The sequence below is a fragment of the Garra rufa genome, unplaced genomic scaffold, assembly GCF_049309525.1.
Source record: "Garra rufa unplaced genomic scaffold, GarRuf1.0 hap1_unplaced_002, whole genome shotgun sequence".
NCBI lineage: Eukaryota > Metazoa > Chordata > Actinopteri > Cypriniformes > Cyprinidae > Garra > Garra rufa.
The window spans coordinates 10,179,945-10,252,033 of NW_027394277.1; the positions used below are offsets into that span (position 1 = coordinate 10,179,945).

Genomic DNA, 72,089 nt, shown 5'->3' on the forward strand with positions numbered 1-72,089 from the left:
TCTCTCCCGCTGTCCAAAGCTAGCAGCGCTGGCCGGCGGCTGGGTGCTCTTGGCCGCCTGCGACGGCGACGGTTCCCTTCTGGGCTGGCGGGCTGAGCAGCGGCGGCGAGCAGGCGGTCAAACCCCGGCCAATCTTTTCCAAGTAGTAGGGGGACTGGTAAATTTTCCATCAATTCAGCCTCCACGGGCCAGGCGCCATGGGCGGCAGCGATATTCACGCGGCGAGCTGGAACTTGTTGGGTGTCCCCGTGTACACACATGATCGGGAGGGTGGTTGTGTACACAAACTGCCAACACACATTAATGTTCAAACAACATGTAAAAGTGCATGCGTTTTGCATCCGATGACCATCATTCATGTTCGTATGAAACTTGCCTTTAAAAATCATACCGAACAGAAAGAATGAAACAATAACAACGATAATTAAAGCTGCAAGCAGCGATGAAAGGGCCCTCGCACCCGGCTCACCGCCGAATGGTGGCTCTAGGAAAACAGCTAACGGTGGGCAGTATGCTTTTAAAACAGTAAATATAGAACAAATATGTCAAAGTCATTTAAATGTGCCAAACTTCCTTCTGCCAGCTGGCGCTATGCCTATAACTAATTATTGTTCAGGCCAGCACTTTTATCAAACATATGAAGTCTGGTGCAGACTGACCTTGGTATGTTTGAGTTGGTGAAAGATATGATATATCTTGCTGCCAACAGGTGGCGCTATGATAATATCTGAATATTGGCCTTTAGGTGTCTTCAGGCCAGGACTCTTACCAAACCTGTGAAGTTTGAGGCAGATCAGACATTTTATGGCTGAGTTATAACAACTTCTATGTCCATGGCGAAACATCAAACTTTGTCACACCGCCACGGACACGCCCTATAATGAAAACTCAAGATCTTCGCAATTTAACATCTCTTAGGCCTTTAGATTAGACTGACCAAATATAATGTTGATATCATTAAATTTCTAGGAGGAGTTTGTTGCAAGTCATTTCCTGTTGCCAACAGGTGGCGCTATGAGTATGAGAGAATATTGGCATTCAGTTGTCTCGATTCAGGCCTCGATTCCTGTCGAACTTGTGAAGTCTGAGGCAGATTGGAAATTTTATGGCTGAGTTATCACAAGTTTTCTATCCATAGCGAAACATCAAACTTTGTCACGCCGCCACGGACACGCCCTATAACGAAAACTCAAGATCTTCGCAATTTAACATCGCTAAGGCCTTTAGATTAGACTGACCGATTTTGGTGTTGATCTGTATAAATCTCTAGGAGGAGTTTGTTGCAGCGTAAATCATGTCACTTCCTGTTGCCAGCAGGTGGCGCTATGACTATAACTGAATATGGGCATGTAGATGTCTTCAGGTCAGGGGTGTTATCACACATGTGAAGTTTAGGACAGATCAGATATTGTATGCCTGAGTTATAGCAACTTCCTTTTTCATGGCGAAACATCGAAATTTCTCAGGCCACCACGCACACGCCATCTGACGAAAACTCTAAACCTTAGCAATTTAACGTCACAAAGGGCTTTAGATTAGACTCACTAAATTTGGCGTTGATCTGAATAAATCTCTAGGAGAACTTCGTTCAAATAAGAGGCCTGAAAATGGCAAAAATGACACAAAATTTGCTGAGAAAATTAATAATAACCGACTTCCTGTTGGGTTTTTGCTCCAAGAGGCTTTTTTGTAGGTATTGGTGTATTACATGTGTGTACCAATTTTCTTGCATGTACGTGAATCACAGCTGAAAGTGCACACCGTTAAACGTGTAAAGGTGGTGCTATTGAGCCATTTTGCCCCACTCACTTCTGCAACCCATATCAGACGTAAATTTTCGCCAGGTTTGATGTGTGTGCAAAGCTTCATGAGTTTTCTGGCATGTTTAGGCCTTCAAAAGGCGTTTTGTCAGTAAAGCCGGTTCTGTAATCAGCGGTAAATGCCATCAGGTGCGTGATTTCACGTTGAGCCGTATATACTACACACAGCCGTTGTTCACTGACGAGCTGCGCACATTCACACTGATAATGAACATTGATTTGCGCAGCTCGTCGGTAAACGACGGCTGTGTGTAGTATATACGGCTCAACGTGAAATCACGCACCTGATGGCATTTACCGCTGATTACAGAACCGGCTTTACTGACAAAACGCGCAAGCATGATCGGCCGATTCGTATCGGTGCATCCCTAATTTAAATGTGCCAAACTTGCGGCTGCCAGCTGGTGGCGCTATGCCTATAACTGATTACTGGCATGTAGATGTGTTCAGGCCAGCACTGTTATCAAACATATGAAGTTTGGTGCAGATTGACCTTGGTATGTTTGAGTTAGTGAAATATATGATATATCCTGCTGCCAACAGGTGGTGCTATGAGAATATCTGAATATTGGCAGGACTCTTACCAAACCTGTGAAGTTTGAGGCAGATCGGACATTTTATGGCTGAGTTATAACAACTTCTATGTCCATGGCGAAACAACAAACTTTGTCAGGCCGCCACGAACATGCCCTTTAACGAAAACTCAAGATCTTCGCAATTTAACATCTCTAGGGCCTCTAGATCCGACTGAGCAAATATAATATTGATTTCATTAAATCTCTAGGAGGAGTTTGCTATGAACCTAACCCCCTGCAAGGACTTCAGATAATGCCAACTGTGAACCAATATGCTACATTTTCCCTATATTCTAATGAAAATAAGAACATGTAATTCATGATGATAACAAAATGTTATTATTGCTTGCATTACGTCCACCATTTCTGCTTAAATGTCATCATTACCTATCTGTACAATTTGTGTGTGGATATTGCTTTGCTGGTGACTCCTGTTATAAGACATCACTCTTAAGCGCTACATAACTAAGAATCATTTAGGAAAACGGTGCCCAGTTGGCACATGCATTCACAGTAACCCTCTGCCAGTTTGGATTTAAAGTTTACAGAATTGAAAGGGTTAAACTTTAAAATCAACACACAGACACATACACACACTATATAATATTTTGCCATCCAGTTTCATTTGTTAACATTAACTATATTAGTTAACATGAACAATAATTAAATAAAAAGGATTCATATATTATTAAAAGGTAAATTATTATCTTGTAACATTAGTTTATGTATTGTGAATTAACATGAACACAGTTCATGTGGGTGTACAGCAAAACACAATAAAGTGCTCTATAAACGCTTCATTCTTTCAAAATATCTTTAAAAATCAAGTTGAGTATTATAATGGGGCGATATATATATAAATCATCTTAAAATGGTACAATTTTCAGATGTTTTGAACAGATAACAGCAAAGTTTGTTTTGTTGTCAAAGTTTGTCTTGAAATTGTTAATTTAAATTTTATATTCAATAAATAACACTATGAAAATAAATGTTTATCAATGAAGATAAATCGCTCATGCTAAAAAGTTTTGCTATAGGACTGAATAGGACAAGTTCATGGTACAGTTCAGTAAAAAATAAATAAAAAAACAAAAACTGCAAAATACAAACACTGAAAGACTTAGTGACCCTTTATATTTTCTCAAAATATCAGACTCTCAAAGATCAGACATATTTATGTAGAATACACTACATATATGTGCATTTCTTCTTCTGCAGCATGTGTCACTGCTCTGTCACCCTCTCTCCCTTTCACCCCTCCCCCCTGCACTCTCTCACTCTGACAGTCAACAGACACTCAGGCAGAGTGGGAGCAGGTTTCTGATTTCTTTTTTTTTAATTTTCTTTAATTCATAGAAGCTTATATAATTATGACATTAACAGCACTTGCTCAGAATGATTAGATCTCTGTGTGAAAAAAGTTTTAAAGAGTTCGGATGCTGCACTTTAAAGATATTAAAAAATTACGCTCCTCTTTTTTACTATGTCTTTAAAAAATCACCACGTCAACACCGTTCAAGATATCCCAAATCCGCTCGCAATTTAACATCTTCAGAATCTTCTCTTCATGTTAAAAAAGTTTGGTGTGAACAGCTTGTTGTTCTTAGTAGGAGTGTGAATTTGTTTACAGCCTGATTTTTCCAAAAATCCACATTCAAATCAAAATAGGCGGCTTCCTGTTGGTGTTAGCTAATGAGTTTAATTTAGAAAGTTGTCCAGACTGATGAGAAAAATATATGTACAGAGTTTGGTGACTGTAGGAAAAACTAACCCCCCAACTTTTGTCAAAAGATGGCGCTATAGAGTGCCTGCTCCACGCCCATTTATGACCTTTTGCCAGTGTCTAACTATCATTAATATTGATGTGTGTGTTGAGATTCATGAAATTCTAAGCATGTTATCTGCCTTGAAAAGACAGGAATCTAATTTTAAAGTTTGACACGTTGCCATGGCAACAGCTTTTGATTTATCTTCGACCCCTTTACATATTCTTATCGGCCGTGTGTTGACATTACTTTGATGAAGTTTGAAGAAAATCAAGTAAAATTAAGAGGCTGATTTCAAAGGATTTTGAAAATGACACGCTTCCTGCTGCCAGTTGGTGGCGCTATAAATTTGACTCATAATAGTCACATTTATGGAATCGGCATCATACAACGAACAAACTGGTGAAGTTTCATAAGAATCAGGCAATGTGTGCAACAGTTATTAGACACTTCCTGTTTCTCATTTCTCGCCATAACTTTGTCGCCTTGCCACGGCCAAACCGTTCGAGATATCAAAAATCCCCTCGCAATTTAGCATCCCCAATGTCTTGAGATCATGCTGACCGAGTTTGGTGACAATCCTATGGAAACCCTGGGAGGAGTACGTTAAATTCCAGAGCATGCGCTTTTTAAACAGCCCTAAATATCTCACTTCCTGTTGCGTGGAGCCTATGACATAGAGTACAAAAGTTGTTTGGCTCAGTGAGATCTATATGTGTACCGAGTTTCATATCAGTACGTGCAAGTATGTGTGCGCAGTACATCAAGTTTTCAAACTGTGTTCCAGGGGGCGCTGTAGAGGCACTGAACCACGCCCGGGTCCCGCAGATTCCGACGTGTATGCAAATTTTCAAGAGTTTTTGAGTATGTTAAGGCCCCCAAAAGTGCCCGGAAGTTTGAAAAAAATAAAAAAATAAGAACCCTTAGAAGAACAATAGGGCCATTGCCCTTTTGGGCTCGGGCCCTAATTAAAGCTGCAAGCAGCGATGGGCGGGCCCTCGTACCGGGCCCACCGAAAGGTGGGCACTACGCTTTTAACATAGTAAATTTAGGAGGAATATGTCAAAGTCATTTAGATGTGCCAGATTTGTTGCTGCCACATGGTGGCGCTATGTGTATAACTGAATATTGGCATGCAGATGTCTTCAGGCCAGCGATTTTATCAAACATATGAAGTTTGGTGCAGATTGAACATGGCATGCTTAAGAGTAATACATGACATATCCTGCTGCCAAAAGGTGGCGTTATTACGGAATGTTCGGTTTTATATATCTTCAGGCCAGGACTTTTGCCAAACATGTCAAGTTTGGTGCAAATTGTACATTGCATGTTTAGGTTAGTGTAAAACAAGTAATTTGCTGTTGCCAGCTGGTGGCGCTATGACTATAACTGAATATTGGCATGTATATATCTTCAGGCCAGTAGTCTTATCAAACATGTGAAGTTTGGGGCTGAATGGACATTGCATGCCTGAGTTACAGTAACTTCCTGTTTTATGTCTTTAACAACATGCTTTAGCACTAAGTAAGCGTTGCTAGCATGTGTGAGTACGTTTTAAACTAGTTTAGCACTCAATGGCTTTTTTAGTGTGTTTCTTATAGTGTATCACAGTGTTAAACATGTCACTTCCTGTTGACAGTAGGTGGCGCTATGACTATAACTGAATATTGGCATGTAGTTATCTTCAGGTCAGGACTGTTATCAAACATGTGAAGTTTGGGGATGATTGGACATTGCATTTCACTGCATTAAGAGCATGCTTTAGCACTTAGCTAAATGTTGCTAACATGTTATAGCATGTTTCTAGCATGTTGCTACCCTGTTTAACACTTGTTGATATTTTTAAAATGTAGGCTAGGCATCCACAACAGTATTAAACATGTGGCTTCCTGTTACCAGCTGGTGGCGCTATGACTATAACTGAATATGGGCATGGGCTTGGGTTCAGACCAGGACTCTTATCAAACATGTTAAGTTTAGGGCTGATTGGACATTGTATACCTGAGTTAGAGTAACTTCCTGTTTCATTGTATTATTATCATGCTTTAGCATATTAGCTGAGTGTTGCTAGCATACTTTACTATGTTTGTAGCATGTTGAATATTAAGTTTGGGTCAGATTTGACATTATATACATGAGTTACAGCAATTTTCTTTTGTATTTGTATAAATAACATGATTTAGCTCTTAGCTAAGTGTTGCTAGCATGTTTTAGCATGTTTCTAGCATGTTGCTAGCCTATTTAAGACTTGTTAACGCTTCTCAATATGTTGCTAGGAGTCCATAACAGTGTTAAACATGTCACTTCCTGTTGTTAGCAGGTGGCACTATGACTATAACTGAAAATGGGCACTGATGTGTGTTCAGGACCGGACTGATATCAAACAAGTGAAGTTTGAGGCAGATCGGTCATTGCATGCCTGAGTTATAGCAACTTCCTTTTTAATGGCAAAACATCAAAGTTTGTCCGGCCGCCAAGGACACGCCCTTCAACGAAAACTCTAAAGCTTCGCAATTTAACATCGCAAAGGCCTTATGATGACACTCAGCAAATTTGAAGACGATCGGATAAAAACTTTAGGAGGAGTTCGTTAAAGTACGAGGCCTGAAAATGGCAAAAACTGCACAAAAATTGTACAGGAAATTCAATATAACAGACTTCCTGTTGGGTTTCGGATGTTGCACCAGGAGACTTTTTTGTAGGTATTGGTGTGTTACATATGTGTACCGAGTTTCCTACATGTACGTGCAACGCAGCTCGAGGCGTCCTGATGGCCGCAGATTCCGACGTGTGTGCAAATTTTCAAGAGTTTTTTAGTATGTTAAGGCCCCCAAAAGTGCCCGGAAGGTTTAAAAAAAAATAAAAAAAAACAAAAATTAAAGCTGCAAGCAGCGATGAACGGGCCCTCGCCATATGCGCAGTCACCATCCCGATAGCATCAGGAAAACGGTGCCCAGATGGCACATGCATTCACAGTAACCCTCTGCCAGTTTGGATTTAAAGTTTACAGAATTGAAAGGGTTAATTAAAATCAACACACAGACACATACACACAATATTTAAAATTTTTACTCTATGATAATGTGAAGGTATAGGCAATACTGTCAGACTGATTGGATTAGCACCTATGCCTTTGAATGACACTGTTATGATAATGAGATCAGGGCTGGGGGAACTCTGGTAATCGGTTGATTCCTGTATTGCATTTGCATGCTTTGTTTATATTGTCTCCACCTCTATGTAATCCTCCCCCTGGAAAGGTATATAAACTGTAATGTATATACCTTAGTCAGACGACTTTTGAAGATCTGCAGCGACGAGCAGCTAGGATCTCAATAAAGAGAAACTTCTGCTTCAAGATATCCAAACGTCTCCTGGTCTCTAAGAAAAAGTTCACAACAAGAGGTTGTCAAATACCACATTTTCTTTTTAATTTAAAGTACAAACTTTATAAACCATTAACAACTTTTCACTCAAGGAATAATTAAAATGTTGAAATGACTGTATTTTGATTGTTTACCTCTCTTTTTTTAACCTTTTTGAGTTTTTATGTAATTGTTAGTAGCATTTATGTAATAAATGGTGTATAAACTATACATTTGTTTGCTGTATCTTTATTGCATACAAGATTTGTTAAAAAATAACACATAATTGACACAAATTGTGTATTTATAACACAATAGTGTGTAGAAAAAATCAACAAATTTTCTGTGTTAGCAGGAATAACACACTGGTTGAGTTAAAACTAACACAAAATGTGTTGTCCTTAACTAGACACAAAGGTATGTTAAGAAACAACACAGGCTGTGTTGTTTTTAACACATCCTTTTTGAGAGTGTACAACAGAGAGCACAAACAGGTTGGTGATGGCCTCAGGCACCAAACAGTTACAGGCAGGGGATTCAAAATCTGCTTCCTTAGTTAAAGCAGGGCTGGCAGGGAGTTTAAAAGTGATCTACGTGGTCTCCGTGGTAACATGTAGAGTTCCGAAATTTTGCCTGTGGCTATAACAATGGCTTCAGAGAACAAAGAGAGTTCAGAAACAACACATGCGGTAGTAAGAGACAACTGACGAGTTTAAAAGTGACACCAGCGGCCATAACAGAAGCATCAGGGAACACTGAGAGTTTAGCAATATAGCTTACCACTGTAAAAGTGGCAATAGGAAACGGAGAGTTCAGAAGAGAATGTTGCTGCTGCCTCGGGAGAAACAAGTCGTTTACCCCTCAAAATAGGTAGATCCGTCTACACTTCCCCCATAGTGAAAACAACCAAATGCATAACAAGGCACAAGACAGGAAATATCAGAAGTCCACAAACACAGGGAATACATGACATGAGTATTGTATTGTCAGGGGTGCGTGCAGGAGTAGACGAGACGATAGACAATATTTACAAAGTTCAATATATTTAATATAAATCTCCGAATGGAACAAGGCAGGAACATTCACACACGTCTAATACACAGAAGGACCGACAGGGAACTGAAATCAAAGACAGACTTTTAAAGACAGACTAATTAACAAACACAGGTGACACAGATGACTAATTATTACAAGGACAGGTGCAGGGAATCACAATAACGAAGGGCTAAACCAAATGACAGATCAACGGGGGGAAGACAAATGGGAAAAACCAATGACAAGACAGACAGAACTGTGACATGTATGTGTTAAAACAGAGCTATTGGCAAAATCTCATTTCTAAAGGCCTTTCCACACAGAGCGTGTAAAATGAATATTGCACGCAATGATGTGCTGGATTAAAACAACAGATTCCTATGTATGCTTCCACATAGATTGTGAACATTCGCGCACCGAAAAAGCGAATGTTTTTTTTTAACAACCAGTCTGACAAATCTTTTCAGTTTCACCTCTTTAGTGCAAAACACGGGCGTCCAATTAGATTTGAGCATTACATCACGTGCCCGGAACAGCTGCTGTTGCACAAAAGGAGGAGAGTGGTGGCGCTGTTTCAAAAACCAGTGTAAACAAACAAAGAAGAAAAGCATTCCTAGAGAGAAGAGGATGCGCTCTTGTTGTTATCGCATCTGAGAACAGATGGTTATTTTCACATGTTCTTAATATAACTTATATTAATTCTCCACTGAATTATGTAATCTGAAGGAGAACATTGTCCGTTTTCTTGTGGAAAGGTAAAATGTAATAATGTTTTTCTTTTCTCAGAACAGGCTGATATTTTAACAAAGTGGGTAAAATTTTTAGACCATGCAAATTTCTGTTAATGTCACTGAGATTTTGTATATTAGTAGGGCTGTCAGATCCTATTCCTGGAATTCTATTTTTTTACAGAGTTAAGTTCTATCCATGCTTTAACACACTTTTTTGTAATTGTAAGTGTTCCTGCATATCTTAATTATCTGGCTCAGTTGTATTTGTATTTGTAACTATTTTTATCTTTAAAGGTAGATCTCCAGGAACAGGACTGGGCACCGCTCCGGGTTCACCATTTGCCACTCACGCTCAACTCCTCGCTCACTGATATCAGAAGCACCTCTCCCCCTTCGCATGTATCACAGTTCTGTGCATAGTTAAAATAAAATATAAAATATTAGTAAACAATAAAAGGAGAGTTTGGAACACTAGTGTGCAAACTTATTTCCTACCACATGCCAAGCAAATAACATGGTTGTCAGCATTAAAATGTATAACTGCTGCTTTTTGCAGTGCAAATTTAGTTTGTGATGAAAAAAACAGTACGTTTTCGTCAGTTATTTTACCTACAGATCGCTGCATTTCTTCGGATACAGACGAGGTAGCATTAATATTACAATTGTTTTAATGTATTATTGAGAGGGCGATTGCATGTGAATAAGTGTTGTACCTGTTTAAATCATGCTTTCACCTGAAATATTCAGTATCTAGAAGGAACAAACTAATTCCTTGTGAACTATAACTTACCGCTTATGTCCATTGCTGTCATCATAGCCTTCACATTCTTTCTGATTTGAGTGATCCATCTCTATCAAGCTAGCTAAATATGTTTAACATGTGAATTCTTGCTTAATATGCATTTATATTACGGGTTGTTGGCATGAATTGTACTCATGATGGAGCGCGCTCTTGGAGAGAGTGAAAACCATGACACTCTGACTTTTAAAAAATCTGTTTCTCCCTTCCTTCAAAATCACACGACTCACTCACATACTCTGTGATGTGTCGACTTTATGAAATTGACAAGAATTTGCATATTCATTTCTAAGATTATGCATTATTAACTGTATTATGAATATGTCTTATGAATTATTATATTTATATCATTATTAATCTTTTTGACAATATGTATTCAATGCCTTAACAGTTTTACCCTGACTGACCTTTTGAGACATGACATGAGACTGTATGCTGTTGCTATGTAGCTATGCTTTTTCGTACATTTTGTCATATCTATCTTCAACAGACAGACCAATGTTCTTAGAACAAGAAGTACTTCTTAGTAAATGTGCATTTTAAAGTTAGGGTTGGTAGGCAAACATGCAAATAACGCTTTTGTCCACGAGGTGAGACATGAGTAATGTGTTCTTAATCAAAATTAGACATATAAGCGACCTATAGACTTCCTGTACTGTCTGGTTTTAGGGTATAAGAAGTGCAAAACCTGCATCCCTTGCAGATCGGCGACTTCACACTTCTTACTTCTTTCTCTCCGCTTCTCTCTTTCTCTCGGCTCTGTAACCTGTGTTGCTGTTTCGCTGTTTTCCCTGCTTCCTGTTTGCCTTGCCTTGCTGCAGAGTGGTCTGTGTTTGTTGCTCCCTGCAGCTTCGGTTTTCTGTTGGATTCTCTATCTTATTGTTAATTCTGCCGTTTTAAATTGATAGATATAGCTTAACTTGATTTCTGATCTTATCCATCAAACTAATCTGACTAATTTGATCGTTCGCCTTATTCTATAATCACGAGTGCAGCACATTAGCATTCCATTAGCCAGTTAACTTTCCACTCGCACTCCATTCACGCTTTTAACTCTTGTTTACTATCTTTAGCATTGCGTTAGCCGGTTAGCTTGTCATCTGCATTCCATTCACGTTTTTTCTCTTGTGTTTAATATCGTTAGTACTCCTTTAGCCGGTTCCGTTCCGTTTTTTTTTTTTCAGGAATTCGACAACAACAGTGGTAAGTTGGAATCTTTCACAATCACGGTGAGTAATGGCTTCTTCTCCTACAATTGTAGTCTGCACTGCTTGCCACATGTATAGCTTATCTATCTCTGTCAGCAGTGAGCCTAATACATGTGATAAATGCAGGAATATAGTCAGGCTGACAGAGAAAATTTCAGAACTAGAATCACGTATCCAAACTTTAATAGAGGATAGTAAGAATGTGAGGGCCTTAGATACGGTTTTGGATGCGACTAGCTCAGAAAGCCCTGTACATTGTTCGGTTCCGGTAACAACGCCCGTGCAGCAGGGCAACTGGGTGACTGTGAGACGGCATAGTCACGGGTCAAAACACCGCTCTTTCGTTCCGATCAGAACATCAAACAGGTTCTCCCCACTCAGTGAAGCACCCACTGAGAAACCTGAGGAAAGTGCTCTAGTAATTGGCGATTCTATTGTACAGAACGTGAAAATAGAGACTCCAGCCACCATAGTCCAGTGTTTACCGGGAGCCAGAGCGCCTGACATCTTGGCAAATTTAAAAGTGCTGGCTAATGCTAAACGTAATTTCAGTAAGATTGTTATTCACGTCGGCACTAATGATGTTCGACTTCGCCAGTCGGAGATCACTAAAAATAATGTTAAAGAGGTGTGTGAACTTGCAAGTACGATGTCATACACTGTAATATGCTCTGGTCCCCTCCCTGCTTACCGTGGTGACGAGATACACAGTAGACTGTGGTCACTCAATGGCTGGATGTCAAAGTGGTGCCCACGAAATAACATAGGTTTCATAGACAATTGGACGAGTTTCTGGGGCAGACCTGACCTGTTGAAAAGAGATGGTCTTCATCCCTCCGGATGTGGAGCATTTCTCCTATCTAGAAATATGGCACATAGTCTTAGCGTTTGCACTTGACTAACTGGGGCCCAGGTCAGGAATCAGACACACTGGCTAAATCGACCATCTGCTAGCCGCCTCACGTCACAGAAATCAGTTAATTCTCAGCACATAGAGACCCTTTCACCTAGATATCACACTATAGAGACTGTGTCTGTTCCCCGAGCAAGAAAATACAAAAAACGCCTGAATCAAATCAAGACTAACAATTTAATTGATGTTCAACAAATAAAATATATATATAATACAGAGAAACAATTGATAAAGCTTGGCTTATTGAATATCAGGTCCCTTTCTACGAAAGCACTTTTTGTAAATGATATGATCACTGATCATAAGCTAGATGTGCTCTGTTTGACAGAAACCTGGCTAAAACCAGACGATTACATTATTTTAAACGAGTCCACCCCCCAAGATTACTGTTATAAACATGAACCGCGTCTAAAAGGTAAAGGGGGAGGTGTTTCTACTATTTATAGCAATATTCTCAATGTCTCTCAGAGAAAGGGCTTCAAATATAACTCGTTTGAAGTAATGGTGCTTCATATAGCATTATCCAGAGAAACAAATGCTAATGATAAATCCGCCGTGACATTTGTACTGGCTACTGTTTACAGGCCACCAGGGCACCATACAGACTTTATTAAAGAATTTGCTGATTTTCTATCCGAGTTAGTGTTGGCCGCAGATAAAGTCTTAATAGTGGGTGATTTTAACATCCATGTTGATAATGAAAAAGATGCATTAGGAACAGCATTTATAGATATTTTGAACTCTATTGGGGTTAGACAACACGTGTCAGGTCCTACTCATTGCCGAAATCATACTCTAGATTTAATACTGTCACATGGAATTGATGTTAATGTTGTTGAAATTCTGCAGCAAAGCGATGATATCTCAGATCATTATCTAGTCTCTTGTATACTCCAGATAGCTAAAACTGTAAATTCAACTCCTTGCTACAAGTACGGTAGAACCATCACTTCTACTACAGAAGACTGCTTTGTAAGTAATCTTCCTGACTTATCTGAATTCCTCAGCATATCCAATAGCTCAGAAAAACTTGATGATGTAATAGAAACTATGGAATCTCTCTTTTCTAGCACTTTAGATACAGTTGCTCCAGTGCGCTTAAAAAAGATTAAGAAAAACAGTGTAACACCGTGGTATAACGATCACACTCGCGCCCTAAAGAGAAAAGCACGAAAAATGGAACGCAGCTGGAGGAAAACAAAACTAGAGGTTTTTCGTACTGCTTGGCGTGAATGCAACTTATCTTATAGAAAAGCATTAAAAACTGCCAGATTGGATTACTTCGTTCATTGACCCCAATGAATTAATTAACTACAGACCAATTTCGAATCTCCCTTTTCTGTCAAAGATACTAGAAAAGGTAGTATCCTCACAATTATGCTCCTTCTTAGAGAAAAATGGTATCTGTGAGGATTTCCAGTCAGGTTTTAGACCATATCATAGTACTGAGACTGCTCTTATTAGAGTTACAAATGACCTGCTCTTGTCAACCGATCGTGGTTGCATCTCTCTATTAGTGCTACTGGATCTTAGTGCTGCGTTTGATACTATTGACCACAACATTCTTTTAAATAGACTTGAAAATTATGTAGGCATTAATGGTAGTGCACTGGCTTGGTTCGAATCGTACTTATCAGACCGTCATCAGTTTGTGGCAATAAATGAAGAGGTATCATTTAAATCGCAAGTGCAGTATGGAGTACCTCAAGGCTCAGTACATGGTGTTAGCTTTCATTGTTACGCTGATGATACTCAGCTCTATATTTCTTCGCAGCCCGGCAAAACATATCAATTCGAAAAACTAACAGAATGCATAGCTGATATTAAAAACTGGATGGTGAATAACTTCTTACTGTTAAATCCTGAAAAAACAGAGGTGTTAATTATTGGACCTAAAACCTCTACAAGTAATAACCTAAGACACAGTCTAATACTAGATAGCTGCTCTGTAAATTCGTCGTCATCAGTTAGGAACCTAGGCGTCCTATTCGATAGCAATCTCTCCTTTGAAAGCCACATTTCTAGCATTTGCAAAACCGCATTTTTCCATCTTAAAAAAATATCGAAATTACGACCTATGCTATCAGTGTCAAATGCTGAAACATTAATCCATGCGTTCATGACCTCAAGGGTAGATTATTGTAATGCTTTATTGGGTGGTTGTTCTGCACGCTTAATAAACAAACTCCAGCTGGTCCAAAATGCAACAGCTAGAGTTCTTACTAGAACTAGAAAGTATGACCATATTAGCCCGGTTCTGTCAGCACTGCATTGGCTCCCTATAAAACATCGTATAGATTTTAAAATCTTGCTAATTACTTATAAAGCCCTCAATGGTTTAGCTCCTCAGTACTTGAGCGAGCTTCTATCGCATTATAGTCCCTCACGTCCGCTGCGTTCTCAAAATTCTGGCAATTTGATAATACCTAGACTATCAAAATCAACTGCCGGCAGCAGATCATTTTCTTATCTAGCGCCTAAACTCTGGAACAATCTACCTAACACTGTTCGGGAGGCAGACACACTCTGTCAGTTTAAATCTAGATTAAAGACACATCTCTTTACCCTGGCTTACACATAAAACATTAACACATTCCTATAATTCAAATCCGTTAAAGGATTGTTAGGCTGCATTAATTAGGTCAACCGGAACCGAAAACACCTCCCATAACATCTGATGCACTCGTTGCATCGTAAAAAGAATGGCATCTACGCTAATATTAGTCTGTTTCATTCTTATTCCGAGGTCACAGTAGCCACCAGACCCAGCCTGTATCCGGATCAGATGGTCACTGCAGTCCCCCCGATCCAGTCCGCACCCAGCTTAGATCATGGATCACCACCTGGAGATGACTTTAATAGCCATGGATGTCAACCAGATGAGCTCCAGAGACGGATCGTCACTAAAGACCTCGCCAACCTAGACCGCCATCGGTGCTACGCCACAGGAACCTGATGAGTTCTCTACAATCGGACATTGGTACAAACTGCTGGTTTCGTCTGGCCAGAGGAGAACTGGTCCCCCGACTGAGCCTGGTTTCTCCCAAGGTTTTTTTCTCCATTTCTGTCACCTGTGGAGTTTTGGTTCCTTGCCGCTGTCGCCTCTGGCTTGCTTAGTTGGGGACACTTTCCAGCGATATCGTATACTTTTTGAACTGAACTGACGATGATATCACTGAATTCATTGATGAACTGCCTTTAACTGAAAATTGATTATCTACAATAATGCGTTACTTACACACTATTGTTCTGTTTAAATACTGTGCAGTTGCTTTGACACAATCTGTATTGTTACAAGCGCTATATAAATAAAGGTGACTTGACTTGACTTGACTTTTACTCTGATACTGGGTGCACCTAAACCATCTTATATTTCTATTAGACTTACTTCTCTCAGATTTGACTAGCTTTGAATTTGACTTTGATTTGAATTCTAATTTGATTAATTTAATAATGTAATTCTTGTTATGGCTGCTATTCTTTTAATTGTGGCATTCATTTTCATACTAGAACATATATATAACTTCTGGAAACTTTGAATAAATTTATAACCTTTTTGACCCCACCCGTCTGACTTCAAATCAATCATTTTTCCGCATCACTCTGGTATGGTACCATTGTTTGAAAATGTTCTTTAGATGTATATTACACTCCTTGGTCATATTAACAAATATTATATGGCAATGATAATAAAGATTAACAAAAGAATAACAAAAAAAAAAGTATTTAAAAATGTTAAGATAAAAGCATTTTATTTTGCTATAGGCTGTCATTTATTTCAGTGTACCCAATGTGTTTCCATAGGTTTCAGTTTGATTTAACATGTGGCTGCAGCACAAAGCCACGTGCGGACATCGCCTTTCACTTCAATCCCCGCTTCAGCAGCTCTCCGCAGATCGTGTGCAACTCATTACAACATGAAAACTGGGGAAGAGAGGAAAATATTGAACTCATGCCTTTCAAACAAGGAGCATCTTTTGAGACCATCATCTTGGTACTTTGTGATGTTTTCAAAGTGAGTGTAAAGCATCACATCACAGGTAGAAACACACCAGGGCCCATATTCACAAATAATCTTAAGGCTAAAAATAGCTCATAGCTTGTTGATTTAGCAGAAAATTAAAAAAATAATGGATTGGTGTCAATCCTAAATTTAGGACTCCTTAATGTTTGCTCTTAAGAGTATTTCACAAAGCATTTTAGCTCTAAAACTAGCTCCTAAATCTGTGAAACAATAGGAGTAGTAAAGAGGACTCCTAAGTCACTAAGACCAAATCACAAATAAGGCCTATCCTCTCTGCTGAAAAAAAAAAAAAAATTCTAATTGTGTCCACTACAAATACTATTACAAATAATATATATTACAAACCATCAACTTTTAACCATTAAAATCATTAATAAATGGTTTCCTGTACTGCTTTTTGGGACATATTCCAATAGAAGGTGACCAATTATCAGTAGAGATTAACAGGCACAATTACAGTTACCATTAAAACCAATACAATTTCTATTAACCAATAAAAAACATAAACATTTTTTGTGATGGGGGGGGCAACATAATATCACCCTCTAAAATATAATAAATCTCTACCCAATCAGACAATCACTGTGTGCACAGTTAGTTTGCATGCTGACATCTTTCATAGCAACGAGGTCAACCCCGCCCTTACTCTTAGCTTAAGATTTCTCTCTATTCCTTAGTAAAAGTTTGACTCTGAGTGCTAAGATAAAATGTTTTGTGAATACGGGCCCTGGTTAATAAGCATGGTTTAAAGAATTTTAACCCATAGATTAATCATTAGCAGTAGTTTTGTTGTTCTCTCTTTTAGAGAGAAGTTTTAGATTTGTCAAGTGACAGGAATTTGACTCATTTACTTTTGTAGGTAGCGGTTAATGGTGTTCACATTTTGGAGTTTAAACACAGAATTCCTCTTGAGATGGTCGACACATTTTCAGTCTCTGGAAAAGTAGAACTCCATGCCATTGGCTTTATCCCTGACTCAGTAAGTGACATGCACTACTAGTTAGTATGAACTGTTAGTATTATAGTCATCACCTGTGAAATAGCACAAATCAAGTATGGACATGATGTAGAGACCAGGAAAGAAAGGAAGGAAGTAAAATAAAAAAGAAAAAGAAAAATGTCTCAGGTTACATATGTAACCATGGTTCCCTGAGATAGGGAACGAGACACTGCATCCTCTAGGGGTCGCTATGGGAAATGCTGTCAGCGTGACTCGTGTCTGAAGCATACATACAAAAACCACAATAGTATTGGCCAGCGACAGCCTATTACTACCAGTGCAACCACAGTGTAAAGGGGTGTCGGTAAAACACATTTGCTGCTTCGTCTGAAACTTAGTCCAAACCATGCCGATGAGACTAGACGATGCAATGTCTCGTTCCCTCTTACAGAGAACTAGGGCTGGGCGATATGGCCTAAAAATAAAATCCCCGATTTTTTTCACAAAAAATCCGATTTACGATTTAAATCGATTTTTTCCCCCCTACTACTTTTAGCATGTAAAGAAACCCCAGCTTTTCCACAATATATATGGGCACCATATATTTAGCAGTATACATTGCAACTGCATCAGTGATAGCTTTCCACCAGGCCCCATTCTTATCATACCAGACACAGTAAATGTTTGTAAGACAAATAAATATGAGACGGGAGGAAAATATATATTTCCATGCTTTTCTCTTGGACTTATATCGTATACAAAAATATACAATTTTGAACACAGAAATATTAAATGATTTAAATAACTGAAACGATCTGCCAGCAGGTGGTGGTAAGACACTGATTTAATTACTGAATCATATTCATTTGATTCGTTTGAATGGATGGTTCATTCAAGAATATGAACGGGAAATTGAATCATTTCACTAGATTCGTTTAAAAACACACGTTCATTCATAAACGAAACACCGCTGTGTTTGAGTGGAGATGCGCAGCGGCTCAGCTGTGACTTGTTTCAGATTACTTTTGACGACAAAATAGAGCAAAATCAGGCAATAGTGTTATAGTCAGACAATGTAAGTCACTTAATAATAACTTCTTGTTTATTTAACTGTTATAATAAATCAATATCTCATTTACAAATTCCCTTAAAAATTATTAAAAGCTGTCACTCATCTTAGTTCGCAATATCACAAAGCTCTATTATAATCAACGATGCTACTGCCCATTCAGTCTCTTATTTACACTCTCTCTACACTTGAGATACATTAGTCAGCGTGCAAAACACATAGAAACCTTTGAAGCTCCACTCAGCGCAAATACAAATATGCTGGTCGCACTCGAGCCTTGATATGCAAATAATTCGCTATTGTCTTCAATCATCTCTCTACTCTGTTTATGTGATAAGTGAAATTGTATGTAATATAACAGGCTAACTTGCTAGCAAGCAGCTAATCATGTCCACTTAGTGACTCGCGTTATTTTACCAGAACGCGTTATTTGTTTTCCGTTCTGAATACAGCGTTAGTTAGTTAGGCGCGCCATCATGTGGTCGGACAACATTGCCTCTTAATTATTCTGCCATTAGTGCAATTACAATGTATCTAATATTTTTATTAAAAAATCGCGATACCTCGATTTAATAAAAAATGAAATCGTCTTAAAACGTAAATTCGAATTAATCGAAAAAATCGAAAGAATCGCCCAGCCCTACAGAGAACTATGGTTACATACGTAACCTGAGATTTTCTTTTGGGGGAACATCAAAATGTGTCCTCTAGTGGGCGCTATGGGGAACATATATACCCACGTTGCCATGTAAAAGGGAGTGCATGCTATATAAAATGAGCACTAAGTACCGACTCATTTAAGTTTAAGGGAATTGCCCCTGGGACGTTTGTGACGGCTGTTGGTGGCGTTCCGCAGAGAGGGGAGCATAGCCATACCCTATCAAAGAAGCCTGAGAAGTGAGAATCAACTCTTTACTCATAAGGCTGCATAGAAATAACAGTGTCCCCTGCCCTTGGGCTGTAGGGGGTGAGCTTCTGAGGGGATTATCTATAACCAACCCAAGTGGACTATGCTTGTATCTCGACAGTCTGCAAGAACAACAAGCCTAGAGAAATGTTACTCCTCAGAGTCAACACTCAAGATTGTGCATGTCATGGGCTGTCAAAAAGCATGATACAGATCTACAAACCTCTTAAACGTCTTACTAGTGCTCACCATAATAAAGAAGAAGAAATAACTCTTACCACTAGTATGCATGCTTAGACAAAGCAGTCTCTGAAGACCAAGAAGAAATTGTTGTGTTCTACCAGCGCCCCTTTATACTGTCATTGCACCGGTAGTGACGCCATAGGTTGTCGCCGGCCAATACTCTTGTTGTTTTTGTATGTATGCTTCAGACATATGGGCTTATTTTTGTGCCAATAAGAATGAACGTAACTTTATAAAACTGAACGTAACTTTCCAAGAAACAATCAAAAATATGCCACTGCAAAAGAAGAAAAACACAATGAAAATGAAAAAAATGAACTCAGTCGCACAAATTTAACATGCTCTTCAAATATGCTTCATTCTTTGTTAATGATTTTCAAAGAATCGTTTTCGTGAATCATGGATTTTGAATGCGTTGCCACAGCTTTCGCTTACACTTCGCAAATTTCCGTTTGCTTTCGTTTTGGCACAAACCTCTCGAGGGGGCAGGCTTAACAGCGATCTACTCTAATTGGCTAATGAGCTTTTGATGGACAGTTGCTCTCTGACCTGGATGCACAGACGGTGACGTCAGTGGCGCGTATATTGGAAAGTTGTTGCGGTGTGCAATATGTCGTGCTTTGTTTGTATTAAGTATTAATGTTATTAGTATTTCACCTACGGTCGTCTCTTAGTTTCTAAAGATGAGCTCCCAGGAGAGACACAGAGCGGCATCATCTTCCACCTCAGCTTGTCCCTCAGGGCAGCTTGAAGCGGACGTTCTAAAACGCTTAACGTGGAAAACGCTTAACGTGGCTTACGTACGTAAAAAACGACCCGCAATCCCCAAATTTCTGTCAAACCACTTGTAACAAACACTAACTACTATCAAAAGAACGAGCCCTTATTCCACAGATAAAGTGAATAATATCACGTTAAGCGTTTTCTCCCCCATAGAGGCCCATTATAAGGAAACAGCTTAACGTGGTTTAATTTACCTCAACAGAGACCCGGGAAGACCAAACTTCTGTCAAATTTTACTTATAATAAATGCTTGCTGCTGTCAAAAGAACGAGCTCTTATTCAGCATATAAATTGATCGCCTCCCATAGAAGTCCATTTAAAAAAAAAAAAAAACGTTTTAACGGAGCTTAACAATAACCGGGAAAAAAATAATTTCTGTCAAACGTAACATATAAACACTTGCTGCAGTCAATGAGATCTCATTCAGCAAATAAAGTGAATATATCACGTTAAGCGTACCCCATAGAATTCCATAAGGAAACAGCTTAACGTGGTTTAACGTATCTTAACAACGACTGGGGAAAACCAAACTTATGTCAAATATTACTTATAATAAGTGCTTGCTGCTGTCAAAAGAATGAGATCTCATTCAGCATATAAAGTAAATAATATCACATTAAGCGTTTTTTCCCTGGTTTGACATACCTTAACAACGAATGGGGAAAACCAAATTTCTGTCAAATGTTAGGCCTACATACGATAAACAGTTGCTGCTGTCAAAAGAATGAGCTCTTATTCAGCGTAGAAAGTAGCCTAATTAATATGTTAAGTGTTATTTCACATAGAAGTCGGCTTAACGTGGACGCTTTCGATGAATTGAGAACATTGTACATTTGTTCAGTTTAATTTTGTAATAAGCATGAAAGTTAAGACAGGTAACCTACATTTTTTTCGTGTCTCAGCTGTCTGTAATGATCAGTCCTTTGCGCAGACCTCATTGAAGTTAGCACGCATAAAAAATAAATATTTACCAAAACTATGCCATTCGTTTGTGCTAGATTTGTGCTGTTGAAATGAGAGTCAAATATATTTCCCCTTCTTAGAAATAACAAAAACAATTGGGGACAGTGATGTTTAGCTTGGCAGCAGAGTTTAAAAATAAATTTATTGTTGCCAACCGCAGCTCCGGGGTTTTTTTTTTTTTTTTTGTGATCGATTGTACCGATTTATTTCTCCACCGTAAAACATTACAAATTTCTGGAGAAAATGTGATGGCACGCAAAGTTGGTCCAAATTCATGACTTCTTTATTATAAGTAAAATTTGACTGAAGTCGTTGTTAAGGTGCACTAAACCAGGATAAGCTGAGTCCTTATAATGGATTTCTATGGGGAACGCGTAATTTGATATTATTCTCTTTATGCATGTTCTTTTGACAGCAGAAAGTGTTTTTTTTTTCTATGGGGAATAACGCGTAACATATTATTCACTATACGCTGAATAAGAGCTCATTCTTTTAACAGCAGCTAGTGTTTATTATGTAACATTTGACAGAAATTTGGTTTTCCCCAGTCGTTGTTAAGATACGTTAAGCCACGTTAAGTTATTTCCTTATCTATGGGGGATGCTTAACGTGATACATTCACTTTATATGCGGAATAAGAGCTCATTCTTTTGACAGCAGAAAGTATTTATTATAAGTAAAATTTGACAGAAGATTGGTCTTCCCCAGTTGAACAATGTTAAGCTTTTACCTTAATGAAGTTCTATAGGGAGAAAAAGCTTAACGTGATATTATTCACTTTATTTGCTGAATGAGATCTCATTCTTTTGACAGCAGCAAGTGTTTATATGTAACGTTTGACAGAAATTTGTTTTTTCCCGGTCATTGTTAAGCTCCGTTAAAGCGTTTTTTTAATGGACTTCTATGGGAGGCGATCACTTTATATGCTGAATAAGAGCTCGTTCTTTTGACAGCAGCAAGCATTTATTATAAGTAAAATTTGACAGAAGTTTGGTCTTCCCGGGTCTCTGTTGAGGTAAATTAAACCACGTTAAGCTGTTTCCTTATAATGGGCTTCTGTGGGGGAGAAAACACTTAACTTGATATTATTCCCTTTATCTGTGGAATAAGGGCTCGTTCTTTTGATAGTAGTTAGTGTTAGTTACGAGTGGTTTGACAGAAATTTGGGGATTCCGGGTCGTTTTTTACGTACGTAAGCCACGTTTAGCGTTTTCCACGTTAAGCATTTTAGAACGTCCCTTTCAAGCTGCCCTGAGGGACAAGCTGAGGTGGAAGATGATGCTGCTCCGTGTCTCTCCTGGGAGCTCATCTTTAGAAACTAAGAGACGACCGTAGGTGAAATACTAATAACATTAATACTTAATATAAACAAAGCACGACATATTGCACACCGCAACAACTTTCCAATATGCGCGCCACTGACGTCACCGTCTGTGCATCCAGGTCAGAGAGCAACTGTCCATCAAAAGCTCATTAGCCAATCAGAGTAGATCGCTGTTAAGCCCGCCCCCTCAAGAGGTTTGTGCCAAAACAGCAAACGAAAATTTGCGAAGCGTAAGCGAAAGCTATGGCAACGCATTCAGAATTCATAATTCGCGAAAACGATTCTTTGAGAATCATTAACAAAGAATGAAGCATATTTGTAGAGCATGTTAAATTCGTGCGACTGAGTTCATTTTTTCATTTTCATTGTGTTTTTCTTCTTTTGCAGTGCTATATTTTTGATTGTTTCTTGGAAAGTTATGTTCAGATTTATAAAGTTACGTTCATTCTTATTGGCACAAAAATAAGCCCATACAGACACGAGTCACGCTGACGGCATTCTCCATAGCGACCCCTAGAGGGCACAGTTCAATGTTCCCTAGAAATGGAACTGCTTCATAGCAGTGCTTCGTAGCCACCCTTTGCTTCCAGCGCTGCACACACTGACTAACTTTAAAGAGTATTATACACCTGTTAAATGCCATATATGCATATATACATCTTCTAACAATTTATGTTTGTCTACATAAATTTAAAACCTTCAGGTGTTAACCTAAAATCAAAAAATTTAAGATTACGAAAATAGTAAATTCAGTCAAGTGTGTCCAAGTATCTGATTGTTGTATATCAGATCATTTATGTTGGTGAAAAGGGTAAATAATATGCATTTTAAGTAAATTACATATTTTCTCTTTTTGCATAGGCAGTATTTTCAAAATCAGGTGACCTAGTAAGTTCAACATCCCTTCAGCTGATATTAACAATCGATTTGCATTTTTTTTTTCATATGAATATAATGATTTATTAATATAATGAAAACATGACTTACTACACATGCTGTGTCATTTTGCAGAGCATACCGTACAAGGGCAGTCTACTTAGAGGTGTCATTCCAGGGCAGCATATAACAATCAAAGGGCACATCAGCTTATTCCCTCACAGGTAGTTACTAAGCTTATATTTTGCACAGTTATGCCCTTTAATTAACACCTTTAACTATCTTGTTTTGTCTCTTTTTCAGTTTCACTGTTAACCTGAGGTGTAGCCAGTCAAACAGCATTGCACTGCACCTGAACTCGCACATCAAATCTGGCATGCTTGTAAGGAACTCTCTTCTCAGCCAATCATGGGGCCCAGAAGAGTGTGAACTGCAATACTTTCCCTTTTCAGCTGGAAACTACTTTGAGGTACCTCTACCCTATGCCACCTATGTACTGTAGACATATGTCATTGCAAGAGCACTGTTTTACATAACCATGGTAAACTGTCTTGAGGGTATATATTATTGAATGAAGTCAGATAATTTGTGATAACAGGAAAGCAATACTGTTTGCAGTTGGACTCAAATATGTATTTCGTGTCAGTTTCAAATTGAAATGTCCTGAGAGTGGCGATAAAACACATTCAATACGTGACAATGCACATTTTCATTACGCTGCTTGAGGTACGTATTGCAACTGATCAGAATTCAAATATCTGGGGAGTGTTGCTAAAGGTTAATACTCTCTTGTGTTGGAAATATCTCCTACATCAAACCCAACCCTAAGCCTACCCAATAGTGTTAACAAATGCAAAAGTAATATAAAATACATTTGTTGATGCAGCTGTGCTATTTTAACTTCCTTATGCAGATTTTGTTTCACTGTAGTTTTTGCATCAACACCCAATCCAGTTACATATGCAAAACACCATGCTTGAAGACAAAGAGTCGTAAACTTTCTCTCCAAAAGTTAAAGTCGCCATTGGCTCTTTGACCCCCGGAGGTGTGACCTCCACAGATGTTAAAAGGCCTCACATCTATGATCCACCTAGCTTTTTCTTTTTGGTCTCTTCTCTCATCACTTTCTCATCTTTCTTTTCATCTGTTGGTGGCAAAGTCCCAGACACTTTTCTGGCTTGCTTAGTTGGGGACACTTCATTTCCAGCGATATCATATACTATTCAATGATAAACTGCCTTTAACTGAAAATTGTGTGGTTATTGTTGTCCTTTTGCATTGTTGATTTTCCTATTTAATACTGAAGCTGCTTTGACACAATCTGTATTGTTAAAGGCGCTATACAAATAAAAGTGACTTGACATTTGGGAGAAAACTTTTCTGACCACCACTGAATCAGAATAACATCTTTGGAGTTCATCACTCTTCAAACAAGGAAGAGCGCGATGACGATTTCAACACCACCAAACCTTCAAACCACCAAGACTTTGAACCGAGACTGCATCTGGATGCTCATTTAACGGCCAAGGCAATGCAAGTTTCGTACATTTGACTAAACTGACATTTCAATGTCCCTTTAACAATTCCGATCTTGTTACATGCTCTAATGTATTAAAGTGGAAATGAAGCAGTCAGTCAAGTTTACATTATTTAGGAAAATAACTTTCACTTTAATAAAAAAATATATATATAACAAACAATGATTAATGTAACCATTACAAAGAAAAAGGGCTGTTTTGTTATAACTTTTGGAGCAAGGGCACCTCAATCTAGCAATACCTATCACAGTGTGTAAGTATTGCATTGAAATCTATTTTGTGCTTAAATGGCTTAAAACACTTTAATATTTAAAACATGTGAGAATGCTAAACGTTATTGAGGAAGGAGCACGCCTGACCACTCATATAGGTGATTACTTAAACACTGCGTCCTTTTCCCAGCAGGAAAGCTAAATGTATTCGCAGGTGTATTTTGTATTTTATCGAACATAAATGTCGAACATAAAATATGTTACATACAACTGGTAATTTTTTTTTAATGCAAATGGACTGACATAATAAAATGCGACATATCGTAGAAAGAGTTGTTGTTTACATTGCGTTGTTTAAAAAAACATACTATTTTCCACATTCTGTACATTGTTGCTCCTCTCTACCCCGCCTTTATGAAACGCTTCGATTTTTACAAAACTCATTGTTGATGGAAACCGAGGTGTTCTCTGATTGGCCAGCTATACGGTGTGTTGTGATTGGCTGAATACCTCAAGCGTGTGAAGGAAATGTTATCATGTTTTAATGCCGTTTCTCGACGCGATGAGACAGAAACAATAAAACCCATTATAAACGAGGCATTTGTTGCATCCAGTGGGGACATAGCTACTGATTATAATGACTCATACTGTCATTTTTACGTGTTGCGATGCGCTGTGCTGCGTCATGCCATGTAAACATAGCACCATGTCTGCATTTGCGATCATAGAAGAAGAAACAACAAGCACTACTCGAAACTGCTCAAAACTCGCATTTAATTAGTCAGTACTGAATTCTTTAAATATTAAAAAAATATGTACTTACAGGCCATCAGTCAAAAGCGCAGACTGTCCTTGCAACTTGCCCCACTTTAGCCTTACCCCTTTGTGTACCGCTGGCATTGTAAGCTGCACATTACCCACTCAAATATTTGTGGTGTACTGTTCCGGAACAGTATTGTAAATATAACTTAACCACTGATTTCTAGTTGTATCCTCGTTTGGAATGAAGTACTTTTCGCTTTGCGTCTCCTCAACATGGCGGCTGCAACACTACTACAGCCGGTAAACGTTATGCCTTCTTTCTTTTCATATACATATGGGCGGTGTTATGTTAATCTACTCACCCCACGATGTGGACCAGTGGGAGCATGTTTGAACAAGCCGTTTTAGGGGTGTGTGGCTGAGTCTTATTTATAATAATAAAAATCTGTGCACTTTCAAGGATGCGCATTTAATACATTGGCGGATTGTAGTTGCCCACCGGACTAGAAGCGCAGCGCCTTGTTTAGAACAATTCAAGACAGCAGTCCAAAATGCTTAATGTAGAAGCTCACTTCAGGAATTAACAAAGTTGCATCAATGAGTTTGAAGTACAGTGTTTGACAAAACAAAGCAAACAGAAAGAAAAAGGGCAATCTATGGCTATTATTAGCTATATAAAGCATATGGACAAACACATGGATCCCAGCCTAAGATAAAGTCATTATGAACATTAACAATAATTTGGGATAAATATAATGTGATTTTATGGTAAACTATGTAAGTGGCACTCTGTGGTGCAGCAGAATTCGAAACAGCATCCTGAGTCACCATGGACAGTCCTTAACTTTAAATTAATGTTGTTGTGTAATGTGCGTGAAAGTTGTGTTCGTTCCTACATTAACAGCAGAGTTTTCTTTCAGAATCATCCTGGGTCCAATTAGATTAATATTAAAATAAAGTAATGCGTGATTAAGACACCCTTTGCTCTAATGCTGATGTTGTTGGTTTGCAAAAGCAAAATGGTGTAATTATTGTCACTTAAACATACTAACATAAAAAAAAACTTTTTTATAAATTATGAATATATTGACTATACCATAAGCTATAAATAAAGACTGACAAGAAAGGTGACATGAAACTATGGCCAAAGGTCTATCATAAATGTGAAATGATTGGGTGCTTGGGTTTATGTCCCCACCAGTGTCAAAAGCAAAGCTATGCCCTTGATCCAAATTATGGTGAAAACGTAAAATATTTGTGTGTTAACATTTGTGTGTTAAAAAAGTCAAGAAATGCTTATATTACTTCACTGGATATTTGGAGTGAACCCTCCCTGTGACGTCACATGCTGTGGTATTGGTATTGCAAGATGGTGGCACCCTTTTGTTATATGTTTTTTTTTATTATTATTAAAGTAGAAATCACTTTACTAAATAATGTAAACTTTACTGCTGTACTTCCACTTTAATACTGTAAGAAAGTTATTTTCTGTGGCCACAATAATAACATTTATTAGAGTTTATATGACTGAATGTTTGCTAAATGAACAGAATTGGTTGATTGTAATATTAATTCTGCCGCAGTTACTACTGGCAGCTGAGATATATAATTATAAATAATTTTAATTAATTTGTATAATTCAAGTATAGCGCTTTTAACAATACAAATTGTTGCAAAGCAGCTTTACAGAAAATATTCTACAATATATTTAATAGTAGCTTATTAGTGGCGACTGTCAAATTGATGTAAATATGGCAGAATTGTAAAGTAAAAATAAGTTAAATAATGACGTAATCAAACAGACGGTAAACACTTTTACAGCAATTATTATATTTTGCAGTCCAACTTACAGCCAAATTTGGTAGTTCTGCATGTTGTTTTAGGGTTGGCATCTTCTGAGGTCCTCTAAGGGTGTACTCACACTAGGCACGGTTTGGTAATGTTTCTAAAATGGAAGAATGCTGTTTTTTGTAACTCAGGAAATATGATTTTCAAAGTTGCTGTGTAACCCAATGAACACTTTATAATATGTTCAGTTGTAAGTCATTTATAAGTGATTAGTTCATGATGAAATAATCATTTACAAAACATTCACAAATGATTAATAAGTGATATGCTAACAATTTGTGTATGTTTTGTTAATTAATTTACAAGTAAATTACAAATTTGTTTACAAGTTATTAGTTAATGATAACCAATCATTTACAAAGCATGACAATACATTCACAAATGGTTATTAAATAATATGTTAGCGATTTACAAATCGTCGTAAATGATCAAAAATAGCATATCATGAAATAATCAAACAGATCCTAAGTAAGTGGTTAATAAGTTTATAGTTAATATATTGAAATGTCAACATTGTACTATTATCTCAATAAATATTTGTTAATCATGAACAAATGATGATCAATTATCAGTATATAATTTATCTATGTTTCAGTAAAGTTGCAATTATTTGAAAACTATTTTCTTTTTTTAAATAATAATAAATTATTTGCTGTCAAGTAAACGTGTAAACCCTTTCTCCCATCAGCACAGACTTGCATTCTTTGTGGAGTGTGTGGGATCTAGTAATAATGTAAACCGGTTTTACCCTCCACTGAAGATCACATCAGGTGCACAGTGCTAAAATACTTCATGTGTGTCAGAGAAGACATCTTTACCCTCACCAGTCAGCCCTTACATTGCAGTACACACTACAAAGTTTTCAAAACATGATGTGTAAACACATGAATAAATTATTTACAAATCTTTCTGCATCCCCTAATCTAAAGTGTAAACAAGTCCTCACCTTTAAATGTGTTACACATCATGATCATGTAGACCTTTCTTACACGTTACAAATGACCTGGTGTACACAAGGCATTTAAAACACTTTCTGCATCCCCCCAAAGATCTACAGGTAATGAGTAAAACATTTACAACTGATGAATTGTTTACACTTTAGATTAGGGGACGCAGAAAGTGTTGTAAATGATTTATCCGTGATGTGAACTTCAGTGTAGGGTAAACATTTGAATGATTGACATTTCAATTATTTATAAGTGATTAATAATATATTAACTAGTAACTTATTAACTATTTACTAAGGATCTGTTTGTTTATTTCATAATATGTTATTTTTTTAAGATAACTTGCAACAGATTTGTAAATCGTTAGCATATTACTTAATTATTTGTGAAGTATAGTCATGTCTTGTAAATTATTAGCTCATCATTATCTAATCAGAATCAGAATCAGAATCAGAATCAGAATGAGCTTTATTGCCAGGTATGTTTGCACATACTAGGAATTTGTTTTTGTGACAGAGCTCCACAGTGCTACAGAATGACAGTGACAAGACGATACATATTATAAAAAGAACAATATAGAAGTATACAAGACAGACAATGTGCAAAAATAGCAAAGACATTTGAATGGAAGTAAGTATGTGCTTTAAATAAATAACGGAAAAATGAATAAAGAATGTATAGTGTTGTATGTTCCAGGATCAAGTGTTCATGAGATGGATTGCCTGAGGAAAGAAACTGTTTCGGTGTCTGGTCGTTCTAGTGCTCAGTGCTCTGTAGCGCCGACCGGATGGTAACAGTTCAAAAAGTGAGTGTGCTGGATGTGAGGGGTCCAGAGTAATTTTGGCAGCCCTTTTTCGTACTCTGGATAAGTACAGATCTTGAAGGGTAGGGAGGGTTGTACCAATGATTCGCTCAGCAGTCCGGACTATCCGACGTAGTCTTCTGAGATCAGAATTTGTAGCTGAGCTGAACCAGATGGTAATTGAAGTGCAGAGGACGGATTCAATGATGGCAGAGTAAAACTGTTTCAGCAGTTCCTGTGGCAGGTTGAGCTTCCTCAGCTGGTGGAGGAAGTACAGCCTCTGCTGGGCCTTTTTCACAATGGAGTCTATGTGAATGTCCCACTTCAGGTCCTGAGAGATGGTATTTCCAAGGAACCTGAATGACTCCACTGTGTTTACAGTGCTGTTCATGATGGTGAGTGGGGGGAGAGCAGGGGGGGGGTTTCCTGAAGTCTATGATCATCTCCACAGTTTTGAGCGTGTTGAGCTCCAGGTTGTTATGACTGCACCAGACAGCCAGCTCTTTTACCTCCTGTCTGTAAGCAGACTCGTCACCGTCCTGAATGAGGCCGATAAGTGTGGTGTCGTCTGCAAACTTCAGGAGCTTGACAGAGGGGTCTTTGGAGGTACAGTCATTTGTATACAGGGAGAAGAGCAGTGGGGAGAGGACACAACCCTGAGGGGCGCCAGTGCTGATAGTCCGGGTGCTGGATGAGAATTTTCCCAGCCTCACTAGCTGCTGCCTGTCTGTCAGGAAGCTGTTGATCCACTGACAGACTGATGTGGGCACAGAGAGCTGAGTTAGTTTGGGCAGGAGGAGGTTTGGGATGATAGTGTTGAAGGCTGAACTGAAGTCCACAAACAGGATCCTCGCGTAAGTCCCTGATTTGTCCAGATGCTGCAGTATGAAATGTAGACTCATGTTCACTGCATCATCTACAGACCTGTTTGCGCGATAAGCAAACTGCAGGGGGTCCAGTGAGGGTCTGGTGATGTCCTTCAGATAAGCCAGAACCAGTTTTTCAAACGACTTCATGACGACAGATGTTAGCGCCACAGGTCTGTAGTCGTTAAGTCCTGTTATTTTGGGTTTCTTTGGAATGGGGATGATTTCCGAGCGTTTCAGAGAGGCGGGGACTTCACACAACTCCAAAGACCTATTGAAGATCTGTGAGAAAATGGGTGCCAGCTGATCTGCACAGGTTTTCAGACAGGCTGGTGTGACACTGTCAGGGCCTGGTGCCTTTCTTCTTTTGTTCTTTTTGAAGACCTTGCGTACCTCATCTTCACTGATTTGAATGGGTGTTACAGGAGTGGGGGAGAGGGGTGATGTTGGAGGTGTAAATGGTGTCTTTTCAAACCGACAATAGAACTCGTTCAGATCGTCTGCCAGTTGCTGATTCTGCAAAGTGCTGGGGGATGATGTCTTGTAATTGGTGATGTGTTTTAGACCTTTCCACACTGATGAAGAGTCACTGGAATGAAATTGGTTCCTTATCTTTTCGGAATAATTTCTCTTTGCCACTTTGATCTCCTTTTCCAGTGTGTATTTGGCCTCTTTATACAAGACTTTGTCCCCTTTCCTGTAAGCATCATCTTTGACATGACGAAGCTGTCTGAGTTTTGCAGTGAACCATGGTTTGTCGTTGTTGTAAGTTAAGCGAGTCCTGGTAGGAATGCATAAATCCTCACAGAAACTGATATATGAAGTAACAGTCTCTGTAAGCTCGTCCAGATCAGTAGCAGCAGCTTCAAAAACACTCCAATCAGTACATTCGAAACAGGCTTGTAAAGCCCGCTCTGTTTCGTTGGTCCATCTCTTTACAGACTTTGCTACAGGTTTAGCAGATTTAAGTTGTTGCCTGTAGGTTGGTATAAGATGAACCAGGCAGTGATCAGAAAGTCCCAAAGCTGCCCGTGAGACAGAGTGATATGCATTCCTTATTGTGGTGTAACAGTGGTCCAATATATTTCTATCTCTGGTCGGACATGTGACGTGCTGTCTGTATTTTGGAAGTTCACGGGAGAGATTTGCTCTATTAAAATCCCCAAGAATGATTAAAACAGAGTCCGGGTGTTGTTGTTCTGTCTCTGTGATGTGATCAGCGAGTTTCTGTAACGCCAGGCTCACGTGCGCTTGCGGTGGAATGTACACACTCACGAGAATGAACGAGCAAAACTCTCGCGGCGAATAGAACGGCTTACAGTTTATGAAAAGCGCTTCAACATCAGAACAGCATATTTTCTTTAACACTGTTACATCTGTACACCACCTCTCATTGATGTAAAAGCACGTCCCGCCGCGATTTCCCCGTCGATTCTGCGTCGCGGTCTCCTCTGAACAGCTGATATCCCGGGAGATGAATCGCGCTGTCCGGTATAGCCGCGTTCAGCCAGGTTTCCGTGAAACACAGAGCAGCAGAGTGTGAGAAGTCCTTATTTGTCCGGGAGAGCAGAAGGAGTTCGTCCGTTTTGTTTGGTAGAGACCGGAGATTCGCCAAATGTATGCCTGGCAGTGTCATCCTGAATCCACGCTGACGAAGCTTCACGAGCGCGCCGGCGCGCTTCCCCCGCTTGCGCGTCCTGCGCGTCCTGCGCGTCCTGAAGCCTTTGGTAAGCGCCGTCGCTCCGCCAACTATGATGTTGAGCAAAACGTCCGAATAATCAAAAACCGGTAGGAGATTTTGTGGTATGTTCTGCCTAATGTTTAGCAGTTCATCCCTTGTAAAACTGATCGTGTTTGCAAAACAAAAAACAGGAAAAACGAACAAAAACACTAAAACAACTGGAGAGCTAAGCACAGAGGCTGCCATTCGCGGCGCCATCTTGTTTTGTAATCTTGTAATCACTTGTAATCCATCTTGTAATCACTTGTATATGATTTATAACTTAATCTACGAAGCATAATTAAAATACTAACATATCACTTATTAATCATTTATGAATGCATAGTCATGTTTTGTAAATGATTAGTTCATCATTAAATATTTACTTGTAAATGACTTGTAAATGAAAAAACTAAACTTGTATGATTTATAACTTAATCTACGAAGCATAATTAAAATACTAACATATCACTTATTAATCATTTATGAATGCATAGTCATGTTTTATAAATGATTATTTCATCATCAACTAATTACTTATAAATGACTAACAGCTGAACATTATTATAAAGTGTTACCCATGAAAGGTTTTTAAGGTTTGTAAAATTCAACCCACAATTCAAAGGACTGTAATAAAGTGCCTGTTAAGATCTCAAGCTGATTTTCTGTTTTTGTTAAAGGGGTCATCAGGTGCCCATTTTCCACAGGTTCATGTGATTCTTTAGGGTCTTAATGAAAAGTCTTTAATATACTTTGGCTCAAAATTCTCAATAGTGGTGTAAAAAACACCCTTTTACCTTGTCAAAATCAGCTCTGCAAAAAATCAACTAATTTTATTGCATGGTCCTTTAAATGCAAAGGAGCTCTGCTCGCCCTGCCCCTGTCTGCTGTGGGATTATGAGCCATAATGTTTACTTTTGCAACATTTAGCCACGTTTAGCAGCAAAACTTGCCAACAAGCACATTATTAGGAAAGGCTGTTTGCAAAGATGCATAAAAAACAATTATACTTACTACTGATGTGGGTGAAGCTGCATCAGGAACGATTCGCACAAACATAGATGCATATGTCGATCGGAAACAGCGCTTTCCTTTTAAAAACAAAAGTAACGTTAATCCTCTGTGTCTTCAGCAGCTCAGATGTCAGGGGTAAATGACTACTGCTATGTTCATTATTACATCCAACAACAGAACACCTCAATTACTCAATTGGAGACTTTCTTGTCTTCCCCTGCACCTGAGTCGACACAATGGCGATCGGAATCTGACTGTTTCAGCTCAGTGAGGGTGGGTCTAAGGCAGTGGTTCTCAAACTTTTTCAGCAGGAGGCCCCCTTGTAGGGTGTATCCTTTTGTGCCCCCTCAAAAGAAAATTCATGATGCAAAGCATCCTCGAATTTACAATTTTACTTAATAATTTTAGATTGTGCCAAAACCTAATGGATTTGTACAACAACGGCGTGCAGGTCGGACTGGTGACAGGCACGGGTATTTGCTCTTTGGACTCAATCTGGTACACGCAGCTGCTCTCAAATGATCCTGTGTTTTTCACGCTCTGTCTGAAGACCGTTTAAAAGCCCTTTCACACGGTACTTGGCAAAAGGTGGAATCGCTGCACGGCTTCTTCTTTCACTTTCTCTCGTAGTGGAGCTGTTGTTCGCGTTCTCTCGTTGTGCAGTTAAGGCGGTGTTCGCGACGCGTGGTCTCCGGGTGAACGTAGTTGCAAACAACAAGGTCACATTTCATTTTACTAAAAATGAAATAAACAAAACATTTCGGAAAAAGGGAAAGGGCCTTAGGAGTTTTAATGAACCAGTGTTTGGAGGTTTAATGCGGGTGCCGTTCGGGTCACGGTTTTTATGTCAAACGGGTACGGAATTAAAGTAGTGCTGCTGTAGGATATTGGGTCAGGTGTTCAGTCAATTAACTTTATTGAGGGTGTGGGTTTATCAAACAGGAACCGTGCAGGACTCTGCTGCAAGATAAGATGCTTGCTGTGCTTTCGGTTGAGTTTATATGGTTTAAGTGCTTTAACGGATAAAATCTTCAAGCACAGTGTGCACTTGTCACAAGGACGGACTGAGACGTGCGGATCCATTTGCAGCATTTTATTCAGGCAAACAAACACAAAGGGGCAGGCAGAAATCGTAGTCAAAAACAGGCAGAAAGGTCGGGGCTGGCAGCGAAAATCAAACACGAGAGGGAGTCCAGGAATCAAACACGGGAAAACAAACACGGGAAGAAACGCTCAGAAATGCAGCCGGGGCAATACAAGACTTCACGAAGAAGCTGTGTGTGTGAGTGGCTTAAATGCAGTCCTAGAAATGAGGTGCAGGTGTGAGTGGTAATCAGTGCAGTGAGAAACAAGGAGCAGGTGAATGCAGTGATTAGTGCAGTGGCTTGTGGGGAATGAAGTCCATGATGTGTAGTGCAAGAGTTTATGATGACAGGACGACTCAATTCGTGACAGCACTGTTGTCTGCTGTCACTGTATTCCATAACGCCACATTTTATATCAAATTTACACAGTTTCATCTGTTTCATGCCAGACTTTTCTGTATTAACTCTCTCAGCTGAGACACTGCATCCTCTATCTAAAAACGTATCCATTTTAAAGAGTCTTCGCATTTATCAACATGTTCATGGCTAACCTTTCTGTGCACTACATCAACGGACGTTTCTAGAATTTTTATGCGGCCCCCCTAGCACCATCATGCTGTCACACCGACAAGAAGCTGAGAATGACCTAATTTTAAAAAGGGGATATTACTTTTAAAGGTGTCATCAGGTGCCACATGCACTTTTATTTTATTACAAGTTATTTGAACTGAAATGTGTGTTGTGAGTGTGTGTAAACAAACCACACTAGAATGACAAAGATCCACCCAGTAGTTTTCTTTTAATTTAGTAAAATGATTTGCCCCTACTCAAATCAAGCCATTCTCAGATGCCTGTCTGTGTGGCGTCATACCGACAGAGGCCGCTCCCATGACAGTTGATAGACACTTCTATGGTTTTAGCATAGACCCTCCCTGAGTGAGAAGTAAACTGTCGGCCATTGTTTCGATGCTGGAGCAGAGTGTGGTGTACAGTTGTTGGGTGTAACAGCGAACACAGCAGTCGTCATTTACAACCGACATCTGAGCCACTTAGGACACAGTGGCTGAATTTTGTTTCTGAAGGGAATGTGGCAGACGATCTACCTAAATGGTTTCATGTTTGCGTGAACAATTTCTCACCAGAATTGCTTTATAAACAAGGGTCAGTATAAAGCAGGTTTTTGCTAGGAAGCTGCTCCTGAAAAATGGATCTGTACCATCTATTCGTGTTCCTGCTTCATCTTCACCTGAAGAAGTGAGTGTAATTTCTTTCTATATGATTATTTGCAAATCGCCTTTTCTAATAATGTGCTTACATCTGAGAGTGTAACTTACACTCTCAGAGAACATGGTGATGTCGTCTTCTCTATGTACATCTGTTTCAATATAATTCCTAATCGCACGTTTATAATGAAAAATGTGTTAAGGTGATTGTCTAGTTACAAACTGTTTTCAAACGTTATCGTAAAACTACATTAAGCTTAGCTTTGTAACACTAGGTGGTTTTAAACGGTGTCTGTTAATGATTAAGAAGTCATGTACAATTAGTATAAATCGTTTTGGATCAGTAATAAGATCTGCATTAAGAATTGTAACTTTAGGGAATGACGTGACCCTTCGGCAGCAATGCACGCATAGTCCTTTGCTCTGCTCACTTTGCCAATAATTATATATCCTGTCAGTAAATTTTGAACCAGTCTTTATTTAGTCCACTATGAGTATCGCAGTAGTCAAGGACAGCCGGAAAAGAGAGAGTGAACAATCGCCAATAAAGAAGAAATTCAAAGATTCCACCAGCTCCAGAGAGGACCTCGACGCTGCTATAGCTAACGGTATCAAGCTAGCGCTTAAGGAGCAACAAAGTACACTCGATTCGTTATTGTAAGAAAAGCGATTGACTCTTCACTGACCCCAACACTCTGTGATCTAACGTGACATCTGCATATACAAACGACCAATGATTCTATAAAAGAGATAAAAACAGAAGTTGAAAAGCTAGTTGTTGCGGCAAAACAGACAAGTGACAGGATCAATTCTGTTCAAACAGCTGCACGTGAGGATATGAGGACTGTCATAAACTTAAGAAATCAGATAGAGCAAATCACAGAAAAAATTACGACTTTGAGGGCAGCAACAGGATAAATAACGTAAGACTGGTGGGGTTACCGGAGGGGGCGGAGGGCTCTGATGCGGCTGGCTTCCTCCGAGCTAGTCTTCCCAGGTGGATCCCTTTGTGTGTTTGACGGAAGAAAAAACTCTGATCGGCCACATACTCTAATCTTCTATGTTTTAAGATGGCATGACAGATCCTGAAGGGTGCTCGGCAGGCATATCCGGTGAAATATGCTCAAGACAATGTCACGCTACTATTTTTTCCTGATTTTAGTCCAGCCACGACTACCAAGAGAAAGAGCTTTAATCCAGTCTTGAAGAATATGACAGCACTTGGTCTCCTTTCTCATCTATGGTAATTAAGTTACGGCACAAAGGTGAGCAGATGATGTTCGACTCTCCTCAATAGGTGGAGGATTTTGTTACTTCACTGTCACCGAACACATGCTCTGCACGCTCGTCCGCTGAATGGTAAACAATAATGATTTTTTTTTTTTGATTGAAAGTTGTTATTATTATTATTATTATTATTATTATTATATTATTATTGTTATTATTATTATTATTATTATTATTATTATTTTCGGGCTAACGGAGAGCAGGTTCAGCCCTTATGCTTCTGGCTCAGTGGGCCTTTTGGGGACATGTCTTGCGTTGAAGTGGACTGGTCACGCATCAGCATTTGTTTCTGTTGTTCATGCAGACCTACACTCTCGGTAATGTGCGGTCTGTTTTGGTTGTTGTTCATAGTTGTTTGTCGTTCCTTTCTCTTGTTTTCTTCAATGCCCTTCAACAGACGTCAATACTTTTATTTATTTTGCTCTTCTTTTAAAAGAATTATCCATCTAGGTGAATTGGTATCTAGGATACATACTAATGTTTACGTGTCACTAGAAATATGGCAATGCTTCTGTTTCTCTTCAGTTAGACAGAATCATGGTATTGCGAGCACACAATGCATGTTCTAAATATTTTATCATTGAATGTGAATGGCTTAAATTCTCCTGTTAAACATAACCGTACATTAAAATATTTGCACCATAAATCGATCTCCTGTGCCCTGATACAAGAGTCTCATTTAAAACAATGCGATGTGGCACGTTCTCAAAATAAGAATTACAAACTGGCAGCCTTCTCTTGTGCTCCTAATAAAACTAAGGGGGTCCTCATATTAGTCCATAAATGCCACGGAATTCATTGATCTTTGGATGAATAAATCAAAAGTTGGTCTGTCACTTAATTCAAATCGCGATATGGACGAATGTCTGTGAAAACTGAAATGCAAAAGGACCGTTTCAATATGAATCCTGCATGTTCCATTTGCCTCTGTATGTATGAATGGCGGAGACACGTTTTTTTTTTTTTTTTACTACACACATACTGAAGCACGTGTGGTGCTCCCGCTAATTTTTGGCATTTGTCAGGGTCCTACCCTGTCACCCTGTTTGTTTTGTCTTTGCTTTTTGTCTATGCTTGTCTTTTGTGTGAGCACATGGCTTTGTTATTGTTTTTGTCAGTCATGTGCCTTTAGCCCCTCCTCCTTGTTTTCTTTTATCACGCCCTCCTGTTAGCCCTTGTCAAGTCTAATCATTTTCACCTGTTCCTCGTCTGCTTTCTTCCCTATTTATAGTTCCTCTTGTCATCTTGTTTTTGCCAGTTCGTTGTCATTCTCACCCTCACTATTTCTGTTTCTGTCTCTGTCTCTGTGGCTGAGTATATTCTTCCCTCTTGTTTGGTTGGTCTTGTTCCCTAGTCTTGTCCAGTCCCTGTCTAGTCCAATGTATTCAATGTTTTTGTCTTGCTCCTTGTTCTTTTGAGATTTTCATTATTTATTATTTTTCTTTGTATTTTAGTATGACCCTAGTCCTTCTAGTCTTGTTTTCTGTTTGCATTTTTTGATTTAAGAATTTTATGTGGTTAATTTGGTAACCATTTCCTCCCTATTTTGTTACTTTATTTTTATTTTGTTTATTTATTTATTGTTCATTCTCCTACCTTCCTTGCAGCAATTTGTGTCCCTGTGGAGCATTGTTCTGTCCTGTCTTGTTGTGGTGTTTGAGTTCCTGCCCTGACCTGTTCCAGCCCTTTGGTTCCCTTGCCTTGCATCTGATCTAATTCAGAGTGTGCAGTCCACAAGAATCTGAGCTCGGCTCTAAGGTGCCTTGCCCTGTTCCCACCACCTGTCTGGCCTTGCCGCTCCCTCTGCTGCTATTATATTCTGCCAGTGGATGTTTGAGGCTGTTCCAGTGGTCTCCCTAGCTGTCTCTTCGTTTACTGTATTCCTGATGTTGTATTACCTGTGCACCTCACTATCCTCTTGTATCAATCTGTTTTGTCAATAAATCCCTTGTCTTTCTCTCTGCGATTGGGTCCTCCTTCCAGATCCCTGACAGAATGAATCGGCCCAGTCTATTAAATTCTTTATTAATCCTGTCTTGTCAGTTTCAGATACTCCTGTGTTGACTGAGGCTGCTGCTTCCATCTCTGGGTCAGCCAAACCAATTCCAGGCACCCTTGATTTAACCATGTTTGCTGCAGTAATCCCTCATCCAGTCAAGTCTGTTCCAGTAACATCTGAGCTGTAATTATTCCTGGATCAGTCAAGGCAGTTCCAGACACCCTTAAGTTGACTGAGGCCACTGTGGCTATCCTCGCCAATCAAATCTGTTCCAGTTTTTCATGAGACTGTGGTGGCCATCATTATGTCTGTTAAATTGGCTCCAGATACCCCTGAGTTGACGTTTACTGCTGTGGCTGTCTATCCCAAAGTCAAGTCTGTTCCAGTTATTAGAGTCAACTAAGACCGCTGTGGTCATCATGGTGGTCGTCAAACCAGCTTCAGACACTCCTGAGTCACCTGAAATCACTGCAGCTCTCCATGCCTCAAAGAAGTCTGTTTCAGTAATTCCTGAGATGATCAGTCCACTCTGGCCTTTCCTGTGTCAGTCAAACCAGTTCCAGTTACCTCTGAGAAGGCCAAGACTACTACTGCAGCTATCAGTGTCAGCCAAGTCAGTTTTAAACACTCTTGTATTGATCCAGACCGCTGTGGCCTTCTCACTGGCAATCAAGTCCCTCCTGTGATTTTTTTTTTTTTTTTTTTTTTTTTTTTACCCAGACTGTTGTAACCCACCTCTGTGTTAACCAAGTCAGCTTCACTCAACCTTGTGTTGGCTGATCAATATTTTGTCACCCCCTCAGATGTGGAGAAGGAGGGGACATATATTTAAACTTCTTTGCCCTCCTTCAGAAGTCTCAACTTGTGGGTCCAGGAGGACCTGAGTCACAAGGCCTCAAGCCTTGTGAGTCCAGAGGTGTATAGTCCGGTGGCCTTGATCTTCAAGACTCAAGTTACAGTTTCAAAGTATTTTCCTTCGCTTCCCAGTCTAATTGACTCTTCTACAGAAGTTATGCCAGAGACTGTTTCTGTTACTTCATGTCCTCAGAAGTTGTTTTCTGCCAGTCATGTCCAATGTGATTTGCTCCTGCCTATCAAGTCACGTCTACAGAAGTTGTCCATGTTAGTCAAGTCAACCCTTTGAGATTTGTTCCTCTCTGTCATGTCACATCCTCAGAAGACCGTCCTGTCAATCGTGTCACATCCACAGAAGATGTTCCTGTCAAGTCCACAGAAGATACTCCTGTCAATTGTTTTAAGTCCCCAGAGATCACTTAAGTTTACATAGATTGTCCCTGCCAGTCATGTTCATGGAGACCATTCCTGTGTCAAGTCTCACCTTGAGAGGTTGCCCCTACCTGTTATGCATGGCCATATAAAGTGTCCCTGCCTGTCCTGTCACACCTACTGAGGTCGTTCCTGCCAGTCGGGTCATGGCTGTAGACTGCGTTTCTGCCTGTCAAGTTATGGCCATATAAAATGTTCCTGTCTGTCCTGCTATGTCCTCGGAGGTCGTCCTTGCCAGTTGGGTCATGGCTACGAAGATCTGTCCCTGTTTGTCTTGTCCAGCCCTCAGAAGTTGTTCCTGCTAGTCAAATTGTGTCCTCTGAGATCATACCAGACCAGCTCTCGGCTGTTTCTTATGAGTCCATTGGAGGATGTTCCTACTAGTCATGTTCCACCTGAGGAGGGCTGTTTCGTCCTGTTTTTCAAGATCGTTTCTGTCTTGTCCAGCCCTCAGAAGTTGTTCCTGCTTGTCAAGTTGTGTCCTCTGAGATCATACCAGACCAGCTCTCGACTGTTTCTGATGAGTCCCTTGGAGGATGTTCCTACTAGTCATGTTCCACCTGAGGAGGGCTGTTTCGTCCTGTTTTTCAAGATTGTTTCTGTTTGTCTTGTCCAGCCCTCAGAAGTTGTTCCTGTTAGTCAAGCTGTGTCCACTGAGATCATACCAGACCAGCTCTCGGCTGTTTCTGATGAGTCCCTCGGAGGATGTCCTACTAGTCATGTTCCACCTGAGGAGGGCTGTTTCGTCCTGTTCTTGAAGATTGTTCCAGTTTGTCTTGCTAATCCCACAGAGGATGTTCCTGCTAATCAAGTTACTCTCCCTGAGATCATATCGGACCAGCTATTTACTGCTTCTGATGAGTGCCTCAGAGGATGTACCTGCTAATCAAGTTGTGCCCACTGAGATCATACCAGACCAGCTATCTGCGGCCTCTTATATGTCCCTCAGAGGATGTTTCTGCTAGTCACACCCACGTGTGGAGGCTGTTCCCGAGCATCCTCCTCTCCCTGCCATGACCCCTGAAGATGTTCCTGTACAGTCTGTTCCAGTCTGTGAGTCTCTACAGTTTGCTCCAGTCCTGTGCTGCTTGCTTAGAACACTGACTTCACTCACCCCCACCTCGTTTCCTGTACTATCTGGGCCCCAACTGTTCCTACCCATGTTTGACTGCTGGGATTTGACGCCAGAAGGCGTCCGTTGGGAGAGTGGTAGTGTCAGGGTCCTACCCTGTCACCCTGTTTGTTTTGTCTTTGCTTTTTGTCTATGCTTGTCTTTTGTGTGAGCACATGGCTTTGTTATTGTTTTTGTCAGTCATGTGCCTTTAGCCCCTCCTCCTTGTTTTCTTTTATCACGCCCTCCTGTTAGCCCTTGTTAAGTCTAATCATTTTCACCTGTTCCTCATCTGCTTTCTTCCCTATTTATAGTTCCTCTTGTCATCTTGTTTTTGTCGGTTCATTGTCATTCTCACCCTCACTATTTCTGTCTCTGTCTCTGTGGATGTGGCTGAGTATATTCTTCCCTCTTGTTTGGTTGGTCTTGTTCCCTAGTCTTGTCCAGTCCCTGTCTAGTCCAATGTATTCTATGTTTTTGTCTTGCTCCTTGTTCTTTTGAGATTTTATTTATTATTTTCTTTGTATTTTAGTATGACCCTAGTCCTTCTAGTCTTGTTTTCTGTTTGCATTTTTTGATTTAAGAATTTTATGTGGTTAATTTGGTAACCATTTCCTCCCTATTTTGTTACTTTATTTTAATTTTGTTTATTTATGTTTATTCTCCTACCTTCCTTGCAGTAATTTGTGTCCCTGTGGAGCCTTGTTCTGTCCTGTCTTGTTGTGCTGTTTGAGTTCCTGCCCTGACCTGTTCCAGCCCTCTGGTTCCCTTGCCTTGCATCTGATCTACTTCAGAGTGTGCAGTCCACAAGTATCTGAGCTCAGCTCTAAGGTGCCTTGCCCTGTTCCCACCACCTGTCTGGCCTTGCCGCTCCCTCTGCTGCTATTATATTCTGCCTGTGGATGTTTGAAGCTGTTCCAGTCGTCTCCCTAGCTGTCTCTTCATTTACTGTATTCCTGATGTTGTATTACCTGTGCACCTCACTATCCTCTTGTATCAATCTGTTTTGTCAATAAATCTTTCTCTCTGCGATTGGGTCCTCCTTCCAGATCCCTGACAGCATTTGCATCTCACATGAACAGATAAACTCCAAAGCTGCTGTGAGTGTTACTTTTACCGTTTCATTTGAGAAAACTAGCATCATATCATACTGTACACACAGAAACTTCACGGCAACCTGTCAAAATAAAAGTATGGTTTAACATGAAACAGAACAATATTAGTCTTGTAGGTGTTTATACATTCCTATTTAAATTTACATAAAACAATATATGATAAAAAATAAATATTACAACAAGATTAACCACTTAATTGTAGGAAAAATACTACAATTATTATTTAAACATTTTAAACTGAATATAATTTTTCTTCCATGTATCGATTTTAACAGTAAACCTCTGTTTGTTTGCCAAAAATTAAAAGGGTTTATTTTTCATTTGGTTAAAAATAAATGTTTATGCTTTCATTTGATTATCAAACAAATTAATACACATAAGAATTTCTAAAATAAAAAAAAGCAAAAGATTGTAGAAATTGTTCAAAATGTTAAAATAGAGAGTTTTGGACTTATTTTTCCACTGAAATGAATGTTTTCATTATTACACAAAGTAGGCTAAAGTACTGAGACAAAAAGTAACATGAAAGTAACATGGCTACGCCATAGTTGTTTTTTTTTTTGGTCCCACTTTACATTAGGTGACCTTAACAACTATGTACTTACATTTAAATTAATAATTTGGTACAGTGTACTTATTGTGTACATACATGTTTTTACATTGTATTTATATATTTTTAAAAACCTATATGTAATTACATTTGTAATTAATTTCTGTAATTACCACTCTTGAACCAACCCTTACAACCTAACCCACCCTGAAACCTACTCATACCACCAAACCTGCCCCTAACCTTACCCATATCCCACCTTAATAGAAGCAAAAGTGTTTTGCAATGCAATATGACCACATTAAGTACATTGTACTTTAAGTACATAATAATTAAGACCACCTAATATAAAGTGTGACCTTTTTTTTACTTAAAGTAATGCTGCAATTCACAGTTTAAATAAGATTACATTATATAAAACAGTTTCTTTGTGTTTGAATTTTTATTTATGCATTTTCAGATACAAATTGCTATATTGTGATATATATCGTTATCGAGGTAGGAAATTGCTTCTACCATGATAGAAGATTTTGGTTATATCGCCCAGCCCTAATACTGGGAATGATGAGGAAGGTAGATTTGTTTTCATATGCTGCAAAATACATAATGATAGATTAACACTAGTCTCCATTTACGGCCCAAATGAGGCAGACAGTACATTTTTCACAAATATTTCCAATGTGTTGACTTGAGCAGATTGATTGTCCTTTAGTGATGGGTGGTGATTTTTTTAAATCCTGCAGTGGATAAATATCACCCTGATACTACAGCTAACACATCCCCTAAGTTATTAAATAAATTTATCACTGAACTTAATGTGCTCGATCTTTGGAGAATCCAAAATACTACATCTAAGGACTTCTCTTTTTTTAATAGACATAAGACATGTAATGTTCACCTTTCCAACATTAAAACCAAGGCCCCTAGATGGTGCTTTAACCTATATCATTACTAAATAATCAGTCATTCATTAATTTGTTAAAAGATCATATAAAGGAGTTTCTCAAAAGGAATATATCTTGTGATGTAGACCCTCAAATATTGTGGGAAACAACGAAGTGTGTAATACGAGGATTTTGTATATCTTTTTTTCTGCGCTAGCCAAAGCAAGAACCCGCAAATTTACCAAATTAGAAAATAAGATTTAATTATTACAAAATTTACAAAAACATTTTTCTGATCAACAAGCAACACAATTGTCCTCCCTGAAAGAGGAATATGATTTACTTTCACAATCAAAGGCAGTGTTTATTTTACATAGGATGAGGCAAAAATATTATTTTGAATCAGAGAGACCTAGCCACTTATTGGCCCTCAGGTTGAGAGAGGTATATCAGTGCAATAAAATCTTCAGATAACCAGGTAACCACAAATCCTATAGCAATTAACAACATATTTAAAGGGTTTTACCCAAATCTATACAAAACAGAAACTGATTTTGATGAGTCAGTTTGTAAAGAGTACTTGGATAAATTAGAACTGCCTCGGATCACACAATTGGATAAAGACTCTTTAGAGTTAAGCTTGAAGGAGATCCATGAAGCATTAAAAAGCCTTCAGAAGGGCAAGTCACCAGGCCTAGATGGCCTCCCTCCTGAATTATATTTAGAAATATGGGATATGATAGGGACACTTATGCTTGACTCATTTAATTGTGCAATTAAGTGTGGTACATTTCATAGAGACCAAAAAACATCTTTGATATCATTGCTTCTTAAAAAGGGTAAAGATTCATTAGATTGCTCGAGTTACAGACTAGTATCACTCATCCCATGCGATCTAAAAGTTTATGCTAAAACTCTTGCCTCTCGCATGGAGAAGGTAATCCATAGCTTAATCAAAGAGGACCAAACTGGTTTTATCAAAGGACGCCTTGCGGCGTTAATATGCAGCAACTGTTTCATGTACTTGATGTTGCAGACTCTCTACCGAGTTCTTGTGTGTTTTTTCACTAGATGCAGAAAAAGCCTTTGATAGGCTAGAGTGGAACTATATTTGGGCAGTTCTGCAATGATTTGGTTTTGGTAAACAGTACATTCTATGATCAAGACCATTTACTACTCACCTGAGGCATTAGTTTTAACTGGTAATATTATTACCCATTTCCTTTACACCGTGGAACAAGGCAGCGATGTCCACTTTCCCCTTTGTTGTTTTGTTTATCCCTTGAACCACTAGCACAAGCTATTAGGAACTCTGATGTTCCACCGATTAAGATTCAGGATCATAATCATTATTTTGTTGTACGCTGATGACATTATCTTATATTTGGATCGTTTTGATGTGTCATTAACCAGTATAATTATTATATATAGTATAATTTGATCACTTAAGTAGTTTATCGGGGTACAAATCGGCTTTAATGCCAATCAACAGTGTTAAAGTTAACTCGCCTATCCCCTCATTCATTTCTATTAAAGATTCTTTCATTTATTTGGGTATTACCATATGTAAAGACATTCAGAAAATTGCCAGAAACAATTTTAATAACATTTTAGTCAAGATTAAAAATGTAGTGCATGGAGCCCATCAGACATGAAATAACTAGTTATATTCCTTAAATGACTTCTCCCCCGATCTGTGATTAACACCTAGTTGCTATGAGCCAGACCTCTGGTTTCTATCCAACTCATCCCCCCACCATCAAGATAAGACTCTTTACAGCCTACAAGAATGCCGGGAGATACACCCTCCTTATTCAGACCCACATACAGTTATATAGAAATGGGGGGGGGGGGGATGGCTCACCTAGCATTGGAGATGAGGCCTGCAATCATGCTTTGAAAAGCCATGCGGCCTAAAAACCCTTCTTCAAAGCCATGCGGTCTCAAGGAACTCTCAAGGAACTCTCAAGGAACTGAAAAGGACTTTCTGAACTGAACACATACGGAACCAATGCACAACAACAAGAGCTTGCAAGTATCCGTTCTTTCTACGAACGTAGATAGCTGCGTTTATGGCGTTTTATGAAAAACGATTTCATGTTGTTCAGAACCGTTTCATTCCTGTACCATGCAACTCTCTTTCTCTCTCTCTATCTCACTCTCTCTCTCTCTCTTACTCTCTCTCTCACGCGTTCTCTGTCTATTTGTGTTTTATGTACGTTTGTCTATGTGCGATCGTTTGTAAGTAGAATAGTTTAATAAACAATCATATATTCACATATAATGATTCTCTGTGCTGAATGCTTACATTACAATAGTCACTTAAACTGTTTCGATCTCATATTGCTACCTTAAGCCCTATTTTGTTCAATTGTTTTAACTCCGTTCTGATTAGTAAAACACGTTGCCGTGACGACGAGCCAACGTAAGAGTAATGGGTATCACTGAAGAATTTGATGGACAAAGAAACAAGTCGATATCATCATTACTGTTACTGATCAGAAACTGGAAATTGCGTATATTTAATGACGATTATTATACACAATTTCCTGTGAGTTAAACTACTTTCCCTGACTGAAATGTATGTTTTAAATAACTCATTTCATCCTATTCATTGGTCAAAAGGACCTGGTGGAGATTTGAAGTGCACATGTGATGAGAGAAACATAGTCTCCTACATGTACACACACATATTGATCAATTTGAAATTCTTTGAGCTAACAAAATTCCTACAAAAATTATACTCAAAGATGGAATAATCTTAAAGTTTCTCTTCAAGGCAAAATCTCCACTGTCAAAATGAATTGCTGATTACAGAACCGCCTTTACTGACAAAACGCGCAAGTGATCGGCCGATACGGATCGGTGCATCCCTACTTGGGAATGTCCAATTATTGTCAACATGGTCTCATGTAAATTCTGTTTTGTCCTTTTTACTACAAGTTGATTATGTGTCTAATCCTGGTTTATGTCTTCTCAATGACTATTCTAACTTCTGTATAAGTACACTAAAGAAGAAAATGTTGTTTGCTGGTTTTACAGCTGCAAAGAAGGCAATCATACAAAACGTACTCGGTTACTTTCGTAACCTCGGTTCCCTGAGATACGAGAATGTCTGAAAGACTCCTTTTTCTTCGAGACTGAAGCATTTTTTAATAACGCAGTGTTACTGCACGGCCATTGGTTCGTGCAGTGAGTAAAAGACGAACCAATGGCTCGGCAGCGGAGCTGCACAAGCCTATGGCGACGACTCGCGCCAGATTCCACCAGAATGGGTGGAGTAACTGGCTATATAAGCGCGCGTTTCACCATAGGGTCTCAGGTTACTTCGACTGAAGCGACAACTGAGTCGTGCAGCTACATAGCACGGCCAGAAACGCAGTACTCATTCCCGTATCTCAGGGAACCGAGGTTACAAAAGTAGCCGAGTACGTTCCCTTTCATTACTTCACATGTATTGCGTCTGAAAGACGCTTTGGGGAACCAGTACAATCCCGCCATTGCTATGGTAGGAGAACGACTAATTATGGCCCTAGCACCTAGGGGCTAGTATGGGCCATCTAGCTCAATCAGGATAACCCAATAAGCGACTGTTTCATTGAGATAGTAAAGTTTGGAGCTCGTACAGAGGGCAAAGGCGTACAACATATTAACTAGGTACTGCTTACATGGCTATCCAACTATGCAGAAAGAACCCGAGCCTGTTAGGTCGGGACATCCAGATTATAAAATCTAGCAAATGTGGATGGTGAGGCCCAATTTCTGCAATAGAAACACCACTGGACCATGTCCAGGACAAGGCGATGCCTCTAGTCGAGTGGACCCTTACTCCCATGGGGCATTGCAGGCCCAAGGGAAAGTATGCCAGCATGATAGCTTCTAATGTCCATCTGGATAACCTCTGTTTTGTGACTGAAAACCCTTTGGTGCGGCCACCGAAACATACAGACAGATGTTCTGACTGTCTGAAGGAAGCAGAACGCTCCACATAACTCTTCAGTGCCCTAACAGGACAGAGGAGATTAAAGTCTTGGTCTTGCATCGAGGGAGGAAGCACCAAAAGAGTGATAATTTGATCTCTAAATAGAGTTGAGAGACTTTTTGGTATATAACCACGCCTTGGTTTCAGGATGACTTTGGAGTCACTAGGCCCGAATTCCAGGCATAAAGGGTTCACTGAGAGAGCCTGTAGGTCACCCATGCGTTTTACCGATGCCAATAGCAGGGCGGTTCAACGTTAGAGGGCGAAGGTCAATGGACTGCAGCGGCTCAAATGAAGGGCTCTTCAGAGCTCTCAACACTGTGGGTAGGTCCCAAGAAGGGACTGTGATGGGGCGAGGCAGATTGAGCCTTCGTGACCCCTTTAAAAACAAACAACTAGATTGTTCTTCCCCACAGATTGGCCGTCTATAAGGTTATGGAATGCCGCAATGGCTGCTACATAGACTTTGAGCGTGGAGGGTGATCGTCCCTTATCCAACAGCTCTTGAAGGAAAGACAATATCACTGATATGTCACATAAGCTCGGGTCTGCACCGTAGGTGGAACACCAAGCGGAAAAAACTGACTATTTAACGTCATAGAGCCGTCTGTAGACAGTGCTCTAGCCTGAGAAATAGTGCTCAAGACATTCTCGGGGAGGCTTCTAGGCTCCTATCGAGAGGCCATAAGTGCAGCGCCCACAATTCTGGTTGGGGGTGCCATAACGTTCTGTTCGCATGTGTTAAGAGATCTCGTCTCAGTGGAATGGGCCAAGGGGCTGGTTCTACAAGAATGGGGCCACCAACAGGAGTTTTTGTTCCCTGACTCGCCTGATGAAACGTGTGTAGGAGATTGGGCCAATTGTGGGCCAATGCATCCTTGTCCAGGGGAACACCCTGTTCCATCCACTGAGGGTCCTTCCAAGGGGTCAGGGCTGTGACACAGGCAGGCATGGGACGGGACTTTCGGTTTCAGCCAGTACTGAAGGGTGGGCATGAGCAGCAAGCCCAATTGAAGTACTGGGGATGCAGAAGCCATAAGGCCTAGCATCTTCTGAAAATTTTTGAGAGGGCGAAGGGCTTCGATTTTGAAGGAGACCGCAAGCTTTTGAATGGCCAGAGCTTGTGATGGCACAACTGCAGCCCTCATTTGGGCGGAGTCGAAAACTGCTCCCAGGAACGATATATGTTGGCTGGGGGACAGAAAGCTCTTGGCAAAATTGAGAGTCCTAGACACTCTAAGTGGCTGAGGAGAAAGGATCTGTGATGTATTAGCTCGTCCTTTGACTGGGCCAGAATGAGCCAGTCTTCAAAGTAATTCAGGACGCGAATTCCCATCTGTCTCAGAGGGGAATGAGCAGCGTCCATGCACTTCGTAAACGTGCGGGGAGCTAGGGACAGTCCAAAAGGAAGGACTATGTACTGATAAGCCACTCCCTCAAAGGCGAATCTCAAGAATTGCCTGTGATGGGGGGCAATCTGGATGTGAAAGTATGCATCTTTCAGAACCAGCGAACAAAACCAGTCCCCTGGGCATATTTGCGAGAGGATCTGTTTCAGTGTAATCATTCTGAATGACCATCTGCTGAGGACGTAATTCAGACATCTGAGGTCGAGGATAAGTCTTACACCGCCGTCCGCCTCGAACGAGGAAGTAACGACTGTAAAAGCCTGACTCGCTCTGGGCTGGGGGAACTGTCTCTATGGCTCCTTTTGCCAGCAAATTCTTCACCTCTGCACGCAGGACGTCTACGTCCTTGCTGTGGACTGAGGTGGAGACCACTCTGCTGAAGTGTGGGGGTCTTCGAGCAAACTGAAGTGTGTAACCTCGTTCTGTTATTTCCAAAAACCCATTTCGACACTTTGGGGATGGCCTGCCAGGCCTTGGCCCGTGTAGCGAGGGGTTGCATTGGTTCGAGCAGCTGAGATGGCTGCTCAATAGCAGTGGAAGAGGAAATTTGCTCTCTTTTTGAGAATGTTTGTTTTTTATTTTCTCCACTATAACAGCGGTATGCTGTGAGGACACTAACAGAACGGGCCCGTGAGTCACAATCATGTTTTGCACAAACATGCAGCCTTCGGCACCCGGAACAGAACGGGGTGATTGGAGGCTTAACAGAGGCAACTTGGGGGCTGGTCCAGCTCTGGCGAGACTTGGCCCCTTCCTCTTCCTGTTCTTGAGATCAGGAAGACGCTGGGGGCGCCTGGTCCAGCACTACCTTGGTCTGGGGTCCTTGGCGCTTCGGGGAAAGGGTAGCGACTTTATCCGCATCCTTGATCTCCGTCAAATTGAGCCACAAGTGGCACAAGTAGCCACAGACTCATCTAGTGGAGGCAGCTTGTCATAACCCTTCTCTTCAGCGCCGTCGACCGTAGTGAGGGCGGAGGAAGAAGAGGCGCGTAGGCGGGCTAATTAGGAAACGCGCCATGACTTAGTGATCTCGTCATGAACTTCTGGGAAGAACGGTGACGCTCTTTGACGAGGGGCCTGGCGGCGCCCCGGCAGGAACCATTCGTCCAGATGGCTGCGTGTGGGCTCCTCAGGCGGAGACCAGTCCAATCCCAGCTCTTCAACAGCTTTAGACAGGATGTGGAATAATTTGGCGTCCATGCCAGTGCTGGCTGCGCTGGGTTGTGTAGATGGCAAGGGAGCAGGGTCGAGAGATGACCATCAGCGGCGTGCAGGGCAGTTCTGCTCGAGCGACAGAAACGGCGCAGCATTTGAAACAATGCCAGAAAATAGAAATTTGCTCTTTAACCATGACGAGTAGCTTCTTCCAAGGTGAAGGTTTCTTCCTTGAGAGCGAAGTCAGTCTCTGCGAAGCTGTGAAGTCGTCGCTGAAGGAGAAGGATCTGAGATCCTATGGCGAAATGCACGCTTATATAGCCAGTTACTCCGCCCATTCTGGCGGAATCTGGCGCGAGTCGTCGCCATTTACTCATTGCACGAACCAATGGCTGTGCAGTAACACTGCGTTATTAAAAAATGCTTCAGCCTCGGAGAAAAAGTAGTTTTCCCCAAAGCATTTTTCAGAAGCAGTACGGGTGAAGTATCAAAAGAGAACTGGTATACTCCGCACATATGTGCAAAAACATTTTGGATTCATAGCCTCCCTAAAATAGTGACTTGTGAATGTACAATAGCAATAAAATGTTGATCACACACAAAAAAGAATGGTAACTTTAATGCAATACCTGCAAAATAGTGTTTACAGCCCACAACTGCACATGAGTATAGACCATAACTACTCACATTTATGTATTTCAATATAAAGACAGGGTAAGTTATGTTAACCGAGCACTTATTGGCTCTTGTTCAATCAACTATACCTTAGTAAACACATCACATTTGTTTCTCTCTCAGTACTCTACCCTGCCAGTACTTACAAAGATAAATCAAAGTAACACTAAGTTTACTAACAATCTGACAGGGTTTGTCGTGCAGGACTAATGAGACGGGACACGAGATAAACAAATGGGATATTTAATATAAATCTACAGGTTGACAAGCAGGAACATCCACACACGAAGAAACATCAAAACAATATAAAGACCGACAGGGAACTCAAGACAAATACAGACTTATAAAGGCAGATAATTAATTAAACACAGGTGATGGGGATGACAGGATGATGAGGGCAAAACCAATGATGACAAAATAACAGGGGAAGACAATGGGAGAAACCATGCGAAATAAACATACAGGACTGTGACATTACGCCCCCCTCCGAAAAGGCGCGTCCTTGCGCCGTAGGAAACAACAAAAAAAAGGAGAAGAGAGGCGAAAAAAAAACAGAGTCCATGTGGGAGGAGGTTTCGGCGGAGGACGGCACCCCTGGAGGGGGACAACAAACAGAGTCCAAGGGGGCGACGAAGGTGGGAGGAGCCAGGGAGGAAACAGGAGGGACCCGGAGCAGGAGGCACAGAGCAAGACCCAGGTCACAGCCATGAAGACCCACTGTGGAGCCGACGGAGGGAGGAGCTATGGTGGAGGACGGGCTGACGACTCCAGGGGTCCGACCGACAGAGGCAGAGCAGGTGGAGGAGGAGCCCGAGGCGGAGACGGAGAGCCGAAGATCCTGGGCGACACCGAGGATCCGGAGGGCCAAGGCGTAGCCAGAGGCTCTGGCAACCAAGGCGGAGGCGGAGATCCAGAGGGTGGTGGAGCCGGAGCGACAGAGGACTGAGGTGGAGCCGGGGGGAGGGAGGAGCCCAACGGAGCCGATGGGACGGAGCGACGAGGTGTAGCCAGAGGAGTAGAGTCCGTAGGCGATGGCGGGACGACAACCGACCAAAGCGGAGCCGGAGGGACGAGGAAGCCCAATGGAGCTGGTGGGCCGACGGGTGACGCTGAAGATGAGGGAGCTGAGAGCCGTGGTGGAGCCGCAGGGTCGGAGGGCCGAGGCGGAGTTCTGGACTCTGAGGCTGGAGGGGGAGATGAGTGATCCTCCAGCCGAGACGCCGATGGAAGCTGGCAGACCTACGGCGAGCCCACTGCACAGATGGAGGACTGAGGGTGAGCAAGGGGACTGACAGAAGACAGCGGGGTTTCTGGAAGGCTGGATGGAACCAGCGGAGATTCTGGAAGGCTGGGCGGAACCAGCGGAGATTCAGGAAGGCTTGGCGGAACCAGCGGAGACTCAGGATGGCTGGACGGAACCAGCGGAGATTCAGGACGGCTGGACGGAACCAGCGGAGATTCTGGAAGGCTGGGCGGAACCAGCGGAGATTCAGGAAGGCTTGGCGGAACCAGCGGAGACTCAGGATGGCTGGACGGAACCAGCGGAGATTCAGGACGGCTGGACGGAACCAGCGGAGATTCAGGACGGCTGGACAGAACCAGCGGAGACTCAGGATGGCTGGACGGAACCAGCGGAGACTCAGGATGGCTGGACGGAACCAGCGGGGATTCATGACGGCTGGACGGAACCAGCGGAAATTCAGGACGGCTGGACGGAACCAGCGGAGATTCAGGATGGCTGGACGGAACCAGCAGAGATCCAGGCATAGGCAGAAGAGGGCGGGTAGGTGGGAAGTTCAGGCAGGCCAGTGTTTCTGTGAAAAAGTCTATTAAGTCCCCAGAGTGTTGCTCATGCTCACCCCCAGTGGTGGTGCAGTGGGCAGGGCTCTCTACCGCCCCCTCTTGCTCCACGAAGCACTCCACTGTCGTTGATGTAGAGGCCGGCTCTCACACTTGGTCGGAGGTTATGATCCCATTGGCACTCCATACTGTGGTCGCTCCGGGCTCAGGCTCTCCGTCCGCAGTGAATGCGGGCTCATACTCTGCATGAGGGGTGATGTTTGGCTGGGCTCTGGGTCTGGAGTGGAGCTGACGTCCTTCTCGACGATGTCCACAGTCGATGACGATCCACAGGACGCCAGCACCCACTCAACGTAATCGGCGAAGCTCTATCGAGGACCCTCCCCGGACAGCTGCGCTTTCGTGGCGATGTTGAGTCCTGCACGGAAGAACGTGCACAGGCAGCTGTCCGGGTAATGCGTCTGTGGCACGAGGTACACAAAGTCACTTGTGTGGTCCTCGAGAGAGCGGTTCCCCTGCTCCAGGAGGATGATGAGGACGGCAGGGATATCCATTAAGGGAAAAGAAAAACTAAACTCAGAACAAACCGGAAAATAAAGCAGGGAAACATGCCGTGAAACTGTTTGGGTCAGTCTTTCTGTCAGGGTTTGTCGTGCAGGACTAACGAGACGGGACACGAGATAACAAACAAACGTGATATTTAATATAAATCTTCAGGTTGACAAGCAGGAACAGGCAGGAACATCCACACACGAAGAAACATCAAAACAATATAAAGACCGACAGGGAACTCAAGACAAAGACAGACTTATAAAGGCAGATAATTAATTAAACACAGGTGATGGGGATGACAGGATGATGAGGGCGAATCCAATGATGACAAAATGACAGGGGAAGACAATGGGAGAAACCATGTGAAATAAACAGACAGGACTGTGACACCATCCAGTAACGCCCTGTTTAAGCCGTAATTGCCGAACTTCTTCGCGGGTGTCATCTTGTTCCAGGTCCAACTCCAGTTCAAATTGATATGGTTGCACAGATGTGTCTTTAAAGCCGCCTGTTACCATTATTTCCTCAAATAATACCCTCAACTGTTGTCTAGGCAACACCCCATATGTGATGTGATGACACGCCCCACAGAACTGAGGGGCGGGGTGAGCAGAGGGCCATGTACTGAAATCGTTTGCTGAGAATAGAGCTATTTTTACCAGGTAAAATGAGTGAATTTTTAATCAAAGTATATTACAAAACTTTTCATTGGGACTCTTAAGCATCATATTAACTTGTGGAAAATGGGCATCCGATGACCCCTTTAAAGATTAAAAAATACCACTGGGTGGATTTTTATCATTGTAAAAAGGTTGTGTACACAAACTGCCAACAAACATTAATGTTCAAGCAACATGTATAAGTGAGTTTTGCATCCAATGACTCCTTCAAACAACATCTGGTCACATTGTTTGCGTTTTCAAGCATATTTGAGACAATAATGTTTCTAATATATATTTTTTTACGACATTTTAATGTGGCATGTTGGTATTACAATTCTAGCATGTTTTACCTTGTTATTGACATGTTGCTAGCATGTTTTAACATGTTGCTAACACTGTTTAATGTAAAGCTAAATTTAAGAAAGAAACAAACCCATGCTGTAACAAAGCGTCAATGAAGATTTCAAAATAATGTGCTATATGTACATTATTTCTTGTGCAAGCATGGTATTTTTTTTAAACTGGAAAAAAAAATTTTGTTTCATCTTGGCAGATGATCATCCTATGTCAGCTTCATCAATTTAGGATAGCAGTTGACGGATCCCACCTACTGGATTATAGGCACAGAGTGCAGGACTTGAGCTCCATTGATCAGCTGGAGATTCTGGGTGACGTGGAACTGCAAAATGTTCAATTGTGGTGAGATGGAAAGCATCATCGGGATATTTAGATTTTTCCTCACTTCTCTTTCCAGTGTTCCTCAGCATGCATGATTTTAAAGATCATATGGTTATGCTATGATGTTTCAAGTCAATAAAACCAATGTATGACAGGGAAAAAAATGTAAGTTGTTAACTATGTAAGTTTTAAAGGGGTCCTATCATGCTTTTTCACTTTTTGAACTTTAGCCAGTGTGTGGTATGTATGTTATGGCATAAAAAAACATCTACAAAGTTACAAATCTCAAAGTCCACTCCAAAGGGAGATTTTTTTTTAATCCCTTTCAAGAACTACAACAAACAGCTCCTTACAGCGTTTGTTTTCCTGATGCTATGATGTCACAACGTAAATCCTGGCTACGGAAATTCCAGTCATTGGCTGGTGTGGGATTCGCCTAACTTTAGCGATGTATTCTGGACAGCAGCTTCTGGCATGCTTCAGCGAGCTGCAGTTCGGCTCGTATAAACGTGAGCTTTGACCAATGCAGGGCTGCTCAACCTTGCTCCTGGAGATCTACCTACCTACAGATTTTTGTTCCAGCCCTGCTCCTACACAGCTGACTGTAATTATCAAGTGCTACTTAAGAGGTTAATTAGCTGGTTCAGGTGTGTTTCTTCAGGGTTGGAGCTGAACTTTGCAGGATAGTAGATCTCCAGGAACAGGGTTGGGCACCCCTGGACTAATGTGTCCGCAAACTGCTCCGGTATCCATGCTGGAGGCGCGCCTTGATGTGTGTGGTATAGAGGGTCGAAATATGCGCAAGTCGCGGCTGCTGTAAACATGAACCTTGAAAAGATTGACGATCATCCGTGGATGCGTCAAAGCTGCTCCGTAGATGTGTGCAGGTGTGTGGTAAGAGATTTATTCATCATAGAGTGTAGATAGCTTCACTAGCCTTATGTTTTCGGACATGTAAATAATTAAATACATTAGCACAATAATGATAATATCATGTATCGTCGATCTTGCAGGCTGATGATAGGGCCAACGCTACTGTAGGGTATTAATTACTCACCCATCATGCATCCTAGGTGTATATGACTTCCTGCTTTCAGACGAATGCAATCTGAGTTATGTTAAAAATAATCCTGGGACTGCTAACCAATCACAATGCATGGTGGAACCTGGAACTAATCAAGCCTTTTGTGCCAGCCTGGGGAGAAAACCATTGTAATAATGTAAATTATGTGAAAAATGATGTTTTTCGAACCACCAAGCATGAGAGCATGTTCTCCACGGGGGGCAGCCATGGCCTAATGGTTAGAGAGTCGGACTTGTAACCCAAAGGTTGCAGGTTCGAGTCTCAGGTCCGGCAGGGATTGTAGGTGGGGGGAGTGAATGTACAGCACTCTCTCCACCCTCAATACCATGACTGAGGTGAGTCCCTTGAGCAAGGCACCGATCCCCCAACTGCTTCCCAGGCGCCGCAGCAATGGCTGCCCACTGCTCCGGGTGTGTGTTCACAGTGTGTGTGTGTGTGTGTGTGTGTGTGTGTGTGTGTGTGTGTGTGTGTGTGTGTGTGTGTGTGTGTGTGTGTGTGTGTGTGTGTGTGTATGTGTTCACTACTGTGTGTGTGCACTTGGATGGGTTAAATGCAGAGCACAAATTCCTAGTATGGGTCACCATACTTGGCCTCACTTCACCTACTTTCCTTTCTTTCCTTTCCTTCTAGTGCAGCCCTAAAACTAAATAAAGACTTTGTAAAAGAGCATAATAGGACCCCTTTAACTGTGTTTTTACCATCAGCCATCACTTAACATGAATGACTTATTATCAGAACCTACTTTTTTTAATCCAAGTGTTCTCTATGAAGACGACTGAAAGCATTGCATTAAATGATTGATTTAACATTTAATTGCTTGCTTACTCTATCATTATTCAGTTATAGAGTATACTACGGGCTGCATTCTAGGGCTACAAATTTAAATTTTCTTGATTTTTGCTTAGATTAGGTCAAATAACTTTAAATCTTAAATAATAACAGAATGTTCATCTAGGCATCACTTGGTAGTAATATCATAACTACGATTACTTTGGTGAAATGTTTTGAATAATTGATGGGTACAGTCAGTGGATCATGTTAATCCTTTAACTTTAATTGTCTTAGCCTTTTTTGCAATTACGTTTACCCAGCTGGTTTCAGAGTGATTTTTAGTGGATATTCTAAATGATGTCAAGTTAATAGAGGTGTAGTTCATGGCATTAGTAAATTAATTATCTTTGGTAAATGTATGACAAAAATGGCTAAAATACTTTGTTTTTCTTTTATATAGTTTATCTATTGTTTTATTGTTTAAAATTTAGCAGACGCCTTTGTGAAATGTTTGGTTTGAAAAGTGTAATGTAATGCAATTTCTGCATTAAATGTGGCTTAAATTTCACAGAATAGTTATTGTATGGTTCTTATATGATTGTATGATTATTTTATGATTTTTGGCTGCACAAAGACTACAGAGTAGATGCTATAGAGTAGTGTAGTGAACAGCGGTCAAGATGGCAAAACCCCTTCACACAAAGTGTCCCTTACCCTTATCAAAGTAAATGATCGTAAATCCCCCGCACAGGAGAAACAAGTTTTGGTGTGTGGCCAAAGCCACCAAGGAAAAACACATAAGTTTTTTTTTTTTTTTTTCATAAGCTTCCCCGGCTCGAAATAATGATTTTGATCATATTTTCTCTGAAGAAAGATGTAGAACATGAATAGTGATGAAAGCCAAAATATTACATGTCATGGATGAATATTTAATCCATGAATGAGTAATCCACTATTTTGTAGAGGGCAATTTTCACTTGAGATTCAGAGCCAAAGTAGCCTGGCTACCGCCAGACCACGTTATGACTTCGTCATGATTCGTGGTCTGGGAACCACATGTTCATTTTCTCGTATTTGAGGCGTGGTTTACGAATGCCCAGAGCCGTTCATTGGGCGATACGAATGTCTATCAAAAGCGCCTGTGCGTAGCGCATAGCCAATCGTTTCAATTATACCGGATGACGTATGTAGAGCGAATGCCAAAAGTTGCTCTTTTTTCAAAATAATCTTGCGTTCTAAACTACTTAGAACACTATACCGCTACACCGGACGCGACAGTTGCCGCGCCGCAACAGCTAAAGTCTGTCTACACTGGACGCGACAAGACGAACGTTGCAAATCATTTAAACTTTGTGTGAGCACGTCACTGTCGGGGATTTGCCGTGTCGCGCCGCATCCAGTGTAGACAGCATAGGTTCTAATGTCATTTGTCGCGCCGCTCGCGTCCAGTGTAGACAAGAAAGATAACTTTGCGTCTGCTGCCATGCTGGATCCATAGTAACAAACTGCTTCGGTGAGTCGCATAGAAGGCGTCATCGTCTTGCTGCTCCCTCCCCGTTCTGTGATTGGTTCCCTATCTTAGGTGAAAATTAGGTCCATGGTTTCCAGACTGACTAGCAGCGTGAATAAAATTGCGCTGCGCAAGGCAGGATGGGGAAACCCAGGCTAGAGCCAAAGTACAGTGAGTTAAAATAACTTTGGTCGCATTATGTTTTTTAGACAAAGATTGGTATATCTGTTTATAAAATCTGTTGACTTTAGCAGTCTTTGTTACTTTATGTGCCAATGGTAGGTTGACTAGATGTCCCACTTTTCCTGGGACAGTCCCGTATTATAGCTCTATTTGTAGTGTCCCGACTTAAGAAAAAATGTTTTGTCCTGTATTTAAAAATGTCTGTACGACTGAGTGATCAAAGTGAGTAGTAGTAGGTGTTCTGTCACAGGAGAACAGCCTAATAAAGCTAGCCAAGCTCGTTGTAAAACAATATCACCGTGCAATCACAATTCATGAGAAATCTGGTCACCCTAGCCAATGGGGACCATTCATCGCAATATGCAATATGCTTGTATAAAAAAGTTTTAAATAAAAAACATCCCTCATAATAATTGAAAATAAATCAATAAAGAAACAGTAAGCCTAATAATAAATAAAAACAAAAACTTTGAGGTTAATGAAAAAAAGACTCTTTTTTAATTTTTCCAGAGAGTGAGGTAAAACACATCTTTACGTTACGACCATACTACCTCAAATGAGATGTTCACAAAATGCATATGGTTTATGTTGAAAAATTTAATATCCAACTTATGAGATCCTCTCTGTCTGTCTTCCTCATGGTGGTGTGAAATTGGAGGAGAGGGTGGGGGATGTCAGACTCTCTCTCTCTCTCTCTCTCTCTCTCTCTCTCTCTCTCTCTCTCTCTCTCTCTCTCTCTCTCTCTCTCTCGCATTCAATCATCCAAGTCTTTTGCTCTTATATATGTAATGATTATAAATAAATAATGTGATCACACACGATATAAAACAAAGCAATTACACTAGTTTTAGCCGTTGCTAAAAATATTAAATGTTGTACATTTTTCCAGGAGCAGGAAAAGAGATTGTCAAGTAAGATTATAAACACCAAATGGAAAAAAAAATTATATATATTTTAACAGGCCAAAAGATAAGGAATATTGTGGCCTCCGACATGTCTTGGCATGTCAAATGTTTTATGGAGGCTTTCCATAGACATAATTTAATTCAGTTAACGCTTTTCACAATACAAATTGTTATAAAGCAACTTAGCAGAAAATTTAAGTTTCTACATTATAATTAGAAATGATTATATTTATATTTACATTATAGTAATACATCTTATACTGTATTACCCTCTAAAACCTACCCATCACAGTGAACTTTTTGCGTTTTTATTTTTCATAAACAACAATTACTTTAATTTATAAGATATCGTCAGATATTGGTAATATTTTGGCACCGGATGCAGCATCTAATGTTTTGCGCTGTTTAAAATGCACAATAGGTTATTCTGTGTGGGTGCCATACATGTGCGTCTTCCAGCAAGAATCCCCATCCACGATGCCTTCGGGGCGTGCATGCTGTGATGTTCCCTCACAGAGGATGGCTAGCACAGAAGCCATTGTTCAAAATACTGATTCATCAATTAATCTAGAGTGAGAAATTTCAGATGAAATATAAAATCTCAAAGTGTTTGTCATGCATGTTTATAAACACTAATATCAAAATAAATAAAGGAACCTTTTTATTTTAACAGGTCAAACAGTAAGGGGTATTGTGGACCTGACCATGTTTCAATGTTTTGTGGAAGCTTTCCATAGACATAGTAATTACAATACTGTATCAACACTTAAACCTACCCATCGCAGTAAACTTTCTGCATTTATTTTTTCATAAGCCCAAAGGGGCGAAGTGCCCTATTGTTTTCCTTAGGATTATTAGGGCCCGAGCCCAAAAGGGCGAAGGCCCTATTGTTCTTCTAAGGGTTCTTATTTTTAGGGCCCGAGCACTGCAGTGCGAGGACCCTATTGGAATTGCTCCGTTTATTAGGGCCTGAGCACTGCAGTGCGAGGACCCTATTGGAATTGCTCCGTTTCTTAGGGCCCGAGCACCGATGGTGTGAGGACCCTATTGAATCTGCTCCGTTTATTATTAGGGCCCGAGCCCAAAAGGGCGAAGGCCCTATTGTTCTTCTAAGGATTCTTATTAGGGCCCGAGCCCAAAAGGGCGAAGGCCCTATTGTTCTTCTAAGGGTTCTTATTAGGGCCCGAGCCCAAAAGGGCGAAGGCCCTATTGTTTTTCTAAGGATTATTAGGGCCCGAGCCCAGAATGGGCGAAGGCCCTATTGTTTTTCTAAGGATTATTATTATTATTATTATTATTATTATTATTTCATCAATGTTTTGGGTCATTTCGGGGCCCTTAACATACACGAAAACTCTTGAAACTTTGCACACACATTGGAACCTGCGGCCATCAGGGCCGGACAAACTTTGACATGGGGGGGTCACCTGGGGGGGGGCGTGGCACAGCGTTAAAAATTTTTACTTTTGAGGGACACTGGAGCACACACCGGTTGACCTACATTTATCAAAATTCATACACATATAGAACTCATCGGGCCGAACAACTTTCATGCTCAAAGTCAGTGCTTCGCCCAACAGGAAGTCAGCTATTCAGGGATGTCTAAAAAGCGCATGCAATGGAATTTGATATACTCCTCCTAGGTGTATCCACCGATGGCCACCAAACTCGGTCAGCATGATCTCAAGACATTGGGGACGCAAAATTGCCAGGGGAATTTTGATATTTCGAACGGTTTGGCCGTGGCGGGGCGACAAAGTTATGGCGAGAAATGAGAAACAGGAAGTATCCAATAACTTTAACACACTTTGTCTGATTTTGACCAAACTTCAGCAGTTTGTTCACCGTCTGATGCCAATCACAGAGATGTGACTATTATGAGTTAAAGTTATAGCGCCACCAACTGGCAGCAGAAAGCGCAACGTTTTCTAAATGCTTTTAAATCAGCCTCTTAATTTTACTCAATTTGCTTGAAACTTCATCCCAATAATGTCGAAACACGGCCGATGAGAATCTGTGAAGGGCATTATCGATAACTTTTATCATGTTGCCATGGCAACGTGTCAAACTTTAACTTTAGTTTTTTGCGTTTTCGAGCCACTTAAAATACTTGGAATTTCATGAAACTCAACACACACATCTGTATTAATGATATTTAGACACTGATAAAAGCCCATAAATGGGCGTGGAGGAGGCACTCTATAGCGCCACCTTTTGACAAAAGTTGGGGGTTTAGTTTTGCCTACAGTCACCAAACTCGGTACATATATTGGTCTCATCAAGCCGGACAACTTTCTAATTAACACTTATTAGCTATAATAAACAAGAAGTTGGGTATTTTTATTTGAATGTGGATTTTTGGAAAAATCAGGCTGTAAATAAAATCATACTAAACAAAGCAGAAACAAGAAGTTCACACCAAACTTTGTCAACATGATAAGAATATACTCAAAATGCTAAATTGTGAGCGGATTTTGGATATCTTGAACGGTGTTGATGTGGTGATTTTTTAAAAGTCACAGTAAAAAAAGTTGCATTAATTTTTCTATATCTTTAAAGTGCCTAATACCAACTCTTCAAAACTTTGTATATATGAAGAACAAATCATTCTTAGAAAATACGCTTGGTATCAAAATTGTATCATGCTCAGAGGCCCCAAAAACATTAAAAGTATCCAGAAGTGAGAGAGGGAGAAATGAAGACTGTAATACAAGGGATGAACACCAGAGGTCCTCGCATGATAAGGAATATTTTTACCTCTAATCCTATTCTGTTCATTCTCAATGTGCAACAAAGAAACGAATGCATAGATTTATTTGGAGTTGTTATGTACTGTACTGTCACAATACTTTTACCTATTTTTAAAATAAACACTAAAAAGCATAAAAAAATTAGTGATTTTTTAATGAAAAATTATGAAATGTTTTGTTTGTCTCTCACTGATTTGGTAACACTTTCTATGAAGCCCCTATTATAAGGGTATTTCTAAGGCATTATAATGAACGCATAATGCATTATAAAAAAACGTATATTATATCATCCAATGAATATTCATAACAACAATTATCATACATTATAATACTTAAATATTAGAGGTTATAACTTTTAAGATTATGATTATTTATAACACACAGTAGACACCATTTTAAACCTACTTCATTTGTAATGGACTATATCACATTAGATTTATTTTTTACATTATATTCTATTCTATTGACTATTAACAACTAACTCTCACCAACTAACACTCCTTACAGTGTAGACTTAGTTTAATGTTAGGCTAAGTAGAAGGTTCATGTTCTTGCAAAGTTACTTATAATCAGTTTGTCTTTTGGGGAACTGTCTAAATACAGTGTTAGCATATATTTACCACAACAAATAATAATTACTGCTAGCTGACATGCAGTTGCAGAGTTACTTATAAAAAGCTGTCTAACGGGTACCATCAAAATAATTAAACTGATCATATTATACATTCATCTGATCTGATACCTGATCTTATGGCTATTTGAGAATTATTATTATTATTACTTATAAGTGATCTTTGTATGCTTTAAGTAAAGTGACATCAGTAAGATGGCAAAATATGAGACTTATACATTATAACTATGAGGAGGTAATCATACTCATAAAAGCTATAATAAAAAAAAAAAATTCTAATACATTAAAACTGTTCTTATGAATGCTCATGAGATGATACAACATATTATAAGGTTTTTTATAATTTATTATGCATTCATTATAATGCCTTAAGAATACCCTTATAATGTATTATTAATACATGAACCCACAAATATTTTTAACAAATATAAATAAATGTACTAATGTACCTTTTAATAATATATGAATACTTTTTTTTAGCTTAATATTAATTAACATTAATAAATGCTATTTAATTATTGTTCATGTTAACTAATATAGTTAATGTTAACAAATTAAACTGGATGTCAAAATTTTAAATATTGTGTGTATGTGTCTGTGTGTTGATTTTAATTAACCCTTTCAATTCTGTAAACTTTAAATCCAAAGTGGCAGAGGGTTACTGTGAATGTGTCACATGGAGTCAGACTGAGACGTGCGGATCCATTTGCAGCATTTATTTGAATCGTCAACAGGCCAGAATAATCACCAGAAAACAGGAACAACGTAGGTAATCCGGGAAACAGTTCGATAGACAGGGAATGGTCGCAATGGCAGGAAGCAGGAATCGTCAACGGGGTACACAGTCCAGAGTCATACACAGATAATCCAACACAGAGAAAAACGCTTAGAATTACGACCATATGGAACGATAAGACTTTGCAAGGTGGCTGTGTGTGTGAGTGGCTTAAATGCATGTGGGTAAATGTGAAACAGGTGTTTGCAGCAATCAGTTCGGTGGAAAACGAGGAGCAGCTGTGTGCAGTGATTGGTGCAGTGGCTTATGGGGATTGCAGTCCAGAATGTGTGTGCAAGAGTTCATGATGAGAAGACAGACCAGATACATGACAGAATGCATGTGCCAACTGGGCACCGTTTTCCTGATGCTATCGGGATGGTGACTGCGCATATGGCGAGGGCCCGGTCATCGCTGCTTGCAGCTTTAATTATTATTATTATTATTATTTTTATTTTTTTTTCAATGTTTTGGGGGATTTCGGGGGCCTTAACATACACGAAAACTCTTGAAACTTTGCACACACATTGGAACCTGCGGCCATCAGGGCCGGACAGACTTTGACATGGGGGGGTCACCTGGGGGGGGGCATGGCACAGCGTTAAAAATTGCGACTTTTGAAGGGCTCTGGAGCGCACAACGGTTGACCTACAGTCACCAAAATTCATACACATATAGACCTCATCGGGCCGAACAAATTTCACACTCATAGTCCGTGCTTCGCCAAACAGGAAGTCGGCTATTCAGGGATGTCTAAAAAGTGCATGCAATGGAATTTGAAATACTCCTACTAGGCCTTTCCACCGATGGCCACCAAACTCGGTCAGCATGATCTCAAGACATTGGTGATGCAAAATTGCCAGGGGATTTTTGATATCTCGAACGGTTTGACCGTGACGGGGCGACAAATTTATGGCGAGAAATGAGAAACAGGAAGTGCCTAATAACTTTGACATACTTTGTCTGATTTTGACCAAACTTCAGCAGTTTGTTCGTCGTCTGATGCTGATCACAGAGATGTGACTATTATGAGTCAAAGTTATAGCGCCACCAACTGGCAGCAGAAAGCGTGACGTTTTTGAAACGCTTTAAACTCAGCCTCTTAATTTGACTCAATTTGCTTCAAACTTCATCACAATAATGTCAAAACACGACCGATAAGAATCTGTGAAGGGCGTTATCCCTAACTTTTATCATGTTGCCATGGCAACATGTCAAACTTTAACTTTAGTTTTTTGTGTTTTTGAGCCACTTAAAATGCTTAGAATTTCATGAAACTCAACACACACATCTGTATTAATGACAGTTAAACACTGATAAAAGCCCATAAATGGGCGTGGAGCAGGCGCTCCATAGCGCCACCTTTTGACAAAAGTTGGGGGGTTACTTTGTCCTACAGTCACCAAACTCGGTACATATATTGGACTCATCAAGCCGGACAACTTTCTAATTTACACCCATTAGCTACGACCAACAGGAAGTCAGCTATTTTTATTTAAATATGGATTTTTGGAAAAATCAAGCTGTGGAATTTGAAATACTCCTCCTAGACCTTTCCACCGATGGCCACCAAACTCGGTCAGCATGATCTCAAGATATTGGGAATGCAAAATTGCCAGGGGATTTTTGGTATCTCGAACGGTTTGGCCGTGGCAGGGCGACAAATTATGGCGAGAAATGAGAAACAGGAAATGTCTAATAATTTTGACACAATTTATCTGATTTTGACCAAACTTTAGCAGTTTGTTCGTCGTATGATACCGATCACAGAGATGTGACTATTATGAGTCAAAGTTATAGCGCCACCAACTGGCAGCAGGAAGTGTGTTGCTTGCAAAACGCTTTTAAATCAACCTCTTAATTTTACTCAATTTGCTTCAAACTTCATCAGAATAATATCAAAACACGGCCGATGAGAATCTGTGAAGGGGTCCTTGATACATCAAACGCTGTTGCCATGGCAACGTGTCAAACTTTAACATTTGTTTCCTGTGTTTTTAAATATAGCTGTGAATAAATTCATATCACTCATAGCAGAATCAGACAGTTCACACCAAACTTTGTCAACATGATGCCAAGATACTGAAGATGTTAAATTGTGAACGGCTTTGGGACATCTTGAACGGTGTTGATGTGGTGATTTATGAAAGTAACAATAAAAAAGATGAAGAGTTATTTTCATATATCTTTAAATTGCATTATTCTAACTCATCAAAACTTTTTACATATAAAGAACAAGAAATTCTTAGGAAATACGTGTAGTTTCAAAATGTTATCATGCTCAGAGGCCCCAAAAACATTAAAAGTGTCATATAAATTTGTCAGATTAAAGCTCTAATACCAGGGATGAACACTAGAGGTCCTCATAAGATAAAGAATCGTTTGACCTCTAATGCTATTTAGCTCATTGTCAGTGTATAGGAATGACAATAATCCATAGAATCAGTTGATATGTACTGTACTGTCAGTGTACTTTTACATAATTATTTTGTATAGGTGCTTAAAGAGCATTAAAATCTTTTTTTAATCTTTTAAGGAAAAATTATATGATTTATATACATATATAGACTCTCACTGATAGAATAAAAAATCTTATGACACTATACTGCTCAGTTCACTTAATTAGAATGAGAAACAAATACATCAACTAAGTTAATATGTATTTATTTTTAATATATTTGTTTATAATTATTTCACAGATGCTTATAGATCATTAAAATAATATTTAAAAATGGTTGTAGATCATAAAACATGGTAACTATTTAAAATAGGGTCTCTTTTGTTAACAATGGTTAATGAGCTAACAAACACGAACGAACAACGAACAATATATTTGTACTCGATTTTCTTCAAACTTCATCAGAATAATGTAAAAACACGACCGATGAGAGTCTGTAAAGGCGGCCCTGATGCATCAAATGCTGTTGCCATGGCAAATAAATAAAAATAAAAAATACATTCAAATATATGTTTCCTGTGTTTTTGAGGCAGATAGCGTGCTTAGAATTTCATTTTCCATTTTCAATTTTCAATGATTTATATATTTAAAGTGCAGTATCCTAACTCTTTGAAACTTTTTTCATACAAATAACTATTCATTCTGATCAAACACAGTTCATTTCATAATTATACAAAACTCCACGAATGAAAGAAAATAAAAAAACATATCTGATCTCACTCTGCTCTGCACTCAATGTGTGTGTTTGTGTGGTAAGTGGTTGAGTGTAAGGAGGGGGGATGGGTGGTACGAGAAAGAGTCAGAGAGGAGGAGAGACAGTTAGGGTTAGTCCAAAGGGTTACTGTGAATGCATGTGCCAACTGGGCACCGTTTTCCTGATGCTATCGGGATGGCGACTGCACAGTTGGCGAGGGCCCGGTCATCGCTGCTTGCAGCTTTAATTTTTTTTTTTTTTTTTTTTTTTTACACCTTCCGGGCACTTTTGGGGGCCTTAACATACTCAAAAACTCTTGAAAATTTGCACACACGTCGGAATCTGCGGCCATCAGGACGCCACTGAGGCTGGGACCCGGGCGTGGTTCAGGGCCTCTTCAGCGCCCCCTGGAACACAGTTTGAAAACTTGATGTACTGCGCACACATACTTGCACGTACTGATATGAAACTCGGTACACATATAGATCTCACTGAGCCAAACAACTTTTGTACTCTATGTCATGGGCTGAACGCAACAGGAAGTGAGATATTTAGGGCTGTTTAAAAAGCGCATGCTCTGGAATTTAACGTACTCCTCCCAGGGTTTCCATAGGATTGTCACCAAACTCGGTCAGCATGATCTCAAGACATTGGGGACGCTAAATTGCGAGGGGATTTTTGATATCTCGAACGGTTTGGCCGTGGCAAGGCGACAAAGTTATGGCGAGAAATGAGAAACAGGAAGTGTCTAATTACTGTTGCACACATTGCTTGATTCTTATGAAACTTCACCAGTTTGTTTGTTGTATGATGCCGATTCCATAAATGTGACTATTATGAGTCAAAGTTATAGCGCCACCAACTGGCAGCAGGAAGCGTGTCATTTTCAAAATCCTTTGAAATCAGCCTCTTAATTTAACTTGATTTTCTTCAAACTTCATCAAAATAATGTCAAAACACGGCCGATGAGAATATGTAAAGGGGTTGATGATAAATCAAATACTGTTGCCATGGCAACGTGTCAAACTTTAAAATTTGATTCCTGTCTTTTCAAGGCAGATAACATGCTTAGAATTTCATGAAACTCAACACACACGTCAATATTAATGACAGTAAGACACTGGCAAAAGGTCATAAATGGGCGTGGAGCAGGCACTCTATAGCGCCATCTTTTGACAAAAGTTGGGGGGTTAGTTTTTCCTACAGTCACCAAACTCTGTACATATATTGTTCTCATCAATCTGGACAACTTTCTAAATCAAACTCATTAGCTAAGACCAACAGGAAGCCGGCTATTTTGATTTGAATGTGGATTTTTGGAAAAATCAGGCTGTAAACAAATTCACACTCCTTCTAAGAAAAATAAGGTATTCACACCAAACTTTTTTAACATGAAGAGAAGATTCTGAAGATGTTAAATTGCGAGCGGATTTGGGATATCTTGAACGGTGTTGACGTGATGATTTTTTAAAGATGTAGTAAAAAACATAACCGTAATTTTTTTATATCTTTAAAGTGCAGCATCCAAACTCTTTACAACTTTTTTCACACAGAGATCTTATCATTCTGAGCAAGTGGTGTAAATATCAATTTTATACAAGCTTCTATGAATTAAAGAAAATTAAAAAAAGAAATTAGAAACCTGCTGTCACTCTGCCTGTGCCTGTCTGTGTTCAGTCACCATTGAGTCACTGAAGAGTGACTGAAGGGGGGAGGGGTGTAAGGGAGAGAGACCAGTGGAACATGCTGTTTTGCTTAAGACCATCTTTGAGGAAGATGCACATTGCTGTAGCGTAATCGACATAAATATGCCTGATATTTTGAGAAAATATAAAGGGTCATTAAATCTTTCATTGTTTGTATTTTGCAGTTGTTGTTTTTTATTTATTTTTACTGAACTGTACCATGAACTTGTCCTATTCAGTCACATAGCAAAAGATTAAGAAAAATACAACTTTTAAGCATGAGTGAATAATCTTCATTGTAGACAATATTTTCATAGTGTTATTTATTGAATATAAAATTATAATAATTAAAAATTTCAAGACAAACTTTGACAACAAAACAAACTTTGCTGTTATCTGTTCAAAACATCCGAAAACCATCATTTTAAGATCAGTTATATATATATCGCCCCATTAAAACACTCAACTTGATTTTTAAAGATATTTTGAAAGAATTAAGCGTTTATAGAGCACTTTGTGTATTGCTGTACACCCACATGAACTGTGTTCATGTTCATGTTAATTCACAGTACATAAACTAATTTACCTTTAAACAATATATGAATACTTTTTTTTTAGCTTAATATTAATTAACATTAATAAATGCTATTTAATTATTGTTCATGTTAACTAATATAGTTAATGTTAACAAATGAAACTGGATGGCAACATTTTATATATTGTGTGTATGTGTCTCTGTGTTGATTTTAAAGTGTAACCCTTTCAATTCAGTAAACTTAAAATCCAAACTAGCAGAGGGTTACTGTGAATGCATTTGCCAACTGTGCACCGTTTTCCTTATTGATTTTAGTTATGTAGCGCTTAAGAGTGATGTCTTATAACAGGAGTCACCAGCAAAGCAATATCCACATACAAATTGTACAGATTGGTAACGATTTAAGCAGAAGTGGTGAATGTAATGCAAGCAATAATAACATTTTGTTATCATCATGAATTACATGTTCTTATCATCATCATCAGAATATAGGGCAAATGTTCACATTTGGTTCACAGTTGGCATTATCTGAAGTCCTTGCAGGGGATTAGGTTTATAGCAAACTCCTCCTAGACATTTAATGAAATCAACATTATATTTGGTCAGTCTGATCTAGAGGCCTTAGAGATGTTAAATTGTGAAGATCTTGAGTTTCAGTAAAGGGCGTGTCCGTGGCGGCCTGACAAAGTTTGATGTTTTGCCATGGACATAGGTGTAATAACTCAGCCATAAAATGTCTGATCTGCCTCAAACTTCAGAGGTTTGGTAAGAGTCCTGGCCTGAAGACACCTAAAGGCCAATATTCAGATATTATCATAGCGCCACCTGTTGACACCAGGATATATCATATCTTTCACTAACTCAAACATACCAAGGTCAATCTGCACCAAACTTCATATGTTTGATAATAGTGCTGGCCTGAACACATCTACATGCCATTTATAGGCATAGCGCCACCAGCTGCCAATGGGAAGTTTGGCACATTTAAATGACTTATGACATATTTCTCATATATTTACTGTATTAAAAGCATACTGCCCACCGTTTGCTGTTTTCCTAAAGCCACCGGTCGGCGGTGAGCCTGGGTGCGAGGGCCCGTTCATCGCTGCTCGCAGCTTTAATTTGTTTTTGTTTTTTTTATTTGTTTTTTTTTTCAACCGTTGGGGCACTTTTGGGGGCCTTAACATACTCAAAAACTCTTGAAAATTTGCACACACGTTGGAATCTGCCGTCGTCCGGACGCCACAGAGGCTGGGACCCGGGCGTGGTTCAGGGCATCTACAGCGCCCCCTGGAACACAGTTTGAAAACTTGATGTACTGCGCACACATACTTGCACGTACTCATATGAAACTCGGTACACATATAGAACTCATCGAGCTGAACAACTTTTGTACTCTATGTCATAGGCTCCATGCAACAGGAAGTGAGATATTTAGGGCTGTTTAAAAAGTGCATGCTCTGGAATTTAACGTACTCCTCCCAGGAATTCCATGGGATTGTCACCAAACTCGGCCAGCATGACCTCAAGACATTGGGGACGCTAAATTGCGAGGAGATTTTTGATATCTCGAACGGTTTGGCCGTGGCAAGGCAACAAAGTTATGGCGAGAAATGAGAAACAGGAAGTGTCTAATAACTGTTGCACACATTGCCTGATTCTGATGAAACTTCACCAGTTTGTTCGTTGTATGATGCCGATTCCATAAATATGACTATTATGAGTCAAAGTTATAGCGCCACCAACTGGGAGCAGGAAGTGTGTCATTTTCAAAATGCTTTGAAATCAGCCTCTTAATTTTACTCGATTTTCTTTAAACTTCATCAAAATCATGTCAAAACACGGCCGATAAGAATATGTAAAGGGGTCGATGATAAATCGAATGCTGTTGCCATGGCAACATGTCAAACTTTAAAATTAGATTCCTGTCTTTTCGAGGCAGATAACATGCTTAGAATTTCATGAAACTCAACACACACATCAATATTAAGGATAGTTAGACACTGACGAAAGGTCATAAATGGGCGTGGAGCAGGCACTCTATAGCGCCATCTTTTGACAAAAGTTGGGGGGTTAGTTTTTCCTACAGTCACCAAACTCTGTACATATATTAATCTCATCAATCTGGACAACTTTCTAAATCAAACTCATTAGCTAAGACCAACAGGAAGCCGGCTATTTTAATTTGAATGTGGATTTTTGGAAAAATCAGGCTGTAAACAAATTCACACTCCTTCTAAGAACAACCAGCTGTTCACACCAAACTTTTTTAACATGAAGAGAAGATTCTGAAGATGTTAAATTGCGAGCGGATTTGGGATATCTTGAACGGTGTGGACGTGGTGATTTTTTAAAGATATAGTAAAAAAGATAACCGTAATTTTTTTATATCTTTAAAGTGCAGCATCCAAACTCTTTAAAACTTTTTTCACACAGAGATCTAATCATTATGAGCAAGTGCTGGTAATCTCATAACTATTCAAGCTTCTATGAATTAAAGAAAATTAAAAAAGATATCAGTAACCTGCTGTCACTGGGCTGACAGTCTGTGTTGACACTAGAAGAGTGACTGAAGGGGGGAGGGGTGAAAGGGAGAGAGACCAGTGGAACATGCTGTTTTGCTTAAGACCATCTTTGAGGAAGATGCACATTGCTGTAGTTTAATCTACATAAATATGTCTGAACTTTGAGAGTCTGATCTTTGAGAAAATATAAAGGGTCACGAACTCTTTCAGTCTTTGTATATTGCAGTTGTTGTTTTTTTATTTATTTTTTACTGAACTGTACTATGAACTTGTCCTATTCAGTCACATAGCAAAAGATTAAGAAAAATACAACATTTTAGCATGAGCGATTTATCTTCATTGATAGACATTTAATTTCATAATTTAAATTTTAGATTCAATAAAAAAAAACACTAACAATTTCAAGACAAACTTTGACAACAAAACAAACTTTGCTGTTATCTGTTCAAAACATCTGAAAATTGTACCATTTTAAGATGAGTTATATTTATATATCGCCCCATTACAATACCCAACTTGATTTTTAAAGATATTTTGAAAGAATGAAGCGTTTATTGAGCACTTTATTGTGTATTGCTGTACACCCACATGAACTGTGTTCATGTTCATGTTAATTCACAGTACATAAACTAATGTTAAAAGATACTAATTTACCTTTAAACAATATATGAGTACTTTTTTAGGTTAATATTAATTAACATTAATAAATGCTATTTAATTATTGTTCATGTTAACAATGTTAACAAATGAAACTGGATGGTAAAATTGTATATTTAGTGTGTATGTGTCTGTGTGTTGATTTTAAAGTTTAACCCTTTCAATTCTGTAAACTTTAAATCCAAACTGGCAGAGGGTTACTGTGAATGCATGTGCCAACTGGGCACCGTTTTCCTAATTGATTCTTAGTTATGTAGCGCTTAAGAGTGATGTCTTATAACAGGAGTCACCAGCAAAGCAATATCCACACACAAATTGTACAGATAGGTAACGATGACATTTAAGCAGAAATGGTGGGCGTAAAGCAAGCAATAATAACATTTTGTTATCATCATGAATCATGTTCTTATCTTTATCATCAG

At 39.8% G+C, this 72,089-nt stretch overlaps 1 protein-coding gene across 1 annotated transcript; it reads left to right on the forward strand.

Moving 5' to 3' along the window:
- The first annotated feature begins 16,002 nt into the window (after positions 1-16,002).
- On the forward strand, positions 16,003-56,910 carry LOC141305351 (galectin-8-like). The gene is made up of 6 exons (XM_073832462.1): positions 16,003-16,227; positions 17,096-17,215; positions 23,327-23,353; positions 23,477-23,565; positions 23,645-23,810; positions 54,380-56,910. The coding sequence occupies exons 1-6, from the start codon at positions 16,003-16,005 to the stop codon at positions 54,527-54,529; spliced, it is 777 nt and encodes a 258-aa protein (XP_073688563.1). The 3' UTR covers positions 54,530-56,910.
- The last annotated feature ends 15,179 nt before the right edge of the window (positions 56,911-72,089 follow it).

Bases quoted from the DNA above. Each gene is read 5' to 3' on its own strand.
- LOC141305351 (XM_073832462.1), top strand. From the start codon at position 16,003: ATGTGTTTCCATAGGTTTCAGTTTGATTTAACATGTGGCTGCAGCACA. The intron at 23,566-23,644 runs GTAGTTACTAAG...TCTCTTTTTCAG, and splicing joins ATCAGCTTATTCCCTCACAG to TTTCACTGTTAACCTGAGGT. The intron at 23,811-54,379 runs GTACCTCTACCC...TCATCTTGGCAG, and splicing joins CAGCTGGAAACTACTTTGAG to ATGATCATCCTATGTCAGCT.